General features: G+C 31.5%; 2 protein-coding genes and 1 long non-coding RNA gene across 5 annotated transcripts; all 3 read left to right on the top strand.

Moving 5' to 3' along the window:
* Positions 1 to 6504: 6504 nt before the first annotated feature.
* LOC142614937 (uncharacterized) lies at positions 6505 to 7469 on the top strand. Its single transcript, XR_012840609.1, has 2 exons — positions 6505 to 7030; positions 7169 to 7469. It is a non-coding gene; the product is annotated as an uncharacterized LOC142614937 (long non-coding RNA).
* A 7030-nt stretch (positions 7470 to 14499) lies between these two features.
* On the top strand, positions 14500 to 23001 carry LOC142615748 (vicianin hydrolase-like). The gene is made up of 13 exons (XM_075788566.1): positions 14500 to 14721; positions 14869 to 14938; positions 17893 to 17951; positions 18068 to 18143; positions 18612 to 18689; positions 19448 to 19535; positions 19630 to 19882; positions 20049 to 20164; positions 21098 to 21312; positions 21411 to 21442; positions 21976 to 22078; positions 22186 to 22294; positions 22637 to 23001. Exons 1-13 carry the CDS (start codon positions 14560 to 14562, stop codon positions 22803 to 22805), a joined length of 1530 nt encoding a protein of 509 aa, XP_075644681.1. The 5' UTR covers positions 14500 to 14559; the 3' UTR covers positions 22806 to 23001.
* A 5002-nt stretch (positions 23002 to 28003) lies between these two features.
* LOC142615333 (clustered mitochondria protein-like) lies at positions 28004 to 44997 on the top strand. Of its 3 annotated transcripts, none has more exons than XM_075788077.1 (29): positions 28004 to 28187; positions 29028 to 29282; positions 30285 to 30346; positions 30580 to 30769; positions 30852 to 30992; positions 31090 to 31246; positions 31357 to 31550; positions 31654 to 31755; positions 32134 to 32269; positions 32410 to 32538; positions 32980 to 33373; positions 33981 to 34085; positions 34418 to 34536; positions 34917 to 35025; positions 35115 to 35204; positions 37634 to 37765; positions 37890 to 38060; positions 38229 to 38315; positions 38606 to 38740; positions 39088 to 39243; positions 39684 to 39752; positions 40818 to 40976; positions 41438 to 41494; positions 41576 to 41616; positions 41914 to 42033; positions 42510 to 42819; positions 42902 to 43009; positions 43135 to 43206; positions 44096 to 44997. In XM_075788077.1, exons 2-29 carry the CDS (start codon positions 29051 to 29053, stop codon positions 44561 to 44563), a joined length of 4245 nt encoding a protein of 1414 aa, XP_075644192.1. In that variant the 5' UTR covers positions 28004 to 28187; positions 29028 to 29050; the 3' UTR covers positions 44564 to 44997. The 3 variants fall into 3 exon arrangements, with proteins under 3 accessions (XP_075644192.1, XP_075644194.1, XP_075644193.1); XM_075788079.1 differs by having other exon boundaries at positions 28047 to 28187; positions 29028 to 29276; XM_075788078.1 differs by having other exon boundaries at positions 28052 to 28187; positions 29042 to 29282.
* Positions 44998 to 66725: the final 21728 nt, after the last annotated feature.

The raw sequence follows: 66725 nt of genomic DNA, 5'->3' as shown, positions 1-66725 counted from the left end.
TTATGATCATTTAAATAGCTATTAATTGTTTGAAACTATCTTTTAAAAAAAATATAGAATTATTTGTCATATTGTGTATGCTATTTACCTTTTCTATTCTTGTAGCTCTGCTTCATTCAATTTCCATGAAGAGGTAAGAAAATTGGTAATAATTGTGATATATAATAAATTTCAATTTTCATGAAGAGGTAAGAAAAAGGCTAACATTTGAGAAATATAATAAATTTTGGTTGGAGGGTAATTTTGAAATTGGGCTTTGTTAGTTTGTTTACCTGTCCAAAATATTACCCAAATGATCAAAAGGTTCAATACAGATTTTAGAATCTTATTTATTTCCTTATCTTCATGGAAACTTAGCATGGCTACGGTACGGCAAACTGATATATAGTTACATATGGGTTGAAACTTGAAACTTGAAAGTTACTTTCTTTTTGTGCATATTTTATCGATACTTTTAGTATAAAGTTCTTTAAATCATGATATGAGAATCTATAACATATTTATTATAAAAAATATAAAACTGAAAATGTTTAAATTTTAGTTGAGCTCATGATCATATCTTATCACACAAATTTTTATAACCTCATAATTTTACAAGTCAATATATTAATATATATTTTTCTTTAAATTATAAAATAGAACATAATTACCTATTATTAATTATCATATTTATATATTTAATAGGAAAAAAAAGTTATTAACTTTTTAAAAAAACTTTCATAAAAGTGATATATATTTAAACATTTTTAAAATAGTCAATTAACAAATGCTAGATTGTTGTTTTTAAATGAAACAAAGAAAGGTAAATATCATAATCATTTCTGCACTGAATACATATTGCCTTTTTTTTATTTTTGGTTGATAGATAGGATATAATACATATTGCCTCTTTAATGTTCCTAATTCGTACTTTACAACTTATTCACTAATAATATTATGGACAAAATTTAGCTACAAAATTTGTTGTAACCTAAAACTATAACCTTACTTAATATATTTTTATTGGATTTGAATTTTGACAAATTCACCATTGGATTACATCTTCTTCTTATATCCCTCATACTTGCAAAATTTCTAGAAAATTAAAGATCAATAACTATGTAATCAATATATTGTTCAAATTGCAAATTTTTGTAATTTAAAATTATGCATAAAATATAAGCTTATAGATCATATAATAAATAACATCTAATTGACACAAAAGCTAACATGTGTATTAACAGTGTAAAGAACATGCAATTCAATTGTTAGATTTTCAAAATATATAATAATATTTATTTTATTGGGTAACGTTGTAGTTTTATACTACAACCAATTTTGTAACTAAACTTAATATTGCCTATAAGATGTGGTTCGACCTTAGCTATCAACCATGATCTGATGCTGACATCGAATACTAAGGAGACAAACTCAGAATAATATTGTTTTATAAAATTACAATTGGATCTTATTATATTGATAAATAAGGGAAGGTACAAAGTGTAACTTGTACGGCAAAGCGTAATGTTCCTTTTTTATTTTTTATCTTCATAAGTTGCTAAGGTCGTCCATATTGCATGGATGCATTAATGCTATAGAATAATAATGACATAATTGGTGTGAGCAATGGTAACACTCTCTCAAATATTGTAGCACCATGTGGACGAATTGAACTACCAAAAGTGTCAAAACTATTAATAAACCTAAGCATATTCCAATAGAAAAAAGTTCTGTTTAGCTCATTGGACTAAGATTAACCTGGATTTCATATTCTAGTTCATGATTAGACAAGAAAGGCCTCAAAGATACCTATATAAATTAGAAAATAATTGACAAGTGTGTTATTAACCATTATAAGCAAGGCTAGCTAGTCTCTGTGATTACTCACTGTTCTATATTATTGGCAAGAAACTTTAACTTTGCTACCCTTTCTCACTCTCTGACACACACGCACATATTTTAGAAGATGAAAATTCTGAAATAGGGGTTCGAATTTTGATATATTTGCATATTCAGGAATGGCTAAGAGACCAATTGTAAAGTTTCTCCTTCAGATGATCAACTTCATCTTCACCCTCTGTGGCCTAGGAGTATTGTTCTATGGTTTATCTTGTTTAATCAAGTGGAAACATGCACCAACACAGCCTGATCATGTTGACAAAACGAATTACAAGATGACAAATCGACTGTTGCTTGCAATTGATCCATCGAAGCTGTTGTCTAATAAGCTTCCTACGGCTTGGTATGTGGGTTTTATTCATTCCAATTACTGTCACATTTTTTTTTCTTTTGAAGGTTAGCTTGTGACTTTGATGGTATTTCTTAGTTAATGAATCTGTAGAAAGCAGCATAAAATCATTAGACTATCAACATGTTCCATTAATGTTAGTCACAATTAAAAAAAAAATCCTTAGTTATTACAGAATTGATTTCTTCGGATAGTCGATCTGTTTGTTCAATTGATTGATCAATGTGAGGAAAATCTACTAAATCTGGTATTTATTGGATGCCCTATAATTATCCCTTATGGCATGAATGTGTTTCCCTTATTAGGCCTTAACGGGCTTTTTTCAAAAATTGAAGGAAAAAAGAAAAAGCACATCAAATAACTAACTTAAGACTTTTTTTTCTAATTATTTTTAAATATATATCGAATAACTTATGTTAATTTGGCTGTTTTCTCTCAAAAAAGAAAATGTAAATAACCTATTTATTATAGCAAGTAGCCAAGTAGTACTTTGTTTTTTAAACGAGATTATAGCAAGCGGCACTTAGTAGATAAGAATGATTTATAACTCTCTTTTACAGGAGATTATAGCAATTAAGCAGTATTTAGTAAAATAAAAAATAAAAAAAAAGATACTCAATGTTGTTGAGTCGTCTCACATTGGTAAGGTGTGATATTGAAAAAGGGTTTATCACTTACTCCACGACACTAACTGCCGCATGCAGTTTTGGTGTTAGCGTGTGAGTATATTCCCTTATTTCATCTCCTTCCCTTATATGTTTGTGTGTGTGTGTTTCTCAAAAAAAAAAGTACTTAGTAGATAAGAATGTTAACTGTTGGTTTCAAAAAAAAAATTTGGATGACTCTTTTTTTAAGGAGATTATAGCTAGTACTTAGTAGATAAGAATGATAACTATTAGTTTCAAAAAAACAAAAATGATTACTCTTTTTTTTTTAGGAGATTATAGCAAGTATAGTACTTAGTAGATAAGAATGATAACTCTCTTTTTTTCTAATAAAATAAGAATGACAACTCTTAAAATGGAAGTTATGCAACGTTCCATATATATGTCACACTTTTAGCAATAATAATATATGATGAAGCATGCATTTGGATTGGGCGTTTTGCCCAATCCGTGCTTCTGCGTTTTTTTAGTGGGTCCCAAAGGTACTGTTCATGTACCACCAAATTCAGCAAAATATAGATTTTTATGTAATTTTAGATCCCACAACACTATTCACACCTTTAAAAATTATTTTGCTACAGTGTTTTTAGTAATAAGTTTTCAGCAAATAAACGGTATTCAAACATGCCCGAAATTTCTGTTTCATTCTCTTTTTTTTTCTTTTTGAGATGTAAACAAAAATGATAACTCTTTTTTTAAGGAGATTATAGCAAGTTGTACTTAGTAGATAAGAATGATAACTCTTAAAATGGAAGTTATGTAACACTCCATATTTATGTCACACTTTTAGCAATAATAATATTCTTGCTTAACATGCTAGAAATTTAGATGATGATTTATATTGGATGGAGGATTCTCTTCCGAGTACTTTATGTATAGGAATGTATCAATTAAACTGCAAGGCCTTTATCCAATTTTATAATTTCATTCTCTTTACGCATATGTTATAAAATTATAATACAAATAAGTGAAATAACAAATTAAAATGCTACTTTCTAGGAAATTCTTCCCTGTTGAAAGATCCAGATATATTGATATATGCAAATTGAGGTATGTCTGTTTTAGTGAAAAATATTTTTCGTATTTTCTAGGGTATGGTATGATGAAAATTGAAAATTGCAAATTAATGAGTTTTTGTGGTCTATAAAAAACAAGTCTAATACTCATAAAAAAGAAATAAAAGTCTAATAAAGAGAAAAACATTTCCAATTTTTTAAAAGCAAAAAATGTTTTAAAACATTATATGCTCAATAAAGTGAATAAACAGACTCTCAATAGTAACATATCTCCCTTCACCTCTTTTTCTCTCTCCAATCCACCAACCAATCATTGACTAATGTTGACCAATTGCTTTCTCTTTCTCTCCGGTCCACCAACCAATCCTTGACTAATTATTGACCAATTGTTGACTTTTTCCAAAAGACTAATTAAAAATACTGCTATAGCCCAGTGTCTAAAAGCTTTCTCACTGAATTGTTTCGTAAATACTAAAATTTAGGTCTATATTCCCATTGAAGTCGAAATGGGATAAAAATAGAAGGTATTTTCCTATTTGAGGTTTATTTTTGTAGATGAACGTATTCATCATATAATTATTTAGAATTATAAGAATATTGATGATTTTCGGAGTAAATCAAACAACAAAAATGTTTTCTTATCTGTATTAAACATCACAACTAAGCACAAGAAAATGAATTAGCTTTTCAAAAAAAAATCTGTCAAAATATACGAGCTAGGTAAGAGTTTGAGATATTTGCTGCAACATAAGAAGTGATGATTTTATCTCGATATGGAATTAAACTATTAAGTAGAAATGGTCAGTTTTTATTGAAATTTGATGTTCAAAAGCCAATTTCCATATTATAGCCATATGCATGTAAAATAAGCTTTTTTGTGCTTTTTCTTTTTGTATGTAAAACAAAACATAACAAAGCTCTAAACAAGGCTTAGATGTCCCTAAAACCTAATGGCACACTAACAGTACTCCCCTAGGCACACAAGTACGCTTTTCTTTTGAGCATCAATACGGACATTTTCATTATTTGAAAGGAAAAAAAAAAAAAGGTGGGAGAGAAACAGCTTTATGTGTGCTCCTAATTTTATTTACACTAATAGAAAAAAGGAAGCTTGATTTGATTTTAAGTTTTTAACAAGCTGCAGATTTATGTTGACCATGTGAATATATTACAAATCATTTTTACACCATCCAAGAAAATTGGCAGAAAGACATTATACCCGTTTGGTAGCAGTGTTTAAGTATTATTATTCAGTTTTTAATGTTGTGGAAATACTTGTTTGAGTGTTATAAAAATACGTTTCAAAAGCGTTATTATTGTTTAAATACTAAAAACTGTTGTTTAAACAACAGTGTCAAACATCCCTTTCCTCCAAAAATTTTATAAAAAAAATTAAAATTTTTTTTTAAAATATCCTTAATAATTTGAAAATTTTTAAATACCTTATTATTTTGGCCCCATACCTAATAATATACATATATGTTTAAGAAAGTCTAAAAATAAACATAATTTTCATTTAAATAAAATAAAATCTATAAATACATATGTCAACAAATTACAATAATTAAATATTTAGTATCTTAAAAATGAACACATAGGTATTTTAACAATTACCTCAACAAAAAAGGAAAAAAAATTATAATTTTCATCCCCACACATCTAGAGCTTACTTGTACAGTAGAAAAATTGAAAAGTCAAAAACTTTGTTAATGTGCTGCACCACCAAGTCTCTCTCTCTCATGTTTGCCTCACCTTTTTTTTTGTACACAGGTCACAAGTGAAAGATTGAAGCTTTTGTTTGTGTCGTGGGCCCCTCATCCTCATCCCCAAGCCGCTTAACTGTGCAGCAGTGCTCTATCTATGCCTCATAGCTAATCGACTTTATTTATACCCTGATAATTGTTATTTTTAACTCTTCCTAGGTACTATTTGCTTTATTTTGATTTTTTTAATTTACTTTTCATTGCTTTCTTTTTTATATTCCATATAATATATTAAATCATTCTATCAATCTTGTCTCATGATTGTTTAATTTTAATTGATACATTTTTGTTTATAACATATACTGAGTTATAAAGTATTATATATTACTATTTTACATTTCATACATAGACACAAAATATATATATATATATATATATATATATATATATATATATATATATATATATATCCTCCCCAAAGATAAATTCATGGCTCTGCCACCGAGGTCTACAACCAAATTATAGTGTACTATAGCAGAAGTGGGACACAATACAATTTGTGAGTAGCACTTAAAATGATGCTTGATCTGTATAACATTAGCACTAGAGACATGAAAATTGATTTGCTATATTTAAAGGCATCATATTGTGCAACTCTCCTGACTGGCTCATCAAATACTAGATTTTTGCTTGGAAATTTAGCATTAATTTGCTTACATTTTGGTGATCATTATTTTTTGAGTTCTTAAATAAGACGTTCTGACACAATCATTATTTGTATCCATGCAAATTTCGCAGGTTTATCTACCTTATAATCACAATTGGTGCAGTCTTATCCATAATTTCCTGCTTTGGATATGTAGGAACTGCATGAAGAAGTCCCTGTTGTCTACTACATGTATCCTCAAGTTACTTCCTTTTAGATTCTTCCTTCTTTGTTATAGTTCATATCCTCTTTGCATACTTCTGCTTTACTGAAAAGTCTAATGTCCTTAAGAATTATTAGTTCTCAGTATTTTTGGTGGGACTTGTCCTTATAAAATTAGGGGTTGCAGCATTCATGCTCATTGATCACAACTGGAACAAGGTGATGAAGACTTTTCACTGCTATTTCATGTTCTATTTTTTTTTTAGTGAACATACTTCTATGATAATTAATGCATAGTTAATTTCCCATTTCTTTTTCTGCTTGCAACTTGCAAATACCTATTGTTTGGTTTTTCTTATTATATAGAAATTCCACCAAAGAATTTTGCTTTTCTTTTTGAACGAAGTACATCCAGAAATATTACACCATTTGAGAACCTCCTGCAGGTTATTACCACAGCTAAAAGTGGCAATTTTCAATCAGTTTACCTCTTTTTGAACAAGAATTGGACAATCATCAGATGGGTTGCTCTTGTAGTAATTATTCTAGAGGTAAATAATTAAATACATTAAAGAAAGAATAATTAAAAAGGAGAGAAAATATATGCTCACCTTAAATCTTTCTTATTGTATATATTGAAATCTCTAATATCAATTTTTTTTTTTTTTTTTTCTGCCTCTCACTCTCAGGTTGTTGCTCTAGTGTTTGCTTTGTACTTAAGATCTGTGATTACTCAAGCTAAATATGATGATAGCAGTGATGATGAAAGATTGTCTACAATCGTAGTCGAGGATCAACTGTTGAGAGGAAGAATAACCAAGCCAGCAGCAAAGAACAGATTAGACTAAACAAGAAATATTAGTTGACTCGCTGTTGGTTATATTGTATGTAAAATCATTTTTGATAGTAAAGTGGAAAAACAGGTTGTTGATATATTAAACCTGAAATATTTCTGAAGAAAAAAATAAAGCACTGAGAAAAGGTTGATTATCTCCTGACTCTTATCGTATTTCACTTTGAAGTGTTTCATTTATCAAGTTCATAATAAATTGGCAGTTCTTTCATTAGGACCACTTTTTCTGTGAGAAATTAATTGCTCCACCAAGGACCACTTTCTTTTATCAATGGTAGATATTGAGATAGATAGTGTTGGTACTGCTTAAGGCAAATGATTCCTCACACTCTCATTTCTATGCTTTTTCTTTTCCTCAGAATTCTTAGTGAGAGTAAAATGATTCAGAGCAAGGTTTTTGTTTTTCTCATGAAAAGAACTACACAATACGATTGAATAATAAGATTCTTGGCTTTTATATCTCTTTTCTAACATGATTACATAGTAAGTGAAATATCTTGTTTCCTATATATAGGATTAGACTATATTATAGATATTTTATAGTAGTCAGCTTCTTTTTAGTATTTTAGTAATTTGTTCATTTGTCTTTTGCTGTGTTTGATTTATGTTTAGTCCTTTAGTTACTGTTAGAGATATTAAGTTGATGTGAATTAAACAATTGACATTATAGTGGAGATATGACAGTCAAAGACTTGAGACAGTATTTTGCGTCAGGCTCATAAGAAGTGTTAGTGAGACACATGTTTCCTATGCCCGGAGCAAGGTTTTAGTTTTTCTCATCAAAAGAACTACACAATACAATTGATTAATAAGGTTCTTGGCTTCTATATCTCTTTTCTATCATGATTAGATAGTAAAGTAATATCTTGTTCCCAGGATTTGAACTATAGATATTTTATAGTAGTCTCCTTTTTTAGTATTATAGTAATTTTTTCATTTGTCTTTTGCTGTGTTTGATTTATGTTTAGTCATTTAGTTACTATTAAAGATATTAAGTTTATGTGTATTAACCTAAAGGTCCAATTGTATTACTCAGTTCATGTATATTAACCACAGTTGGTAATCTCTATATAAACCCTACTTAAGGTTCATTGTAATTAAACAATTAAGATTATAGTAGAGATATAACCATCAAAGACTTGAGATGGTATTTCATGCGCCTGGTGTATATGAAAATTTTTCTAGAGACTTACTCCATAGGACCGTAGATATAGTCAAACTACATAATCTTAGTGTCCTCTCTCTTCTCTCTATACTTTCTCTTTCTCAATATTTTCAATTGTACTAGTTACAACTAGGCAAGGTAATATCTCTCACAGTTTATTAACAAAAGAAGCTTTTATTGAAAAACAAAGAACAAGCCAACAGATATAGAGACATATATAGCAGGACAAAGATCCTAGGCAACAGCATATACAACAGTTAGGGACCAAACAAAATTAGTACAAACGCATTAAAAAGTCCCTAACATAGCTTGGAAAGACTATCTTGGTGGCACATACGCTGCTATATTAGAGTATTGGCGTCAGTTCATGCAATTTTTTTTTTTTTTTTGTCTATTTTAACCTAATAACTTATCTTTTATATTTTACATACTTACTTTTCAAAAAATTTATACGCCAGATTATTTATTTTACACTACATTTTATTAAAATATCAATTTTTCTTAATTTCTTTTTTTTTTCTTTTTTCACACATAACAACCATCATTCATTCTTTTCCTTCAATTTTAAAATACGTAAAAAAAGAATAATAAACTAAATGCAAAATAAATAGTATCAGTGTAAATTTACACAATTACTATAGCAAACTTGTAAATTTACATAATTATACACTATCTCATCTGAATTATTTTTATATCAAATTATATAAATTATGCGTTTTTTTTTTTTTTTGGTGAATCATATTTTCTATTATTAACTCTAAGGTGAGTGGGCCTTTATTGAAAAATCATAAGAGTACCATATGGTGCTTTAAACGAGGCTTTTGATATATGGCAGCATTCCACTGGGAAACAACTTGTTACGTACTGCTCAGTAAAATAAAAAAAGATTTGGTACTGTAGAAATATTAAAAGTTCCATAATCACATGATTTTGTACACATTTGCCACCGCAAGCTATATATATATATATATATATATATATGTGTACGTGTACACGCGCGCACATGTAACATACGACCAATGGCTTAGATTTTTTATCAGGGAAAGTTAAGTTCATCAACCTCAAAGAAATGACAAATCGAGGACCCTAGAGGACCACCTCTACTAATGTTGCCCCGTGTGAGTACTCAATAATTAATTTCTTCTATGTATTTCAAATTTGGCCTAAAGAGTGGTATCTCATCTAAAATTTTAAACACGCCACAAAAATTCATAACAATTTTAGAACACTTCTTAAATAACCTACCACTTTACACATGAGTTGTTAAAAAAATACTTAAATATGTCCTCCAAGACATACAACAAAAAGAGCATAATTATTTCCTTAGTGTTCCCAAATTACCTTCTTCTTTTTTTCTTTTTTTTTTGCTAAACAGTGTTCCCAAATTAACCTACCACCTTATACATGACCAATTAAAATATTTGAATTAACAAATTATTGTGGGTCCATATGTTAAGTGCTACTAATTTAGGAATATTGTGTAATTGATGTGAATTTTTTATGATTCTAGCTTTAATTTATGATTCTAGCTTTATTTTATGATTCTAATGTCCCACGTGAATTAAGTGCAACCTTAATTATATGTATATAAACTCTTAAGCACTCTCTTCTTGACAAGCACTCTCTTCTTGACAAGTTCTATACATATTTTTAAGTGGAACTTGACATTTTTAATGCCAAGTTTTGCATAAAATTTAAAATTAAAAAAAAATTAAAATACAAAGTTGAGATACTTACCTTAACTGACATTTTTTAGTGCTTCTAACAAAATCAGTTTCAAATTATCGAATTATCAGACAAAAAAAAAAAAAACAAAAGGCCCGGTATCTAAGCATATATATATATATATATATTATAGAATTATGAATTATCTTCAAGAGGGTCCAGTCCAGTGCACATCACCACATTTTAGTTAATAAATTAATTAATTAAATAATAATATTATTAAAACACAAAAAACCCATATCTAGCTAAATTGGGACCAACCATATCCTGTACCTAGCCCACCATACCATCATCATCATCATGACCAATGACTCAAGAAATGAAAGCAAATTCATATATATATATACGCACACATAGTAGACTCATCACAAGCATTTTGAGCGGGTAATTAGGCTCTCTTCTATTTTTTATTTTGGATTTAGTGAAATAATGTTTAAAAGTGAGATAAATAATTAAAGATAGCATGGGAATCAATAAAGTTTGAAAGCCTAAATTTTTTAAGAACTTTTTAAAAAAAAGTATATTACTCTTTTAACCTGTATATGTTTTTAAATTTAAAATTATTTAACTAAAAGATTAGGTATTTTAGAGAATTTAAGAATTTATATGAAAATATTTTACTACACAAAATGATAAAACCCAAACAAGAATCCTGTTATTTTTTTGATACAAGATAAAAATTTTAATCTAAGCGTAAAGTGGAAATCCTGTTATTAATATTATAGATATATATATACATAAATCAAATGATAAAAATAAAACACATATATTAATTAATACACAAAAAAATATTAGTACTATTTAAATAAAAAAAAAAGGAAAATGGGATTGAATGTTGATTTACCCATTGGTGTTGGTGTAAATTTACGCAATCACTACAACAAACTTGTAAATTTACATAATTATACACTAATTAATCTAAATTATTTTTATATAAAATTATATATTTTGCATATTTTTCTATTATATACTCTATAGTGAGTGGGCATAAATTATTTTTGCCAATTTATTTTACTATTCAGCTTATTTTTTTATTATTTATGGATTCTACAGTACTTTTTGATACTATTTATAGATGTTACTGTCATATTTCAATTAACTTTTATCTTTATTTACAATATTTAAAAAAAATCAATTTTAATGAAACATACAGATCTAAATAGATAATTATTTAAAAATCATAAAGTACCATATGGTGCTTTAAACGAGGCTTTTTATATGACAGCATTCCACTATAGGAAACAACTTGTTACGTCCTGCTCAGTAAAAGAAAAAAAGTTTCATACCGTAGGAATCTTAAAAGTTGGATTAATCCCATGATTTTCTACACGTTTGCCACCACAAGCTGTCATAGGCCTGTCCACAGAAAACCGATTCCCGACTCACCCGAAGAAATTGTCCAATCCGGCCCGAGAACCGGTCGACTCAATGCCGGTGACAGTTGGCGGCGGGTCTCCGACTCCAAAAACCGTAGACGGCGGGTTGGTTGGCGAGTTTTCTCCCCTAAAATTTGAAAAACCCGAACCGACCGGCGAAAACCCAGAAGCCGGCGAAAAATTCCAGATACCTGCAAGCAAAACCCAAATTCTAGCGAGAAAAACCCAGATTCCAGCGATAAATTTCCAGATCTCAGTGAAAAAATCTAGATTCAGACGATATTTCATGTAGATCTAACAAAATTTTGACTGGATCTAGCAAAATCTCATCGAATCTGGTGAGATTACCACTGGATCTAGCGAAATCTCATAGATTTCAATGAGATTTTCACCGGAATTGGGTTTTGCTCGCAGTTTCCTCACCGTTTTCTCGCCTTTTTCTCAGAGCTAGGACGCTGACCGATCCGTCCGCCACCCGTCGAAGTCCGACCCGAACAGATCCGTTTACTCCAGCGGTCGGCGGCGGGTGAGATTTTTCCAGACCCGATTCCGTCGGGTCGGTTCCCGGTTGGGCACAAACCCGACTTGGACCAACCCGTGGACAACCCTAAGCTATCATATGTGTAATCCACGACCAATGGCTTAGATTTTTTACGAGGATTAGGCTTCGTTTGGTTGCGATGAAAATAAGAAAGATGGAAAAGAAAGAAAGGAAAATATAAAAGAAAATACCGTTTTCTCTTGTTTAGTTCAAGAGAGAAAATAAGAGGCATAGAAAACAAAGAAGAAAAAAAATCACTCCTAGCCCACAAATATTTATCAATTAGAAGGAAAACTAAGAAGAGAATGGGAGAAAAGATGAACCAAGTATTGAATTACACAAATACCCTAAAAAGTTGCTATCCAAATCAAGTGAGTCATTATACTTTCGCATTTGGGTACAGAACATATTATTAACGTGTTTTTTTTTTTTTCTAAGCCTAGCATAATGGGTAGATAGGATGAAAGTGAAACCCGATGAATGTGTGTTCTATTTTGTTTTTATTTTTTATTTTATTTTATAGAACAACGTGTTTTTTTTTTATGAAACCTAGTCGACATATTTTATTTTTTATTTTGTGTTTGGGTTTTTTATGAAAAATAATTTGTGTAATTTAAATTTAAAAAAAAGTAGAGTTAATACTTATAAGTTATAAATGTATTTAATATATTTGTCGGAAATATAATAAAAAATTATAATGTTTTAATAGTTTTATATAGTAGGGGCATGAGATTAAGTTTATTTGAATTACATTTTTCATCATCTTATATTTCTTCTCAAACAAACAAATAAGTTTTCCATCTCTCCACTTTTCCATCCTCTCAACCAAACACATATGAGAGAAAACTATATTTTTTTTCATCCTCTCACTTTTCTATCCCTTCCTCATATTCTATCCTCTTACTTTTCCACTCTTCCAACCAAACAGACCCTAAGTCAAGCTCATCAACCTCAAAGAAATGACAAATTGAGTACTCTCAGAGGACCACTTGCGTGAGTACTCAATAATTTCTTCTATGTATTTCAAATTTGACATGATAAAAAGTGGGACCTCATCTAAAATTTTAAACACACCACACAAATTCATAAAATTTTTAGAACATTTCCTAAATAACCTACCACCTTACACAAGAGTTGTTAAAAAAAATACTTAAATAAGTCCTCCAAGACATACAACAAAAAGAGCATAATTTCCTTAGTGTTTGTTTGGCAAATATTATTTTTACCAACTTATTTTACTATTCAACTTATTTTTGCTACTATTGATGGATCTCACTGCACTTTATGGTACTATTCATGAATCTTACTATACTATTTCAGCTCACTTTTACCTTTATTTTCAGTACTTTCAGTAAAAAGTTTTCAATTTTCGCAAAATAAGCGGATCTCAAACAGACCTTTAATGTTCCCAAATTAACCTACCACCTTACACTTGACCAATTAAATTATTTAAATTAACAAATTATTGTGGTCCATATGTTAAGTGGTTCTAATTTAGGAATATTGTGTAATTGATGTGAATTTTTTTTTCTAGCTTTATTTTATGATTCTAGTATCCTACATAAATTAAGTGTAAGTTATTATGTGTATATAAAGTCTTGAGTACCTTTTTCTTGCAAGCCGATTTTCAAGAGTGATTGCTTATTAGTGGAATTCATTTTAAGAAGGATTTTGTTATCAGATGTCCTATAAGCATTCGTTTAGAAAATATTTTTAGAAACTATTATAGAAAAGGAACAGAATATCAAACTTTTTTTTTATTGTTTTTTATATTTCCTATAAAAGTAGAGTAATGCTAGAGATACAAATTTTTATATAAAATTTTTTACAAACTGCTAATTTGGTGAGTAGTTATTAATAAATAAAAAAGTAATATTAATAGTGGATCTAGATAAAAACTAATAAAAAACTGGTCATATCAAAGATTTATAAAAATATTATAAAATAATTTACGACTGTTTTTCTAAAATGATTCAAGATACAAATTAGTTGAGACTTCTAAAAATAAGATTCGTAAAATATTCTTTAACAGTTGACATGTGTACGAGTCCCATATTCTCGACCACACATATAAAAAGACAATCAACTCACACAGAATGGTCGTCAAAAAGCAACACGTGTGTCAAAAGTGATAAACACTACAAATCTACAATAATGATACCCATTCCAAGCCAATGTGAGGTGGGGTCTTTTAACACCCATAATGAGATACATCAATTTAACTTATTTCATCAAAATCTTAAGATGTCAGTCCATTATTGGTATCATTTTATCATTTACCATTCATAAGTTTTCACCTCGATGGTTATTAAAATTTATATAACTCTAAAGTTATATTGACTTGAATGGTTAACTTTTCCCTCCTATAATTCTATATATTAGGGAGTTTGGAAGTAGCATTGGGCATCACACTTATAGCCATGGCACTCCAAGTCCAAGGTCCTTTCCTCTTCTTTCTCCTAGCCTTGGCCTGCTTGTCTGCTTGCACTGAATGTGCAAAACTGACTCATTATTCAATGCCATTCAACCGGAGCAGTTTTCCTTCTGATTTTATATTTGGAGCTGGTTCAGCTGCTTACCAGGTACACACACACACACACACACGTATATGAAATGGAATTAGACTATTTTCATGCTTCAAATTAGCTATCATGCATTTTTTTTCCAGCCAAGTTTAACCACAAAATATACATAATCTAACATTTCCTTCTTTTTGTTCTCATGGCTAGTCTGAAGGAGCAGCACATACTGATGGAAGAGGCCCTAGTACATGGGACATTTTCACCAAGAAACATCCAGGTCTCCCTCTCTATTTCTCGATCTCTGGGGTTTAAAACTTTACCAGATTAACAGCTTCGTAATGTTTTCTTCTGTGTCATTGAATTCTAATGCAACTCATCACTTGTTATTGTAGGTGCAAATATAAACTTAATCTTGATCTTTTTCCTCCTTCAATTTTTGCTTACATTATTTTTATTTTCTTGTAAAAGTACTCAATAATCCCAAAAACCTTCTGGACTCCTATGAGAGAGAGAGAGAAGTATTCCATTAAACTTATAGATTACCATTCTAAGAGCTCATGGCACCACAAACTCATATTTTATATCTAAAATAATTCTCACCTATATATTGTCTGTCTGGGAATGATTTATTTAGCTAAAATTGAAATTTTTTAACTAAAAATACTGTAAATAAAAGTAAAAGTTAGTTGAATAGTATAGTAGAATCTATATATAATACCAAAAAGTACATAACACCCATGAATAACAATTAAAATAAGCTAAAATTACAAATAAACTAAAATTTTCAGCTTGTGCTAAACGGACACGCAATCTATAAGAAATTCCATGCTTTCCTAATAAATAAATAAATAAATATTTTACTTGTTAATTTATTTATGAAAACATAAAATTTCTTATAGATTACATGGGTGAAAATTATTTCATGCGAGCCAAGGTTTTATCATTCTAAGTTTCTAACCCAAATTTGTAGTTTCTGTCGGCAGAGAAAATTGAATACATGTGCTGCTAAGTTTATTTCACGGTTAAAGTTTTCACTTTAACCCAAATTTATGGCAGTATGGCACCTATATGATTGAAAAGAAGTACATCCAAAGAGTCTCACCACAAGGTCCACAACAGCTTGAATAGCCAATAAAATTGGCTCCTTCAGTGATGTGATAAGTGATACCACGTGCTTCTCAAAAAAAAGTGATAACCACGTTTTTTTTTTTTCTTTGGGATAAGACATCCTAACAAGTCAATCTGTTTGACATTGATTGGGAATCACTATCTCTTTTACCATTTAATTAATTTTTTTTATTATTTAACTTAATTTTATTAATATTTATAAATTTTATTATACTTTTTAATACTATTTATTTGTTTCACTATATTATTTCAGTTAGTTTTTAATTTTATTTACAGTACTTAAAAAAAATTAATTTTAATTAAATAAGTTATTCTCAAACATGTAATATGATAAGCTAAATAAGCTAATTCATCTAAATAAGCTTCTTTTACCGGCATTTATTTTATTTTATTTTTGGCTAAATAAAAAACCACTGCATGGTAAAATAGTACGATTAATAATAACGTGTACTATGATAGAAGCATATGTGCGGGACTTTTTTTTATTTTATAAAAGTATGTCTGAAATATTGTGTGATTAATAATACAAAATAATGGTTGTACTTGTACCCATGTGCCCAGCTTGATGCATTTAGAGGTCTAAAGCAAAAGTTGGAATTGAGATATTTATATATTTAAATTTAACTTTAAAAAATTAAATATCATTTAAACTCTATTGTTTTATTTTAGATGTAAAGTTATTACTAATTAACTTGAACAATGAAGAAATTTTTTTTAGAAGTCTATCAACACAAAAAATTTGACAAAATTTTTCATATTTCTTAATGTGACAAATTGGTAGTAGTAAATAAAAAAGCTATGTTGATAGTGTACCTAGGTGAGAACTAGTAAAAATTTGTCAACTCAACTACTATAAAAATGTTGTGAATCTTTTTGTGTATTGTTACAATATTTTTCACAATAAATCTTATGTGTTAAGTTGTTACTAGTTCTAATTTAAAGTCACTAGTGAAATTAGTTTTTTGCCATCAATAACAGCATGTAACAACCTGTTATTTATGATTTATTGTAAAAGTACTGTAAAAAATGGTGTGAACATAACATTTTTATCTCATTTGATAAAAAAAATTTTATTTTATTTTATTTATTGGCTAATATTTAGGTTTAATTAAATTAAAATTTGGGGCATTTTTTTTTACTTGAAACCTTATACAATCACATCAATTACTTATATAGTAGAGCGCACTGCCTCCCGTTACAAAATCCCAAGGGCTAAAAAAATTTTCTCACGTAACAGAAAATAAACTCAAGATCAAAATATACGGAAAACTAAATTTACTCCAAAAACTAATTAGAGTTTTAGTTAAATAAAACTAAATATTTAGTGCTACTTTACATGAAAAGAAAAAAAATCTATACTAGCAAATAACAATAGGTATCAGACTAGGCACTAGCTTTGTATAAAAATTCCATACTAGCAAACAAAAATTCCATAACGCAATGGCGCACATCAGATAGTAAAGTTTTCTTCCCCTTTACAAGTCAAAATGGAGTCTGTTTCCCCAGATTCAATTTTTATTGTGTCCGTTGATTTACCAGTTGTTTGAATAAAATAACAGCAGTTTTTTATTTCTCACAAAAAAAAAAGCTTTGTAGCATTCTGTAAAAAATTTCTTCTATTAGTTTATTCAATCAATCCCTCTCTCTCTCTCTCTCTCTCTTAATTTTTTTTATTATAAAAGAGTCATTTATGATGAACATTTAAAATTTTTAAATGTATATATAAAAATGAAGAGTTTAAGATTTTAAAAAAATAATAATAATTACAACATGCTGCTAATCCCACAGCTCAAACTCTTTCCCTCCTTAGACCCCAAGCACTTTGTGCATAGAGATGTGTCAATTCAATTACAAAGCCTTTGACATGAAGAGTGTAAGATGTATTTGAAAAATAAGTATCAAATTTTATTTTGAAATTTGGTTAAAGTTTATAAACTAGACTTGAACCACTCTTGTGGAGCTCATAATTACATAATGATTACCTTTCAAAAGAAAAAAGTACATATGATTTACGCAGTTAAAATAAGATTGAGCAATTTTGTGTTCCTTGTATTTCAATTTCTCTTTGTTTTAACCATTGTGAAAGTTGCATGAACATCACAGAAAAAATTACGGATGCTAGCAATGGAGATGTGGCTGATGACTTTTATCATCGTTATAAGGTAAAGTCTAGCTAGCAGATTATTTACAGAATGGTTAAGATTTCTTTGTAAGCCTATCTCAAAAAAAAATTGTAGGACTATTTTTTTTTTATTTTAATAATGAAGAAATGTTTCAGGAGGACATAAAGCTGATGAAAAAAATTGGATTGGACTCTTTCAGATTCTCTATCTCATGGTCAAGAATATTGCCTAGTAAGAACACCCAACTTGAATCCATCTTCACCATTTGTACATAGTAATTAAGCATATAAGGGGGCGTTTGGTTTGCTGTGTCTTTAATATGATACATATTACGATGATGTAACATTAAAATTTATTTATTTATTTTATTTTTCTAACATCATTATAATTTGAAATTACAAAAATAATTTGAAATTACAAAAATTAACAATGAATTTCAATAATATTTTTTTAATTTATTAAAAAAATTATGTATATGCAATTTGTTGAGATGATAAATTATGATTGGTGCAACATAATTTCCATACAATCTTATCCCTGACATTATTTTTGCTATACATTAATTACAACATACTATCTTGTAAAAACAATTATGAAATTATTATTATTATTATTTTTTAGTCTTTAGACTTATTGTAAGAGGTCATGTAAGCTTTTATTGGATCCCATGATGTTGACCGTATTCAACTTTATTTACAGAGGGCAAATTAAGCGGGGGAGTGAATGCAATGGGAGTCAAATTCTACAACAACCTCATCAATGAGCTCCTGTACAATGGTGAAGTTCTATTTTACTTTTATTTTCGGTTATAATTTTTGCAATGCTAACTGTATATATGAACTTATATGGATGAACCATTAGTATAGTGGTGGGTTATAATTAGCTCAACTGGTAAAGTCTCTGATAGTTGTATAAGAGATCTGGGGTTCAATCCCGCCTACATCAAAAACTGATTGGTGTCTTGGTCTGATGATAAAGAGCTATCATTAGGAGCGGACACCATAGGTTGAAACTTTTCTCAAAAAAAAAAAACCATTAGTAGAGTGATAATTAACTGCACAATAATTAAGGTAATCAAATCCTTTCTTTTCAGAAAATTAACAGAATATTTGTTCATATTAAGTTATCACATGATTTGGAACTTTATTGGTTTTAGTAGGATGGTTTGAAAACATAAAATTTAAGGGTCCTAATTCGGTAATCATGGAGTATAAAACTCATGTTTTATACCATTTAATAAGAGATTGTCACATCAGTTTTTTACTTAAAACTCAATAGATCCTAATTTTTAAACTCAATAGATTGTCACATTAGTTTTTGGTAAAGATGTTACTAATTTTTCTAAAAATCCTTAATGACTAAGGTAAATGTAATTGGTGTTACACGAATAATATAATAAAGACTTTACTTTTTTAAAACAAGTTGACATATTAATTTGCAAGATCTATGTATTATAAAATTTGTAGTACTTGTAACATTACTCTGTTCGTATAGATCCTTTTTTTTTTTAATTTTATATTTCACATTGTGGGCAGGTATCAAGCCCTTTGTGACTTTGTTACATTATGATCCTCCCCAAGCTCTAGAAGATGAGTATGGTGGACTTTTAAGTCCTAAGATAGTGTAAGTTTAAGCAATTCAACCAAATATATACCCTCCAAATGCTTAGAAAATTGTGCAATATTAATAATTATTAACTATACGTTTTTATGAATAGGGAGGATTATCGAGATTATGTGGATTTTTGCTTCAAAACATTTGGGGATCGAGTTAAACATTGGGTCACATTGAACGAACCAAATAATTTAGGACTCGTTGGGTACAGCTCTGGTTCTTTTGCACCAGGACGATGTTCTAGCTATCTTGGAAATTGTACTGCTGGTAACTCTGCCACTGAATCCTACATTGTTGCCCATCACCTTATTCTTGCTCATGGAGCCGCTGTGAAATTGTACAAGGACAAATACCAGGTTTGTATAATTAAAAAAGAGAAAGAAAAAATTGATTATATTAATGTTTAATTTTGAAGAAAACAAATTAAGATTATAATTGTTCAAATACTAATGTTTTAATGCTAATTTAACCAATTGAATCTGTGATGTTGGAGAAATTTTGATTGACTTAATATATGTGCAGCCTTACCAAAAGGGGATAATTGGGATTACGATAGTGAGTCATTGGTTCATGCCAAAATACAATACTTCTTCTTGTAGCAAGGCTGCCTCTAGAGCTCTTGATTTCTTATTTGGTTGGTGAGTATTATTGATATATATATATATATATATATATTTTTTTTTTTTTTACAAGATAGAAATTTTATTATAGCCTAATCTAAATGTATATGTGTGTGAAGCTTCCTTCTGAAAACTTAAACCCGGCCATTACCCCTCACAAGCACTTATACTGATATAGATTTTTAATCCTTCTCTCCCCCTTCCTTTTTCTTTTTCGATATTTATGGTATATTGTATTTCTAGAGCTAGCTCTAGAGGTGTGCATGGATTGATCATGAGTTGGATGGGGATTAGGTATTATTCAATAAAACTAATTTTCTCAAATTAAGAAATTTTCAATCTAGCCAACCTATGGTAACTCTAATCATTTTGTTAGACCTAACAAAAATAATGGATTTTCTTTCAACTATTTAAGCTTATTATCAATTAAATAAATAAAATTCATACATTTGGGCATTATATTCCAACTTCATTTAAACCATATAAGTCTTAAAAGACAAAAATAAATCAAACTAACAAATTTAAACTAAATCTCAAAGCATATATCTATATACATATATATATATATATATATATATTTTTTTTTTTTTTTAATTATCAGTGGCGTGAGTTAGATTAGGTTACTTAAATTAAAATTTTGCTAACTCAAACATAACCTATCATGAGTTTCAAAAAATTTAACACCTAACACAACCTAACCCATCAATTCACAAAAACCAACACAAGATACTACGTTGAGTCAGATTTATTGAGTTGGAGGATTAAATACACACCCTAGTTACATTTGATCTGTTAATCTTGATTCTATCTTCTGTGTACGTACATATTTCAATTTCCAATACTTTTCTTGAAGGCTTGTAATTGTAGTTTTTAGTTTTTTTTATACATAAACTTTCATTAATTATATTCACACAAATGCTTAACAATTAATATCATCTACAATCTGTATAGGTTTGCTCATCCAATCACATATGGTGACTATCCCCAGAGCATGAGATCTTTGGTGGGTAATCGACTACCAAAATTTACTAAAGCTGAATCCAAATTGCTAAAAGGGTCCTTCGATTTTCTTGGTGTGAATTACTACACAACAAATTATGCGGAAAGTGCTGCATCCAGCAGTGTTAACATTAGTTATGTTACAGATAGATGCCTCACTCTCACGAGTATGCTTCAAATCATAGCCCTTTTTGTTTTTTTAATTTTCTTTTCCATTTAATGATTTTGTCCTTTATTAGCTTAATACATTTACCTTGATCCACAGCTGTTAAAAATGGGACTCCTCTTGGTACACCGGTACTCTCTCTCTCTCTCTCTCTCTCTCTACATATATATTGTGAAAATTTTAAAAAAAAATGGTAAATGGTAAATTGCAAATTACAAGTTAAAGAATTTGGAATTTACTCCTTTAAGTTTGGGGGTGTTTAAATTTTACACTCCCAAGTTCTGAAATTTTAGAGTGTTAAATCTTAACATTGAAAAACTTTAGAGATGTAATATTCAAACACTCCTAAAATTTAGAGAATAAAATCTAATTTCTGAAACATTAGGGTGTAAAATGCAAATATCTCCAAACTTCAAGGGGTAAAATCCAACTTTTTAAACTTTAAGGTGTAAGATCTAAACACCCTCAAACTTTTGGGTGTAAGTTGTAATTGACTAAAAAATAAAAATAAAAACTTTTGTTCCATTAGGATTGTCACACTTAATAACTTATACTCTACCAATTATTGTATGACATGCGTCTATTTATTTTTCTTTTATAATTTGCTGTTCCATGTTCCATTTTTCCCATTTACCTAATGTATATGGTGCGAATTGTTTTGTAGACTGCTTTGGATTGGCTTTACGTCTATCCTAAAGGAATTCGAGAGCTTATGCTATACATAAAGAAAAATTACAACAATCCAATGATTTACATAACAGAGAATGGTATACTCTCTTTTTTTCCCCTCTCTTGTTATTACTATTTTTAATAATTTTTTTGTAGTGTCTAAACTTGTACTACTTGTGTAATTTGTTGTACTCTTCTTTTGTAGGCATTGCTACTGAAAATAATAGCTCTTTGCCGATTAAAGCTGTCCTCAAAGATAGTTTAAGGATAAGATACCACTATGCACATTTATCATATCTTTCAAAGGCTATCAAGTGAGTGTTGATAAATATAAAATCGTGCCAGTTTTTTTTTTTTCATTTCAAAAAACTAAAAATGAAAAGAGGGACATTAATTTCTAAGGGTATGCAGCCAACCCACCAAAACCGATCCTATTCAACCTAACCCGTCAGATTGGATTGGTTTTTAGGGGTGGGTGGGTTGAGTTGAATTTTTTTTAACCTACCATGGTGGGTTAAGTTGAAATATCTTCTCAACCTATCCCAACTCGACCCATGCACACCCTTATTAATTTCAAACTAAAATTAAAGAATACATAAAAACAATTGTTTTAATATTATAACAAAGGATATTAATGGTGAAATTTTGTCTTGCAGGGAGGGTGTGAATGTGAAAGGATACTATGCTTGGTCGTTTTTTGATGACTTTGAATGGGATGCTGGTTACTCTGTTCGATTTGGCCTTACTTTTGTGGATTTTAAAAACAACTTGAAAAGACACCTCAAATACTCCGCCTACTGGTTCAAGATGTTCCTCCTAAAATAAGTGTAACTCTGAGGAATTTAAGCCAATTAGAGAGGAAATAATCTTCCTCTAACCTAGCTTTATGGTTCATAAGAGATTCTACCTACTATATGATCTAGTCTTGTATTTGTGGTTGTGTGTACAAGATTTGTTTATGTACTAATCCTAATTAAAAAAATAAATAAAAGACACATCTCACTTGTGTCTCGTTTTATCATTTGTGTGCAATATGCCACATTTTTTTTAAACAAAAAGGTATTAACTATGACTAATTATTAAAGAATAGTGTTAAAAATACAAACTTTTTTACAAAAAAGTTTTACAAACTGCTGATATGGTGAGTAGTTATCGATAAATAATAAAGTGATATTAATAGTGGGTTTAAATAAAAACTAATAAGAAGTTGATCACATTAACAATTTGTAAAAATATTGTAAAATAATTTTTTCTGTGACCACATCAAACTCTTCTTCTCAAACAATATTTTCAGACAAACTCTTAGTATTGTCAATTTATTGTTTTGACACCTGAAATATTAGAAATAACAAAATTGACCCCTCTCTCACAATTATGTAGTTGTGGACTTGTAGTGCATGTAATGTAACTATTTTATTATATATGGAAAGTTCATTTTTTAATAGACTTTACTAAAAAAAAACTCATTTCAAAATTAAATAAAATCATTTAAAAAATAAAATAAAATATTAATTTTTTCTTGAATGGAAATTTAAGAAAGCACTAAACAATATATATTTTTTAATTGGAAGGATGGTGGCCATGGTGGTTCTTGTCTGTTGGAATGTTGGATAGAGAAAATAAAAAGATAAGGGGAGACAGTAGAAGGAAAAAGAAAAAAAAATTTGTTAAAAAATTCCATTATAATAAAAAGTTATTAATTCAGACCTTTCAATACACTACAGATAGAGGAATACATAAAGTTGAACATAGTAAAATAAGATATTGAAAGATTTCGTTGAAATTGTTCCTTTGGAAATTTCCCAAAAAGCTAATCATAGGTTCTTCTCTCCATCGGAACAACAAGGTCGTTGTATAACATGACTTATATACCCGTGTCAACCGATATCAAAATCGATCGATCTATATTATCTAGCTGGATTCATCAGATTTTTTTAACTCATTTCATTCATTCATTCAAAATAAATAAATAAATAGAATTCGGATTTACATAGGTTTGCATTTTTACCCAATATGGTTTAAAATAATTTTTTATTTTATTTAAGTCTATAAAAATATATATTTTTATTATAATAAAGTGATCACGTGTAGTGCAAGTAATCAGTACTTCCCATCACTTACAACTGATGGAAGTTAGATGGAATTGTCAACTTTATTATTTAAGATATCTTAGGGGTTAGTAGCACTAAACTAATAATACAAGTAGCCTGTTCAATTGATTCTTAAGAAAAAAAAAAATTGGCCTATTAGATTGATCCAAATTGATCTTAGGACATTTTGCATTTTTATCATGATGATAGTACTAGTAGTTAACTCTCCCTTTAATGAATTATTATTATTATTACAACAATTATTATTTGTCATTGTTATTATTATATCAGAAGCATCTAAAATATTGTATACCAAGCATGGCTCATTACCCTCTCTCTTCAATTTTTATTTTTTAATAATTCAATAATTGAGGGAGGGGGGATTTGAACCTTAAAGGTTTTCACTGGAAACTTCGGAAAGTGCTAATCATATATATAGTCAAAGTTAAAAGAAAATCTAATTATATTTTCAAATTAGATTTCAATTAAGCTCTAATTTTGTGACATGTGTCAATTCAATTTCGTAATTTTGGTGAAAGTATTTACTTCATTTCAAAAAATTTGTTAATTTTTATAGGGAAATGCTAACGGGTGCCCTTAGGGTAATAATTAACAATCCATTTAAAGAAAGTTTTTATGGAAAAAGAAAAAAAAATAGCAATTGATATTTTGACAACTATTTTAATTTCCCATAAAATTGGTATCAAATTTTTTTAAAATGGATTGTTAACCATTTCCCTAAGGGCATTTATTAGCATGACCCATTTTTATATTAAAGATAACACCACATTTAAGGAGAGTTATTATTTTTAAATATAATAATTTTATAGCAATTTCTTAATTTTGGTGTTGATATTTGGTTATTTACTACTCATTACAATAATTGAGGAGTTTTATAATTTTATATTAAAAAAACACCATATTTATTGATATATATATTTCTTAAATATTCTGACAAGTTTTTTAAAAACTTAATAAAATATAAGAATGATCATTAATAAGATTTAACTTACGTAGGAATTAAATTGTGAATCTTTTTTCTTTGAAATTTTTTTTATAATTATATATTTTTAAATGTGGCCATGCATATGCATAAGATTACAAACTAATTAAGCTAAAGTTCTTGGCTTGTTCCTTCAATTTCTATATCAAATATCCTAGTATAGTCTTATATATTAAAGGCAATTTCTACTACATCTATACTTTCTTTTTTATGATTAAACGATTCCTTCACCTTTTGGCTAAATAAAAGTGTCGAATCTGTAATGTGTTACAAAAAGAGAAATATAATATTATTAAAGTATAATAGTATCTGTAGGGACACAATTTTCAGACCAAGCCCAAAATGTAAGGGTTCTTGGTCTAGTGAACCCAGTACAATAAATTTGTAGAGAGTGAGTCAAAGAGCTAGGTTTTAGTGCATGGATAATAGTTAATATGGTTTTGGATGATGAGCCAACAAGAATTGAACCCGGTTTGTGCGAGAAAGTTTGTCCTCGGCACAGTCCGAGGAGCTCTGTTCTAGTATATATTGGATGACAATGGTTACAGTAGTTCTTGAGATTGCTATAGTGCTTTCTCTTCTCATTTTTTTCATCCTCTCCATTTTCTGGGATCTCTACCTTTATTTATATTACATCTCTCCCTTCATCCTTACCCTACACGTGGACTACATGTGGACAGTTGATGGTTTATGCTGATACTTGTCCCATCAACGCCCTCTAAAAGTCTTCTGGGGTGGCTGTAAGGTTGTCATAATACTGTTCAAAGGTCACTTCCTCATTAATGCGATGGTAGCAGCTTTTCCTTAGATATTTTTAAGTCCTTATCCCTCTTGTACGTTCATGATGCTCGTTGCTATCATTAGAACTTCCTAAAAGGTCATCATTGATCATTAGGATCTATACCAGATTTGCGTTTAGCTTTAGTCTGAGGAGATAGTACTCCTCGGACTCAGACCACTCATGCTTCTCGGCCAAAACCACATGCTTCTCGGCCAAAACCACATGCTCTCGGCCAAATCCCAAAATCCATGACCCCACAGTATCAAAGTATTTTGTGCCTTTGAGTGGAGTTTTTTAAGTGCCTTTGTATTAGAATCGCATCTCCTCCTCTTTATATGTGTATGTTTTTTTTTCTAAAAAAAAAAGTATATTGCGGAATATAATTCTTTACCCATTGAATTCAACTACAATGATTTGAATAATAAGATGACATTACATGTTGCTTGGAGTTAGATGAACTTCATAATGATAAAATCTCACATGAGGACATAATAAATATTTTTTTTGGGGGAAATGAGGACATAAGAATTGACTACAATAATAGTCATATTTCTTTGTACAAAAACTATAATGTGAGTATTTTAAATAATTGGATACAACTTATGTACAATTCTTTAGGTGTTATACCTTATGTTAGTTGCATTGATTAATATAACACAAACAACATAAATACAATACAACTATATTGTTTTGCCCTAAATAATTTAAGCCTTTCGTTCCAACTTCCAAGCCCTTGGATTATTGGTGCCCAATAACAAAGTCTAAAATTGGAATGTTTGAACTTTGGAAAGAATGGGATCAATGTGAGGGGATATTTTTATGGTCACTATTGGACAGCTTTGAATGGGGGCAAAGGTTACAATGTTTGCTTGAACATAAACCCCAATGAATACCCCCTTTACCAAATGAGAGAGACATGTCTTCGGCTCTTTGCTCCATAAATGGCATTTCTTGGTTGGGCTAAGTAATTATTACAAGCCCATTCAAAGTAGTGTCTAAAACTCACTCCACTCTTTCGTACAAGCCCACAACCCCCAAAAGACAAAAGCTTCCTTCTAACATAGGCATGCCCATTTTAGAGGTAGATAGACTACCTGCACCAACTTATAGGAATCAACAACCTTTTTTTTTTTGGCACCAGGGAGTAGTAATGTATTTAATTGCAAACCATTCTATTATAAAAAAGAGTGATCTTATCAAAGGTCAGCAATGGCTCCACCACAAGTGGTTGATTATCAGAATCAACAATTGAATAATCTTCAAGCCATGTACATGAAAAAGATTGAATTATACCAACTCATCAATGGTTACCATATAAAGCCATCATTTTAATACCAATATCTATGTAATTAGAGTTGTTGAGCACCAAAAAGAAGAAGAAGTAATTACTTATCCAAAAACTGAAAAGTAATTAGGGTTGTCAAGCACCCAAAATATATTAATTCAATATATTTTCTAATTTCTTCTCTCAAATAATTTTTTTATGTTTATTTTTACATATATGAATGATAAATCAATGGGGCCTATAATCTAAATGTAGACTTGTAAAATACAAAAAATTACTGATGATACATTCTTAAACAACACTACAACATAAATTCCAAAATTAAGATAAAATTAAAATTTTCATTTTAATTAGATTAAGTGATAGTGTAGTGACAAATTTTTACTTTTTTTTATACATGTGACAAATTCTAGTTAATTTGTTGAGGACCCATAATTAACTTCAAAAAAAAAAATTTGAAACTAAGATTTTATCTAATTAAATTAAGTAATAATACAAGAACAATTAAAAAAATAAAAATAAACGACACCAACAAAATATTTACTAGTAAAATTAAGATAAATTGAGAATGGGAATTGAATAACAAAATTTTTAGGTGGGAGCATACACAAAAAAAGGGTAAAATTGCAAATTTGCAAATCCATTCATCCCATTATCATCTCTATTTTCATTAAAAAAAAAAAATTTATTAATAAAAAAATAGAAAACTAGCAACAAAAATAGAAAAAAAAAAAGTAGTAGAAAGAAGAAGTGTAAACCTAAAAAAGGTCTAGGCCCAACTCCCAAAGCCCATTAAAAGGTTGGGTTTCCAAATAATCAGAAAGCTTTCTCACACACACTCTCTCTCTCTGTCTCTCTGTGTCTTTTTGTCTCTCTTTCTTCACATAAAAAGGGCGAAATTTCGCCGCCTCTCACAGCCTCAGCCACTCCTCCCTCTGCTCCTCCCTCTATACCCCCCTTTTGCTTAAACCCCACTCTCTCGCTCTCTTTCTCTGAGTAATTTCATCGAACACTTTAGCTGCGATTGGTGGAGAGCTTTATCTCATTGGTAAGACAGCTATACTTTCTTATTGCTTTTACACTCCTGCTTCGTTTTCTTTATTTACCCGTCTAATTATCCGTTTGTTTCTCGATAAAATTTTGAGTACAGAAAAAAAAAAGAAGTGAAATTTTGAATCTTTGTGTTGTTTACTCTATTGGGTTTTTGAAGAACAGCCAAAACTTGTGTTAGAGTGAGTCGAAGTAATTGTATTGGCTTCAGTTTTCAGTGAAGGTTTTTAGTAGCAGTATTTGGCAGCTGAAATAGTAGGCTTTATATGTCTATAGTTTGCTTTGTGCTTTAGGTGCTGTTGTTAATGCTTGGTATTAGCGCTTATGATTAAAGCTCCTTTTTTTTTGGGGGGGGGGGGTTTGATTTGCTTTCATTGTAGTTTGAATTTGCATTTCATGGATTTATGGTAATTGGGTATCTGTTTCTTTGTGGGATAATGGCAATTTAGCTGTAAAGTTTTCATTTTGGGGAGTTTTTGACAATTTAGTTTTGGTGAGTATGTGGGTTACTGGGTTTGCTGTACATTTGTATGAGTTGGGGTGTTGGAGGGTTAGTGTGTTTCTGAATAGGGCATCATAAGATTACTCTGACAGAAATGATGGGATCAATTATTTGATAGTGTGTGTTGCCGAATGTGTATGTGTGTTTGTGTGAGCCGTGATTTAAATGTAAAGATGTTACATTCTTTGCATTGGTGTTCTTGGGCTTTATTGTTTGAGTGAATGAAATTATTCCACTGATTTAATAAGTGCAGAGAATGTAGGTTTGTGTTTGCTGCTAATCGCTTTGTAATATATTGCAAGAGAGTAATTCTATGTGACCTTTCTACTGATGCAGATTGTCTGAATTAGGGGGCAGAGATGGCGGGGAAATCGAACAAAGGGAAGAACAGGAGAGGAGCACATAATACTACAAATTCTTCTGAATCAGTGGTTTCATCTGATGCTCCTGCAAAAGATAATTTAAGTGCTTCGGAGTCCACTAAAGTTGATGCAAATGGTGTTCCTACTGTGGATGTAACAACTAATGTGGTGCCAGAGGTAAAGGAGTCTGAAACAGAAAATGCAGCTGGCCAACAAAAGCAAGGTGAAGGTAGTTGCATGAGTATAGCAAGTGGCATAGTATATATTTGTTTGGAATATTGAAATCACCTCAAATGTTGAATTAACTTCAATTTTATCTTTTCAATGCCATAGAAATTTAACCACATGAAGGAGATAAAATCCACTTTCAATAGCTTATGAAATTAACTCCAATACACACAAGTTGGATAAGATTGTAAAAACTGTAGATGGCAGTTTAATCTAAAGAAGAAGAAAGTTCAACGCTAATTTTTGAGGGTTTCTGCTAGGTGGGAACAGTATGTGTCAATACATACCTTCTCTATGTATAGGCATGAACACATATCTTATACATGCTGAACATATATGTGTATGTATGTAACTATGTATGTATATGTATATGTGCATAAATTCAAGTTGGATAAGTTTGCAAAAACTGTAGATGGAATTTTAACCTAAAGAAGAAGAAAGTTAAATGTTAATTTCGAGGTTTTCAGCAAGGTTGAAAGAGAATGTGGCGATACATATCTTATCTACATATTAGCATGAACACTTACTTCTATACATGCTGACCATTGCACACACACTCATGTACATGTATACACAATCATATATTGACAGATACGCAAATATTTGTCTGCTTAGCTTTTGTGTTTTTTTTTTTAAAGAAATTTTTTTGGTTACTTAAATTATTGAAGTGGGAAGAAAACCTTTTTATCCGATTGATTTATTACTTCTGATTTCTTTTAAGTTGAAAAGGAGATAGGTTTTGTATTATATGTACAGAAGTGACTTTTTGGTCAATTTAGTGGGTGATGACATATTACTCATAATAATTTGTGTTCAAGCTTAATCCTTTGATTGCCAGATCTTATCTTTCATTTATAATGATATATTTGGGTGCAAAATCTCGACCAACTCAAAAAGCCTCATTCCAAATATTTTAGTTTTTGGCCGTTGCAATGGATTATGATGCTTGATCTTCAGCTCTCTGTCATTTATCTCATTCAGTTTTTTCTCCTTGGCATAGCAGGTGACATTCATCTTTACCCTGTCTCTGTCAAGACGCAAAGTGGCGAGAAACTCGAGCTACAAGTGAGTAAAATTTACTTTTGGCTTCACTCCACTTTTAATTGATTTAAAATGCAGAACAATGTGTGCATTCAGTCGTTTAATTTCTAGGCACTTGGATTATTCTATTCATAGTTGCAAGTGGAAGGCAGTTAGTCCTTCATTCTGGCATTTGATTTATTTATCCTTGGCATCATATTTACCTTATCAATTATAAGATCTGGATTACTGAGCTGAATTTCTTAATCTACTTGCAGCTGAATCCAGGAGATTCTGTCATGGACGTAAGACAATTTCTTCTTGATGCTCCAGAGACATGCTATTTCACATGCTATGACTTATTGCTGCACACGAAGGATTGTTCCACTCACCATCTAGAAGATTTTAATGAAATTTCAGAAGTAGCTGACATTACTACCGGTGGTTGCTCATTGGAGATGGTTCCCGGTATATTGACAGTTTGACACAGCTATGTTATTTTGATATTATGATCTATTTGTGGGCTCTAACATAGAAAGTATTTTGGCAGCATTGTATGACGATAGATCTATAAGGGCTCATGTTCACCGTACAAGAGAATTGCTTTCTCTTTCCACACTTCATGCCTCTCTATCAACATCCCTTGCATTGCAGTATGAGACAACACAAAACAAAGCTTCTAGTCCAGGAGGTTTGAGATAGTGAACATGCAATCAGTTTCAGTCATTCATTTTCCACATTATTAATGCTTTAAGACACTTAAGCTTCCATATTTTACTTTGACCCAGATACGGCAAAAACTGAGGTCCCAGAGCTTGATGGTCTGGGTTTTATGGAGGACGTTGCTGGATCACTGAATAATTTGCTATCATCATCTTCAACAGAGATCAAATGTGTGGAGAGCATTGTGTTTTCCTCCTTTAATCCTCCTCCAAGCTACAGAAGGTGGATTTTAGAATTTCCTCTGCCCATTACCTTATTGCCTAAAATCATTAAGACTGTTTTCTGTGGGAACCAAATTGATAACATACTGATGGTGCTTTTGTTGACGTCAGGCTTGTTGGTGATTTGATTTATTTGGATGTAGTAACATTGGAGGGTAATAAATTCTGTATAACTGGAACTACAAAAATGTTTTATGTCAACTCGAGCCCTGGGAATTCACTTGACCCAAGGCCGAGTAAGACCTCGTCTGAAGCAACCACCCTTGTTGGGCTCTTGCAAAAAATAAGCTCCAAGTTCAAGAAAGGTAACAGGTCATGGTTTAGACATATAATTCTGTTAAAGTTTGAAGTGGGCTAATTTTACAACTGACATTGAATAATTTGTTTTCCTGTGTTCTTATTTTGAAGCATTTCGTGAAATTTTGGAGAGAAGAGCCTCTGCACATCCTTTTGAAAATGTTCAATCTTTGTTGCCACCAAACTCCTGGCTGGGATCATATCCAGTTCCTGGTGAGTTCAGCATCAAAGAGTTGTAAAGAGCCTGCTGTTTAGCTTTGAAGTTGATACTTAACAACCTCTTTTCTACTATAATATCAAAGAGTATTGCAATTAGTTTCAGCATGCTGGGTAACCTCTTTTTGATGGTGCATTAAATTGACCCCTACTAAAATTCCTCAACTGGAAATACATCTTTGCTATAATACTAAAAGCATGGTTAGTTGCTTTTATTATTGTAAATAGAAAATAAAACTACACATTTTGTGAGGTTTTTAGCATCTATATCTGCATGACTTACAAATGAATTTATTTTGTGAACTTTGAGGTTGCTTGATGCCATGGTTTGTTTCTTCACTTCTAAATTAATTTTGGTTGTGTTCCCCCTGCCAGAACATAAACGTGATGCAGCCAGAGCAGAGGACGCATTGACTCTTTCATACGGCAGTGAGCTGATTGGCATGCAAAGAGATTGGAATGAAGAGTTGCAATCTTGTCGAGAATTCCCCCATACAACTCCTCAGGAAAGGTATTTGATCTTTGGTGGACTTGTTACAGTGATTCTCATTCCCTTAGCTTTTTCTGTACTTTGATAACTAATGCTAAATTATTGTTTCTTCTATATGGTTTCCACCATCTCTACAACTAAAGAAGGTAATTTTGTTGCAGGATTTTGAGGGATAGGGCCCTCTACAAAGTGACATCAGATTTTGTTGATGCAGCGATTAGCGGTGCTATTGGAGTGATCAGCAGATGTATACCCCCAATAAACCCAACAGATCCAGAGTGCTTTCATATGTTAGTGGGACCTTCAATAATAATCTATTTTTTAAATTATTTTTTCGTTACTTTTTTTCTGATTTTAAGGCATTAATTTGATATTATTTGTAACTTATAAAAGTAATATGTTTTTTCTGCATTACTGTTTAACATATATTAGTCCCTCAATGTTGAGAACTTGTCTTTCAGCACAGTAAGCTAATCAATATTAACTGTACTCTAGTACAAGCTATAAGCTATCTTGACATAGATGAACTGTTACATGTTAAATTTGTGACATTGCTTTGCTTTGCCTTTTAGTATAGATGCTTATTGCCTGTGAGAATTATTTAGATTCTGTAATGCGCTATTATGCAGTCTTATTATTGAGATAAAAAAAAAGTCTTATTATTAAGTGACAGATGCATTAATTTGTCAGATTAACATTAGGTTGTATCTTTTTTTTTTTTTTGGATATAGGTATGTTCACAACAATATATTCTTTAGTTTTGCTGTGGATGCGGACCTTGAGCAGTTGTCCAAGAAGCGTTCATTAAATGCTAATTCAAACATTGAGAATTCAAGCTTGTCTAACAGTTCATCTGATAAGGCTTCCAGTTTGTTGCACGGAGACAGTGGTATTCCCAATGGGGATAAATGTGAACCAAAAATTACAGGGGAAGGTGAGAATGTAGTGGAAGTTCCTTCCAATGTGTCTGCCGAAACACAATTGACAGAGAGTGAGCAAGCTACATATGCTTCTGCAAATAATGATTTGAAAGGCACCAAGGCATACCAGGAAGCTGATGTCTCTGGACTTTATAATCTTGCTATGGCCATAATTGATTACAGAGGTCATAGAGTTGTAGCTCAGGTGTGTATTAAAGATATTATTTTTAAATTTTTTATTGTTAAGTTACACATGGTTCTTAAACTCATGATTTCACAATCCAACTAATTATTGTGGGAGACAGAAGTGCCAGTTGAGCTATGGCCTATAGCTCATTATTAAAAATAAGGTCTGTACTGTATTTGATATATCATTTATTCTTAAAGTGTTTTTATAATATAACACATTTTCTGCAAAGGTATTTGTTAAAAACTGGGATTGCTTTCTCTTTCATGCTTGTGTTTTCCTGTTCCCGGTTCTCTCACATAAAGTCATAGTTACATCTTCTGTTGCAGCCAACTCTATTGACATTCTTATTGACGAGAAAGGATATAAGCACTTATAGAAAAAAAAAACTTATTATTATTAATTTTATTGATGGACTCGTTGGCAAGTATTTTTTTACAGTAACATTAGTTACATGACCTGTTATTTATTATCAGCAATTTTTGCTTGTGTTTACTAAATTGTGTTGTGTTAGGACATATTTGTACACATACTTGGAAGCTTTTTCATGATAGCTATTTCTATCTCGGCTTGCTTAAATTGATCTCTAGCTGGCCCTCAATTGCTTTTATACATTCTATTGCAGAGCGTTTTACCTGGCATTCTTCAAGGGGATAAATCAGACTCTCTTCTGTACGGTTCTGTTGACAATGGCAAGAAGATATGTTGGAATGAAGATTTTCATTCCAAGGTGAGGGAGCATATAAGATTTGTTGCACGTCATGTTTCAGATTTTGCATAATATGTCTTTGTTAATTGCTATGTGAGAGTACTTCTTAAACTTCTCTTGGGTTAAGATATCCATAATGGCTTAATTGTGCTGTCTTACAAGAAATATAATTTTCATTTGTACCTTTAAAAATAATATATGATTTTCATTTATGATGTAAATGTAATTGGTATGTTTTAGAAGGACATGTTATTTCAATGAAGATTCCAGTTTGATCTCTCTTCTTGGGTTTGTCTATGTGAATTGTGAAATGAGTTTCCTTGTTAGAAGTGCTAAGCTTTTATTATCCTTAGGTTCTTGAGGCTGCTAAGCGCCTTCATTTGAAGGAACACACAGTCCTAGATGGATCTGGAAATGTTTTCAAATTAGCTGCCCCAGTGGAATGCAAGGGTATTGTTGGTAGTGATGACAGGTGATACTCTCTTGGATTGGTCTATTAGTCATACAAACCTAACTACTTGGTTACATTCTTCTTCTTAGTGCTTGGATTTCTTTATATTTAACTAAATTGTATTAAAAATTCTTAGTTAAATATGCTTAAATTTGCTTAATTCCAGTACCCAGCACTTTAAGCACACATTTTCCTCAAACATTATTTTAGCTAGCTAGCTTGATGATTTAAATATTGACATTTTATTAGCTATAAAGTAGTAAAACTCTGTTTCTATGTTCCTAGTTTCTGACTTTATTCATAATGATTCCACAACTGTTAAATAACATGCTTATTTATATTTATAAAGCATGTGCACTTGTTTATGTTTTTTATTTTTTTCTCCTTTCTACTTTTTCTAGGCATTATCTTCTGGATTTAATGAGAGTAACTCCTCGCGATGCAAACTATACTGGACCTGGATCCAGATTCTGTATCTTGAGACCAGAACTAATTACTGCCTTTTGCCAGGTAAGTAATGACATTCTGATATTAACCACACTTTGGAACTTGTTTTATATGTTCCATTTTTAATATAAACATTTGTTTTATGGGAGAAGGCCCAAGCTGCAGAAAGATCAAAATTTAAGTCTGAAGGAGATGCTCATGTGACCACTGATTCTTCAACAGTTGCAGGTGTTAACGAACAGGTGAGAAGAGTGGCAAATGCAACCGCAGCTTTTGATTGCTGTATAGTGGTGTTTTTGTTAGGAGTGTATTCCATCCTTGAAAGTTTATTCTGTGATCAAATATTTACTTATATTTTATTGGTTTTGACCCTTTTTTTCCCCACCTTGTATTCTTGGACTACCTACTGCTAGCTCACTTTATGTGCCGATTATATATGTTGCGGTATGATTCACAATGGATTTAGCAGTGATTTCAACTTTTTCTGTGTAATGCATGCATGTTTATTTGATGACAATATCTCAATGCCCTTGAATTAGCAGAATCTGTCATGTTTGTGTTTCTAGAAGCTGCTTTGGTGTGAATATAGCTGCTATAGTTGAAGCAACAAATTGAGTTATACACTTACCCCCATTGGAGTCATTTTTAGCAATTTGCCTATTTCTTGCAATAAAGGTCGCCATACTTGAAATCGTAACTCTGCGTGTTCTCACTCGCTTTCTCTCCTTTTTTTTTTTATTATTATTTTCTAATGGATATGGTTCTGGAGTAGCACCTCCATCATGCCTATGGTCCGTTTCTTGTGTCATTATTATTTCTGGTTTACTAGAGTGTTTAGTGAATGGTTTATTTATGGGCCTATAGAATTAGCAAATTCCAAGGTTGAATTGGAGTATATATTTTCATATTTTGTTAAAACTAGTCGCTAACCCATGCAATGCATGAGATGAAATCTTATGAAAGTATAGTTTATACTTATATTAGTTAAATTTGAATAAAAATCAATATTTATTATATGAAATAAAGATACACATCTTGAAAAAAAAAAAAAAAAAAACCAAATTGTGTGTGTGTAGATGAAACAAAGGTGCATTATTTATATTTCTATCATATTTAAACTTTTTTAAAATGTGGAACAACAAAATACAACAATATTGACAAAAAAAAATGATGTATAACATTGTGGGACTACCAAAACTTATGTTTTCTAAAACCTAATCCCAACGTGAGTATCTCTAGATTCTACTATTGCAATCTAATTAAAGAAAATAAAAAATAAAATAAATTAATGAAAGCCGTCAAGTGTTCTCTTGGTATGGAGATGTGTTCAATCAATTTATACTATTTTTTCTCAATTCTTCAATGTATCTTATGCTCTATTATTATCCTATTTTGTAAAAGAAGATTGGAGATATACTACCTATTTGCCCTAACTTGAATAGGTTTATGATTACCCTTGTTCCTATATCACGGCCAGATTGTAACCTCACATAGAGAAGGTAAACATCGACATTATCTAAGTGTTTATCTGTCATGGGATTTCGATGTTAGTCTAGGACTTGGGAAGTCATCTGATATGAGATTGTAAAATTGTATCGGGTAGAAATATATAATAATAATAATAATAATAATAATAATAACAACAAAAAAATACAAGAGAAAAACCATTAAGCAAAAACAGAAGTATTAGAAAAACTTAGATAAAAAGAGGGACATACCAAGATTAGGGTTTGTTAGTTGTAGATTTAGATTTGTAAAAACACCACCTTTAGCACCACGATACTTGTCCTAGGCCTCCCGTCAAGCCTGATGGGCAATCAAGAAGCATTGATTTGGGAGTGTTGGTTGCAATGCAGGGACTATCATGGAGCAAGGAAGAGAAGGGAAGAGTCTTACATTATGAATTAATTAATAAACTAAAAACCAAATAAGTTTTCTCGTTGAGCACTACTTATCCAGGCAGTGAGAATCAGATTTGTATGAGTTGAATTGTAGGGTTTGGCTGAGATGAGCAGAGAAAAGGAAGAGAGAGGAGCCAAAAAAAAAAAAACGTTTGAGAGAGGGAAGGTAGTAGCGGGTTTGTGTTTGAGAAAACCTAGAATGCTTGGCTTTTATCTGGTTTTGTTTTTGAGTGAAAAATAGAGTTTTTAATTTTAATTTTTTAAGGGAAGGTAGTAGCGGGTTTGTGTTTGAGAAAACCTAGAATGCTTGGCTTTTATCCGGTTTTGTTTTTGAGTGAAATAGAGTTTTTAATTTTAATTTTAATTTTTTAAGGGAAGGTAGTAGCGGGTTTGTGTTTGAGAAAACCTAGAATGCTTGGCTTTTATCCGGTTTTGTTTTTAAGTGAAATAGAGTTTTTAATTTTAATTTTTTAAATATTGTGTTGATGTGGAAAATTGTGGAGCAAGTAGAGCTTCGGTTTTATATATATAGATTAATTGACAGAAAAAAATCTGGTGGGTGCAGTAGTTGTGGGGGTACATTTTCATTTAAGGAATTGTGTATTTACTTGGATTTGGGTATGAAACTATAAATCACATGTTTATGTTAATATCATCATGTAAGACCAGTTCAATTTCTGTTCGGTATATATTATAATAAGAAATAGCTTGTGCCCTGAATTTCCTCTTAATAACGTGCAATATGTGGTTCTTTCTGTTTCTGTTCACAGGATGTAACAAAAGAAGGGAGGGATGAGAATGTTAAGGATTGTGCTTCTTCCCAAGCTGAAACTGAACCACATGAGGACATTCTTTTCAACCCTAATGTCTTAACTGAATTTAAGTTATCCGGGAGTCAAGAGGCAAGTTTGAACCTATTAATATTGTTTGTCAAGTTCATTGGATTCTAAATTTGCTAATATTCAGCCAGAAAATAAAAAATTGAAAGAAATATCTGATATGTTTTTGATCCTTTGCCTTCACCAGGAGATAGCAGAAGATGAAGAAAATGTAAGGAAAGTGAGTTCATATCTTACGAATGTTGTGCTTCCAAAGTTTGTACAAGATCTTTGCACACTTGAAGTTTCACCTATGGATGGACAGACATTAACTGAAGCACTCCATGCTCATGGAATTAATGTTCGCTATATTGGAAAAGTAAGCGTTTGTGAATGCTTAAATATTATTATATAACTATGGGAAATATATATAAATCAATGCCTGCATTGAAATTTATTATTTGTGTTAAAGCTGTCATGTTCATAACTTTTCCATCTTTCTGCAAATGATTGTATTGCTTTTGACATGTCTGGAGCTTTGCTATAGGTGGCTGATGGGACAAAACATTTACCTCATTTGTGGGATCTTTGTTCTAATGAGATTGTTGTTAGGTCTGCAAAGCACATCCTCAAGGTGATAAGCATAATCTAAGCAGCTTCTACATTATAAATGGTGTTACCAAACGTATACATTGTTTCAAGTAATTTCACCACAATAATCTGCAAAGAGGTGTCGCATGTTACTATGTCAATTGTAAAATGTGACATCTTTTTCCTGACATTGGTGTTAGAGATAGAAACCATCAACTTTGCCTACAAGAGGGCGGTCTGGCATAGCTTGCACACATGCATGTGGAAACACATTTCCTGTTCACATCCACTCTTCCCTTCCTAGTCTGATTAAACTGACTCCATCTTGAGCAGGATGTTTTGAGAGATATAGAGGATCATGATATTGCGCCAGCTATATCACATTTCTTCAACTGCTTTTTTGGAAGTATTCAAGCTGTTGGCTCAAAAGGTGCTGCCAACAATATGCAGTCCAGAACCCACAAAAAGGTATGTGTCACATGGATTGATAGTTTCAGGATTTCTTATGGTTTTTTTTTTTTTTTTTGGCTTTTACTGCTTTTCAGCTTTGAGCTTTTTGTGAGCTAACTCTTGAGGCCATATCTTCCCTCAGTTTGTGGTCTGTCATTGTAATTGTACAACAATCAAAGCAATTAAGTTGCATCTTTTTCTTCAGAAGAAAGTAAATTTTTTCTTAAATTATTAAATGATGTTTAGAATCTAAAATCTTTACTAAATTCACTCAATTTTCTTAAATGGAAATGGTAACATGAAATTTTACTCTTGATGGAGAAATCTTGACCCAAGGCTGTTCTTTATGTTTCATATTTTTTTAGGACCAAGGAGGCCATCAATCTTCAGGAAAGCCTTCTAAGGGGCAAGGAAGGTTTAAAGGTGGGGTGTCTGCAAGGAAGAATCAATTGTCATTTATGAATGTTAGCTCAGAAACTCTATGGTCAGACATACAAGAATTTGCTAAACTCAAATATCAGGTATCAGTTTTTATCAAGTCTTTACAAGGACACTGGATATTTCTAGAAGGTTGAAGGAGTCATTTCTTGCAAAAAGTATTTAAAATAAAAATATTTTTTTTGGGTTGCATCTTAGTAAATTTATTAGGCTACATGTAAAAAAAATTTAATTAGGTGATTATTATTATTACTTTTTTTTCCTTGCTTATTTAAAAAACTTGTGCAATTGGGAGATCTTTTGCTGTGAGTTTTTTTTCCAATAGTACATCATCTGACGTCAAGGGGCCATATTCTGAAATGGGATCACATTTTAGATTGGTCCTTTTCCTTTTGATGCTGTAGAAAATAAAATGGACTAATCTGTATCATAAGGGATCCTCAAGCACATTCTTTCTTCCTTCTGTGATTCATGTCTAATGTGTGTCGGTGTATGTTTGAAATATATTTTCTCATTGTTGTAGTTTGAGTTGCCAGAGGATGCAAGGTCATGTGTAAAGAAAGTTTCTGTTATACGGAATCTTTGCCAGAAGGTAATTACAAGTTCATCTTCTCAAATTGATTCCCGTTTGAATTTCATTACGCCACAATATATTGCTGTGAAAATTAGGGGTGTTGTCCTTTTGTAATATGATTGCCCATTCTTTATATATATATAAAAAAAAAATGATTGTCCATTCTTTAGCTACTATTGCCTAATGTTAAAAAAAAAAAAAATTATGTTGAGCACATACTCTGAAGGATGGTAAATAGTTTTAAGATTAGTTCAATTGCATATTTATGGTATATGTTGTCTTACATTTATGCATTTTCCTTCTTATGCTTGGCGCTTTCTCATGCTATTGTCTGCTTTGTCTAGATATTTCCTATTATACATGTCAGGAGTTTGGATCTTTTATAGTTGGACGTGTCTAACTTATTATGCCTTAAATCATGTTCCATGAGTATTGATTTGTTAATTTCTGTACATAAGGAACTACTATATATCATAGGGGTAAATTACTGTGCTTAGAGTCCCAGAATATGCTATTTCAGTCACAATATGTATAGTCGCAACAACAGAAATGGATGTAAATATTTTGCCATTTTGGTTCCCATGTTTCCTGTGTGAACAATGATGTTATTTGTTACTTCATTGCAATAGTTTGTCTACCATGATTACTCAGCTTCAAAATTCATTTTAAACCCAAGTATTAGATGAAAATTTTACTTCCAGAATTTGGAAAACTTATACCACACTTGCCAAACTAGCTGGTCTTCTTGAAACTAGCTATTGTCCAACACTTCGAAATAGCACTTTTCTAATATGTTTTTCTTGGTCTACACTGCCTATTTTAATAAGTACTTGTGGAATAAGATTAGTTCTTGGAACCTGAGTACAGCCACCTTAATTCTTAATATGCTGGGTCCTGGGATTGCTTAATTTGATTTAGTTTGTATATGTGAGTTTCCTGTTTTGCAGCCCTGCTCAATTCTAGTTAGTTCAAGTGCTAAAATTTATCTGCCTTAATGAAACTAATCGTGTATCTCATGTTAATATTTATAGCTTAAGCTTCTTAAATAGCATACAACTTTTTTGAATATTGTTTTCTTTACAGGTAGGCATAACTATTGCAGCTCGCAAATATGATTTTAATTCTGCAGCACCTTTCCAAACGTCCGACATCATGAATCTCCAACCTGTAGTGAAACATTCAGTTCCCTTATGTTCAGAAGCCAAGGATCTTGTGGAAACGGGTAAAATCCAATTGGCTGAGGTATGATTTGTGCTTTGCTCTATCGTTGAGATCCTAACATGAATATGCATTGTCTAGTCAACAGAATGCCACATTAATGATAAAAAAAAAACTTACAATCCCAAACATAATTTAGGATCACGAATTTGGTGGCAATTGTGATGTTCATCTCGAGTATAATAATGCTTGGTCAAATTGGTTTAAAATTGAATCGACATTGGTTTTAAGCTATTATTTACTATTGAAAAAGCATATAATGTATTTTGGAGTTATTTGAGTCTTTAAAAGGGTTTTTCCAGGGCATCTGTTAAGATAAAACGTACACTAGGTAGAACCAGTCGAGATAGATTTCATGAAAACTTACACATGACTACCTATTGCAGAAAATTAAAAGTTCTGCTGAGTGATTGTTGTCATGACTTTTTATTTCATATTCTTGTATGGAAAGATATGTTATTTAGTCATGTGACTCTTTGTTCCAGGGAATGCTTAGTGAAGCCTACACATTATTTTCTGAGGCATTTTCAATACTTCAGCAGGTATGTTATTCCATTATTTTGCCCTCTTTTTGAATTCCTTTGGTATGGTTTATTATTATTATTTTTTTAATTGTGTTGCAGGTTACTGGACCAATGCATCGGGAAGTTGCAAATTGCTGTCGGTAGACATCTCAACTAAAATGATTCTATATTTGTTGCTAATATTGTTTGGTTGATCTTAGTGATATAAAAATTTATGCATCTTGTACTCTGATTTTGATCATAGCTGTCAGGCACTAATGTTCCCCTGCAGAACATGACTGATAATAAAGTTATGCATCTTTAAATTAGCTGTTATTTGGTTATAAGACTGATTTTCAATTCATTGATCTGCACTTACAAGAGTAAAACAGATCAATATGAAAATTTGTTTATGATTTGCTTGAGCCTGACTGGTGTTCCCTTTCTTAACTTTTCAGGTATCTTGCCATGGTTTTGTATCATGCAGGAGACATGGCTGGTGCGATAATGCAACAGCACAAGGAACTGATAATAAATGAACGGTGCCTGGGTTTGGACCACCCTGACACTGCTCACAGGCATGCTCTTCTATTCTTTTCATTTGTTGTAATGCATTGAGGTGTTTGGATAGTATCTGTCAATTTGTAATGTTTGATGATATAAACTCATTGAACGTAGTTATTTACTTATCCCAAAAAAAAAAAAAAAACAATTATGGACGTGGTTATTTCAATTACCACAAGTTACTATCTCAAATATTAGCCACTGAGCTCTTTCTCAAATGACTCCTTCCGTTCTAAGTGCTGGTTGGAGGGTGAGGTCATGAGTTCAAGACCCACTTTATGCATACATAATTTACGAATAAAAAATAAGAATTCTCATATAGTGTCTATTTGGCAAGATTATTTTTGCCAACTTATTTTACTATTTAGCTTATTTTTGGTATTATTCATGGGTCTCACTATACTTTTTGATTTTATTCATGGGTCCCACTGTATTATTTCAGCTAACTCTTACACAGTCACATAGAGATCTAATTCTTGGTTAACTGCAGTTATGGCAATATGGCTCTTTTCTACCATGGACTTAACCAAACAGAACTTGCATTAAGGCACATGTCTCGGGCATTGCTCTTGCTAAGCTTGTCATCAGGCCCAGATCACCCTGATGTCGCTGCAACTTTTATAAATGTTGCAATGATGTACCAAGACATTGGAAATATGAACACAGCTCTTCGTTATCTGCAAGAAGCTTTGAAAAAAAATGAAAGGCTTCTAGGTGAGGAACATATTCAAACTGCTGTATGCTATCATGCTCTTGCCATTGCATTCAATTGTATGGGTGCCTTCAAGCTTTCTCACCAGGTATGTGCCTTAGTAAAATTTAATTTTTATAATTGGGATACAATTAATTATAATTCACTAATTATTGCCTTTGGCATGCCAGCATGAGAAGAAAACCTATGATATACTTGTCAAACAACTTGGTGAGGAGGATTCAAGGACACGGGACTCCCAAAACTGGATGAAAACATTTAAGATGCGTGAGTTACAGGTAATACATGATCTCCTTGAGTAGACGTGAACTTGTGATAGATTTTCTTGAACAGTTGTTTTGTGTTCTTAACAAGATTTTGTATTCCCTTTTGTTTTCTGAATTTTGTAAACCTTGTTTGACAGATGAATGCACAAAAGCAAAAAGGCCAAGCTTTGAATGCAGCTTCTGCTCAAAAAGCTATTGATATTTTGAAGGTACTTTTGTTTCTACTTATTTGTTCTGGATATTTTCATCTTTATCCAAGATGAAAGGGAAGGGATCAGATCTCAGAACCGGTTCTGTTTTATAGATATAAATGCTTTCCTGTGCTCATGCTTTTTTCCTTTTTTGCATGGTCTGTATCTCATTCTCTGTATGCGATCTACAACCCCTACATTTCTGGTTTTGTGTTCTTAAAAACCAGGTCTTTTTATCCTGGTACTACAGCATAGCGTATTAAAATCCCTTGATGGATTCCTTTCCAAATTATTTTTTTGTTAAAAGAAAATGGCTTTAAATACTCTGTCAACTCCTAAAGTTTACTACACAGGAAATTTTTTATTTTTTATTTATAAGTCTAGCGCACAAGAAATTTTAGCCCTTGAAGTTTAAAAATGTTGCTTTTACTGAGATGATGTGACCAAATTAAAAACTGACATGTCATCACTCAATTAGACACGTTAGGAACTAAAAGTGATCACTTTTAAACTTTAAGCTTTCGAGGGACTAAAAAGGATCTCTTTAAGTTTGTAGGGACTAAAAGCTAGCACTTTAAAATTTTAGGAACAAAATTGTTCATGGACTAAAGTTTAGGGACTAACAGTGTATTTTGGCCAAAGAAAAAAAAGAAAAAGTAAGAATTGCGAAGAGCTTTGTAGCTTAATTAATACCTTTTAGTGTTTTTAACGGAGACATCCAAGGTTCATATTCCCCACCCCCATGTATTGAATTATCAAAAAGAAAAATTGAGAACTGTAAAATGCTTCTGGGTGTCAATCAGGTGCTTGTTTCTTGCTTGGAGCTGTCCTTACTTCCCTAAAAGATATGTTTCTTTTTTGTTGGGTACTTAGAATTTCTCATTTGATATTTGATGTTGCACGACAGGCCCATCCTGACTTAATACAGGCATTCCAAGCTGCTGCAACAGCTGGAGGGTCTGGGAGTTCGGGCACCTCTGTCAACAAATCTCTTAATGCTGCGATAATTGGTGACAATCCCCCTCGAGGGAGGGGAGTTGATGAAAGAGCTGCCCGTGCAGCAGCTGAAGTCAGAAAGAAAGCTGCAGCTAGGGGCCTCTTGATACGTCCACATGGCGTTCCGGTACAAGCTATGCCACCACTTACTCAACTCCTCAATATTATCAATTCAGGTATGACCCCTGATGCGGCAGAAGGTGGGGAAACTGATGGAGTGAAGAAGGAAGCCAACGGCCATCCTTCAAATGGCCCAGTGGATTCCAAAAATGATGAATTGACATCAGGGCAAGAAGATCAGGCTCCTGTTGGATTGGGCACAGGCTTAGCATCATTGGATGCCAAGAAACAAAAAGCAAAAGCCAAAGCTGCTGCTTGAATTGTTGCACAGTAGAGATTACGCTGATCGGTAAGGAAACCCCTTATTTATTTATTTATGAGAATTGGAATGATTTCCAATATGGCATCAGAGCCTTTTGTTTTGTTGTTTGAGTGATGAACAATCCCGTTTATCCATGGATCTCAGAAGCTATAAAGGGTATTGAGATGTGCCCGTTGACCGACAGGTATTCCTTTTCGTTTTAACCAATAATCAGGGTCATATACTCCGGAGATCATGCCAGCCAATAGATTAAATATATTCTTCTAGGTACTGACTGAAGAATGAACTTGTCAGTTTTCCTATCTTTTGATTTTTAATTAAATTTTGAGCAATTTTGGGGCCTCATGTGAAAGCATTTCAATGTTTAATATGTAAAACAGTGTGTTAATTTCCCACAAAAATGAGATGAGCTTATTTCCTTTGTTTGAGAATCAGCTCTCTTTTTGATTCTCTGTTTTGTATAGTTTTAGAAATCACTGTTTTGATGAAGAAAATCCTCCATTCATTGGAATATTTTACTCAACTAAAATTGTGGTGGTACTCCAAATCAATAAAAACCAGTTACCCAATTCCAAAATATGACATAAGTTCAGCAGGAAACTTTTCAACTCCTAATGTAGCACTCATTCAAACCAACAGCAACAGTCACATTCGTAGCACTCATTCAGACCATTAGCAAAAGTTTCGTAGCAACAGTAATAAATTAAGAACAATCCCGTTTAGCAAATATGACGAGTATTCATCATTTAAAAAAAAAAAAAAAAATTCTTAGAGATGCCTTGTGGGAAGAAACTAAAGCCACATTTGCGAGAAATTTTAAAAGCTGATATTCCAGGGTTATTTTCCTTTTGAGAGAGATGTACAATGTGATCACCTCTATGTATAGAAAATTATCTTTTTAGATTGTCTCATGTTGCATATTTCTTACAGCATGTGGGTTCTCAGGTGGGAACAAACAAATATGAGAGGAATAGTTAATGAGATTGTTTCAGAAGGTAATTTTATTTTTTCTTCATTGACAAGGAACTTTATTTTTCGTCACCTTTTTATTTTATATTGGTTGAAAAAAATATAAAATAAAAACTCTCAAGGGGTGGGTGGAAAGATATGATAGAGTGCGAAGTCTTCAACTATCGAGTCCAAATCTTCTGTCTCACTTTTTCTGCTCTACTCTATACTCCAATAAAAACTTACCACGTATTCACCTAATTAATTAAATACTATCATTATTGACTTATTAATGCTACCGTTATTAATTAATAGTAGTATTTAATTAATTAGGTGAACACATGATAAGTTTTTATTGGTGGATTATAGAGTGGAGCAGGAAAAGTGGAACAAAAGATTTGAACTCCCATTTTAGAGGCCTTCTTGAAGTGAGGGAGTTCACATTTTTTTTAATTATAAAAAATAATTATTAATTTAAAGATTTTGCCATCCTAGGCAATGGCTTAAGTGGCCTTGCCCAAGGGCCAACTTGGCTCATTGTGCCAATATTTTTTATTTTTTCACGTTGAAGCTACATCCTTATATTTTTTTATAATATTCATAGCATTTTCACCTCTTTGGTGAAAGCACATATCCTTTGTCTTTTTTTCCTTTTTCAAAGAAAATGAATAATTTTCCCCACCTTTTATTTTAGCTGAAAAACAATTTCCATGGGGTAAGGATACAATGTACGTCAAAGTCCAACTAGTGGTCTAGGTGCAAAGTTCATAATACTAGTGATATAGATGAGCATTTACTATGAAACACTTTCCAAGAAAGCACAAAATATGAATTCATAAAAGGTACTTGATCTGATGAGGCCTAAGTTCTCGGCATTTAGTTGAGTCCAAGTCTTCAAAAAGAGAGAAAAGTCAAGGGATGGCCTAACAATTGCCCCCAAAAGTCTTTGGCCTTAATTTTCTTGAGCTTGGGTATTCTCAATTAATGCAAAGCTGTTAGTATCAATAGACTAGTCATAATGAAACAATTTCCAAGATAGTACTAGATACGAAATTAGGATCAGCAACATTCAAACCAAAGACTTTGGCCTCTTCTTGAGTGTTGGTCTTCTTGAGTAGGACGAAAGAAAACAAATCACCGTGTGTATGGAGAAATTCAGGAAAAGAAAAATTAGATTTGTTGGGACGTTTTTGTTTTTAGGTGGTGGGTTATGTTAGTTTTTATTCCTTCAATGTAAGTGTTTGTTCATTAAAAAAAAAGAAAAAATCTTCTTGCACCTTTTCAATTTGGAAAAGGTTGACATGGTAGTGGGTGGAAAGACAGCACAATGCGGAGTTTGAGAGTGTGGTTAAGGCGAACTTTAGCTTTTAGTTTTTATGTACAACTTTTTAAAATTTTATTTTAATTTTTTATAGTAAATATACTTTAATACACTTTTAACAAAAAATTTTAACAAAAAATTATATAAATTGTTCCCAAATAAACACTTAGTTTTAGTCATCTTTTTTCTCATACAGAAAAAAAAAAAGATATAAATGAAAGTTCATTTGTATAGTGAAATAGTGATGAAGCCAGGTGGGCCTAAGGGGCTCCGGTGAAAAGAGAAAAATTACATTCTTCACAATTTTATATTTTGCTTCATTTTTCTTTTAATTTTACATTGATTTTATTATAATAATGTAGTAAGATACAATGATATTTTGTCTTGTAATGTATTACATACAAGACAATGTTTTGTGTCTTTGTCTTTGTTATTAGTTTATTAAACTAAATGGATATTTATTTGGAATTTTATAATTTTTTTTCTTGTACTTTGCCTTCCTAACTTGAAATTTTGGTTTAACCCTTGCGTACCTTTGTATTAGTAGTGGATGTAGCTTTCCTGCTTGTTGAATGGATTAGACAAAAACTAAGATAGAGGGCAAAACATGAATGAATTGGATAAAAACAAAAACAAATAAATAAATAAGTGTTATTTTTCTTCTATTTTCTTTTATTCTTGTTTCTCACAGATTCAAGAATTAGGTAAATTCCTATAAAAGAGAGTAAAAATATTATGAGATCAACCAAAAATGAGGTGAGTTTTTATTTTTTATTATATATATATATATATATATTTAAGTTTTCAAAAAAAAAAAAAAATTCAAATATCATTTAATATAATATTAAAAATTTTATATTGTAACTTTATTTTTTAATTTCATTTTTCTTGCTTTTTTATATACAAAATTACTAACTATGTTTCTAAATTTAAGTTTTTCTAACATCTATTTTTAAAATTTGAGCCGATTTTGTAGTATCATGTGGACGCATTTCAATGTTTGATATATAAATCAGTGTTAATTTCCCTCTAAAATGAGGTGAGTTTATTTCCTTTTCTTATGTAAAACAACAAGCTTTTTATTATCTTTTAAATCAGTGTTTCCTTTTTCTAAAGTTTGATAGGATTTTTTTCAGGTATACAGCTTCAGATTTCACTGTTCACTCTTTGATATACTAATCAAACCGTTCTTCCTTTCTGCAGCCATTCTCCAAAACAATCCCAATAGAAGCAGAACAAGTTAGAATTACTATCAAATCATCAATATTTTTACCAAAAGTTAATATGTTCTCTGTTCCATCAAGAGAATACCTATATATGCATTGGCTTTTGGCTTAGGCCGCATGAATTCCTTACATGCTAAGATTGTATATGACAAAGCTCCAATAGATGATATAGTATTGATCTATGATGGAGTTTGTTTTGTGTTGCTGTTTAGATGTGCATTATGGGATAATAACCGAGAAGGGTGAGGATTTCGGTTAAAACTAAAGAAATAACTTGCATCATGAAAATGGAAATTCTCACAACGTACTTCCCTCATCATTAGTGATAACTGCTAACTAGGCATTAAATCATTTAAATTTCTTCTTCAAGATTTTACTTGGTACTGTTACTTAAATATTTGATCTCATGAAGTTTACAAAAGGAAACCTATATAGATCAATAAGCATGTGATGGAATTTGCTATGAGCATTGTGACATTTCACTGTTTTGGTACAAATGAACTTATGAGAGTTACAGACTAAACTAAGAAAAATAAATTATGTGACATGGTGCGTTCCATTTTTTTCCCTAAATAAAATTGAATTATTATTATTATTTTTTTATTTTAGGAAAAATAATAATAAAAACAACTTTCACAGTGGTAGGTAAAAAGATATGGTGGACATGATCATGAAGTCTTCAACTGTCATGGTCTAGGTTATCTCAAATAATACAAAGTTTATAATATTAGTGATATAGGTAAATTAGTATTTACTATGAAATAGTTTCAAAGAAAGCATTGGATAAGTCTTTGGCCTTTTGTTCAGTCTAGGTCTCCTCAAATAATACAAAAGATACAATCACTGGTCATCGCTACGAAACATTTTACAGGAACGCATTACATAAGAAATAGGAAAACACTAATGCGATGGGTTAGTCATCACTATGAAACATTTTCTTTGAAAGCGCTATTCATGAAAGCAAAGTTTCCGACCTCTTCTTGAGTGTTCGTCTTCTCAAATAATGCAAAACTCCAAACCATTGACACGAAAGTCTTTGACACCTTCTTGACTTTGGGTATTCTCAAATAATGCAAAAGCTCATAACACCAATGCTATGACCTAGTCATTACTATAAACATTTTCCATGAAAGCACAATTGAAATCAAAGTTTCTAGCCTCCTCTTGAGAGTGGATCTTCGCAAATAATATTACAAAACTCATAATATCATGAACTAGTGTTCACTATGAAACCCTTCCCAACAAGGCACTAAACTCTAAACACAAGTTGGGAAAGCACAATTGATTCCAATTCTTTTTTTTTTTTGTTGAGTCTAGGTCTACCCAAATAATGCAAAATACACACCTCATTCCAAAATATGACTTAAGTTCAATATATATATATATATATATATATATATATTGCTTTCTTTTGTGTTTTTTTGTTTTTGTTTTTGTTTTTGTTTTTTTTTTTGTTTAGATGTGATTTTTTTTCTAGACATAATTTGTATTTTTTAATAAATTTAGGTAATTGATTTTTTTTTTTGGTTGTTTATCATTTTTTTGGTTTTAATTGGGTATCATTTTTTAACAAGGGTATATGCGTAAATTTATACAAACTCACTTTTTCCATCATTCCACTTTTCTACTCTCAATCAAACAAAAAGGAGGGAAATTAAAATCTTTCTATCCTCCCAATTTTCCATCTTCCTACCATTTTTTATCCTCCCACTTCCTCACCTCTGCAACAAAATGGACCCTTAAGGGATCCTGCCAATTGCCCCAAAATTCTTTGGCCTTAATTTTCTTGAGTTTAGGTATATTCTCAATTAATGCCAAGCTGGTAGTACCAATAGACTAGTCATAACTAAACATTTTCCAAGATAGTACCAGGTACGAAATTAGGATCAGCACCATTTAAACCAAAGACTTTGGCCTCTTCTTGAGTATTAGTTTTCTTGAGTAGGACATAACTGCAAGCTTACAGACGAAAGAAAACAAATCACTACAAAGAACACGCTTTGCATTATTAGACCAACCGCAATAATATAACACGAACCGTTTGATATAAGTATATATGTAGCATGCTTGCTTATGGCCTATTTCAACTGAAGACCACTTTGTTTGGAGAAAACTGTCTTATTCTTGTCACAGAAATTCAGGAAAAGAAAAATGAGATGAGTTGGGACTTTTTTGCTTTTTGGTGGTAGGAGGTGTTAATTTTGTTCAATTAGATATTAATGGGTGCTTTGGTTGCTGGGAGTAAGAGAGAATAGCTCTTTTATAACTCAAAGCTTCCATGATCAACTACAGATGAATATAATTTTACACCTTGGGACTCTACTCAAGCAAAAACATTATGAAATGATATTGAAATCAACCAAAAGTCAAATCTCTTTCATAAAAGTGTATCCGCAAGGCCATTGATTCTTTTTTATTCCCTCAATGAAAGTATTCATTCATTAAAAGAAAAGAAAATATCTTCTTGAAACTTTTCAATTTAGAAAAGGTTGTCATTGTGGTGGGTGGAAAGACATCACGATGCAGAGTTTTAGAGTGTGTTTGATATCAACTTTAGATTTTAGCTTTATGTACAACTTTTTAAAAACTCATTTTTTCTAAATTTTTTAAGGTACAAATATACTTTAACACACTTTTTATAAAAAATTTCAGCAAAAAGCTATATAAATTGTTCTCAAACGGACATTTAGTCATACTCATCTTGTTTCTCACATAAAAAAAAGAAAAAGAAAAAGAAATCTTAGTCATCTCAAATAATGGATGTAACTTTTTTGCTTTGGAAAAAAAAGCACAAATGTGATATGACAAAGCTCCTTTGTATAGGGATGAAGCTAGGTGGGGTCCCAAGGGGCCAGGCGGAAAGAGAAAAAGTATATTATCCACAATTTAATATTTGGCTCCATTTTTCTTATAATTTTACATTGAATTTATTATAATAATGTAGTAAAAAATAATGATATTTTGTGTCTCGTAATGTATTACATATAAAACAATGTTTTTGTGTCTTTGTCTTTGTTATTAGCTTATTAAAACTAAATGGATATTTATTTGAAATTTTATAATTTTTTTTCTTATACTTTACCTTCCTAACTTGAAATTCTGGTTCCATCCTCAACTACCTTTTTATTAGCAGTGGATGTAGCTTTCCTACTTCTTGAATGAATTAGACAAAAAAAACTAAGATAGAGGGGAAAACGTGAATGAATTAGATAAAAACAAAAATAAATAAATAAGTGTGTTAATTTTCTTCTATTTTTTTTTATTTTTGTCTCTCAATCTAAGAATTTGGTAAATTCCTAGAAAAGATTGCAACAACATTAAGAGATCAACCAAAAGTCAAACTTGATACAGTGAAACTATATCAATAAGTCCATTGGTTCTTTTTACTTCCCTCAATCAAAGTATTTATAGATCATCAAAAGAAAATAAATTACCTTGTTGCACCTTTTTTATTTAGAAAAGATCGTCATCGTACGTAGTTGGGTGGAAATACACCATGATGCGGACGGCAAAGTCTTAGTCCAAGTCATTCATATAATGGATGTAACTTTTTTGCTTTTGGAAAGAGGACATGATATCTGAGAAAGTTGTATATGTAGTAGGTATATATAGGATGGTGGTAGTGTTATTTCAACTCAAAACCTATTGTGCTTGGAATTATAAATCAGAGTTGAGCAAAAACTTTGTCACTCTTATTGTTATAGAAAATCAGGAAAATAAAAATTAATGGAGTTGGGACGTTATTGGTGGTGGCCGGTGGTGTTACTTTTAACAAAATTTAATGTTATTTTGTTTTTTGATTTTTCCTATTCTAAAGGTTCTTTAATATCATCATGTACCTGTGACATTTGAGCTTGAGCTCATTGGCTTTTTCTTGATCTCTTTGCAACTTCAAAATATACCCATCTAATGGCTTTTACCCATCAAATAATGTAAAGCTAGTAGAATCAATGGTATAGGCTAATCATTACTATGAAAAGTTTTCAAATAGCATCTTAGATATGAAATAAGAAAGCACAATTGACATGCTAAGAGTCTTGTAATTCAACTAATTGCTACCTTTTTAGTATTTCCAATATAAACATCCAATATTAAAATCTCTCATACTCTTAACTATCAAAAGAACAAAAAAACAAAAAAACATTGACTCCAAAGTCTTTGGCCCCTTCTTTGGTTCAGGTTTAATTTTCTTAAACAATGCAAAGCTCATAAACCAATGGTATGGGTTAGTCATTACTAAATATTTTCCAAGAAAGTACTAGATACAAAATTGGGAAAACACCATTGATACTAAAGTTGTTAGCCTCTCTTGAGTTTAGGCAAAACTAAAGGCGAAAGAATACATATAATAGGGTTGAGTCAATTAAACTATTTATTGACCAAGAGAAAATGGATCATCTTCTTCCACCTTTTTACTTTATATTAGCAAAATAAAAAGAAGATACCATGATAGTGGGTGGAAAGACACCATTGATGCGAAGTCTTAGTCCAGGTCTCCTCAAATAATGCAAACTTAGGAAAAAAAAAACAGTAGACACTAGTGGATCGATGTAATGTAACTGTTTTGCTTGTTGAATGCAGACTATTTTATAAACAGATAAAAGTGGAAGGTAAGGTGGAAAACGTGAATAAATTAGATCGGAAAAAATAATTAGAAATGAAAAAGCGTTGGTTGTAGTTGGAATCTGGGAATAGCTTTAAGGGACACGCTTTGCATTATTAGAGCAAATGTGGGACTTTTTTAATAGTATATAATTAGTAGGATAGTGGTGGTCTATTTAGCATAGAATTGCAAATATCAAGATTACAAACGCGTGGAAACGTTGAATTGCAAATATTAAGATTACATTTAGCATAGAAACAGAGAGGAAACCATTTTTCTTGGCAACAATTCATCGTAAAAGTGACATAAAATAAAAAATAAAAACACATAATACTCTAATATATAAAACACGCTTGACATACCATATGGTTTTAAGGAACATAGCGATCTACCCACTCAAAATTATAGAAGTTGAAAACAACGGAGAGGGGAAAAGTCGGGGATATTATGGAAGCCAAAGTGAAAATTCTGGAATCATTAAAAGACTAATAGAAAAATAACGAAAATAAAATAATTTAGTAAAAACAATAATGACATAGATGTTGACGTGTGGCTCAACAAGAGCGTAACAACAGTAAATGCTACGCTTCAGCTTTTAAATATATATAGATATAGATTTGTTATATTGTGAGTTAATGATTTACATGTGTCTGGATTTATAATTTTGAAGGGCAGGAGACCAAGCTGAGGAACCTAATATTATTTTTTTGGACTGAAAATATACAAACTACTTTTTTTTTCATAAGGTCTGGTGGGGCCAGGCCCCTTTTTGATGCTGAAGTGGATTCTTTAATATCAGAATATAATTGGGATGCTGGTGAATTAATGCAATAGCCTTATTTTGAATGGTGGTGGATTTGAGAATAATCTAATTTTATTTTGACTTATTATTATAAAAATGGTGTGGAAAATGTTATGGATGTAGTATTTATTTCTCTCTTTTTTTGTTTGATATAAAAATATTTTTTTATTTATTGGCTAATATTTGGTATTACAATAAAAAAATAATCAAATTAGTTAAAATTTTGGGGTCTTTTATATACTTGGGGCTCTAGACAACCGTCTTAATTACTTATATAGTAAAGAACTGGCACTACTAAAATTGCTCCCTCTAACTCCAAATTCTGACTCCATACTGTGGACATTAGCAACAAAAGAAAAGCTTCAAATGCAGATAATGTTTACACTAGGCTTGGCAAAAATTATGATAAAGTGGATGAAGATTTTTTTTTTTTTTTTTTTTTATAAAGAAAAATGAATGATGAAATTGTTGTGCAACTAAGACAATTTTTTTCTTTTCCCAAGGCCCGACACTATAGTGTACTCTATGCATTTAGTGGAAGTGAAGCTGGACTGCTTATCAGGTGGCAAATGCGCTACCAAGAGGCCACAGTGCGAAGACAAAATACTGTGTCTAGCCAAAGTCTTTTGTTTTGTCTCCATATATGTATTCTTTTTAGTTAAATGATTTATTAAATAGTTTTTTGATTTATTTAAATAATTTTATGAATTATATTTTTTAATATATATACTTCATAAAATGAGTTGGAAAATGAGTTGGAATTTCAACTAGATTTGGAGGAAAATTTTATGGGTTAAAAATGTACAAAACTTTGGCCTAACCCCTAAACATGCTTCCTTATATTTCTTAGCCTTTCCCCACAAAAAATTAAAATAAAAATAAGAGCATCCACAGCAGTGGAGTTAAAAATTTAGCTCTACCAAAAGTTACTTTATTTATTTTACCTACACACATGTTGCAGCAGTGGATCTATTTTAACTTTCAACACAATAAAATAATATAAACATCACAATAAAATAATATATCTACCACAATAAAATAATACATCTCACTACAATAAAAACACCACAATAAAAAGGTAATGTGAACACAGAATAAAAAATTAATTTTTTTTAGCTCTCATGAATAGTGCACATCTATCTATAGATGTGCACTGTAGCAATAAGCTAAAAAAATATAGATTTAGCTCCACTGCTGCATGCTTCTTTTTGGTGTTTTGGTGGAGCTAAAATAGCTATATAGCTATTTAGCTCCACTGCTGCAAGTGCTCTAAGAAAGAAGTCTTAGCTTCCGACAACCAGGGGTCATTCCTTGAGTCTAGTTTGGGTTAATTTGACAAAATAAGTTGATAAAAGTCAAGATGGTGGGTGGAACCGTGGAAAGACACCATTTACCACTTTATTTAAAAATTCTTTTTTGTTCTCCCTCTATGTTTCTTTCTCTCTCTCTTCCTATCTGTGACTCTCTCTTCTCTGATGCAACCCAACTAATAAACTCACCTCTTTCTTCTCAACCCAACAAAACCACACCCACACCCACCACTAACCACCGCCAGTCACCATCATCGAAAAAAAAAAAAAAAAAAACAAACAAAGAAACACCAGCTACCACCAACCACAACCCACTAGCCACAAAACTCACTCAACCACCAGCCACCACCAAAAAAAAATAAAACACTAGCCACCACAACCCACTAGCCACAAAACCCACTCAACCATCATCCATAGCCACAACAACCATTGCCACTATCACCACCACCCACAACCACCAAACTCACAACCAAAAGCCACTAGCCAAAAGCCAATCAGAGATCAGACCACCGTCGAAAATCAGAGATCAAAATAAAAGCCACTAGCCACTAGCGAAAATCAATAAGACCCACGAAGCCCCACCGAAGCACTGATCAGACCACTGTAAATTAGATCGGACCACCGTAAGTCTAATAAGAAAGTTGAGTGAGAAGGTTGAGAAAGAGGAGACTGGGACAAGATAGGGTGAGAAAGTAAATTTCAGTCGAGAGGGAGAAGGGGAGACGCCCACAGAAGGGGAGAGGCTGTGCGTCAAGGAGTGGCATAGAAAATTTGAAACAGACAAAAAGCAAGGGAGAGAAAATAGAGGAGATAGGTACGCGTGAATTGAATATATTAATATTATTTGTTTATAAATTTCAGCTACAATGAATTGCTAGGGAGGGCAGTCTGCTGTAGTAGATTGTTAAAAAATATTTAAGTATATATACCACATTTGGTGTAGAGGCTTTTTTTTTTGTGCGTTGGGTGCTGAAAATAGGTAAAAAGTTATTTTAGCATCACTACTGTGAATGTTTTAAACAAGTCAAGCTTTGGTCTTTTTTTTTTTTTTGGAAAAAGTTTCTCTGCAATTTGAATTGGAGGAAGTCTCTCCAACCTGTGACTCAGAAAGTGACACCTGTCCAACCCCACTAACACTCAAACTCAAGATAACTCCCGTTAACTCAAACGTTAGCCACTTTTTCATATTTTTTTATTAAAAAAATTATTTCTCTCTTTCTCCTTATGCTCAGTCCTTTCTCTCTCTCTCTCTCTCTCTCACCTTCAACGCTTCCCCATCCCTCTCTTTTGTTCTAGAGAAGAAGAGGAAACCGAGAGCAAAAGAGAGAAGGAGATTGAGAGAGCGAGAGGGAGAGGGAGAGAGAGAGAGAGATATCTATTTTCTGAAACCCAAAAACAAATCTACTTCGGCAGCTGTAGGGAGGTAGTTTCGGCGTCTCCGACCCCCATTCAATTTCTCTGGCCACCCTTTATTCTGTGGAGCACCATACCCAGGTGAAGTTGAAGAAGCGGGGTTCGGATACCAAGTACTTGGCTACTGTGTTGGCTATTGGGACTGAATGTGATATTGGTATGGGATACATTTTGTGCTTTTTTATTTTTTGTTGTTTTGAGCTGATTTTGTTATTTGGGTTTTGGTGAAAATTGTTTGGTTTTCGTTTTTCTTTGAGTTTTTGCAAATAAAGGGTTAGTGTGTATGGGAATTATTGTGATGTTGGTTTAGTTTGAGCTAATTTGGTATCTGGGTTTTGAGGAAATGTTTGGCTTTGCATCCAGTTAGTGCAAATGAAAGGGATAGTGTGTATGGGACTGAATGTGAAATTGGTTTGGGAAAGATTGGTTTTGTAGTTAATTTGAACTAATTTGGTATCTGGGTTTTTTTTGGAAATGTTTGGCTTTGCATCTAGTTAGTGCAAATGAAAGGGTTAGTGTGTATGGGAGCAAATATGATGTTGGTATGAGAAAGTTTGGTTTTGTAATTAGTTTGGGCTAATTTGGTATTAGATCGGTAGCTGGAAAAAGTTTCTCTGCAATCTGAGGGTGGCCAGAGAAACCGAATGGGGGCCGGAGACGCCGAAACTGCCTCCTTGGAGCCGCCGAAGTAGATTTGTTTTTGGGTTTCGGAAAATAGATATCTCTCTCGCTCTCTCAATCTCCTTCTCTCTTTCGTTCTCGATTTCCTCTTCGTCTTTGGAACAAAAGAAAGGGATGGGAAAGCGTTGAAGGAGAGAGAGAGAAAGGACTGAGTGTCGAAGGAGAAAGATAGAAATAATTTTTTTAATAAAAAAAAAAATGGAAAAGTGGCTAACGTTTGAGTTAACTGAAGTTATCTCTTGAGTTTTAGTAGAGTTGGACAGGTGTCACTCTCTAAGAGTGACACATCACAGTTTGGAGAGACTTCCTCTAATTCAGATTGTAGAGAAACTTTTTCCTTTTTTTTTAAAATTTTTTTTAAGACTTTTTTTCTAAACAAGTTGAGCTGCAGCAAATTGTTTTGTTTCCTAACAAACTCATGAACACAGAACCTTAGAAAAAACGATCCAAATATGAATTAGGCTTGGAATTTAATTGGTCTGGGCTTAAGAAAAATAAGTTTGGCCCAACTCATAAACATGATTCTACATTTCCAACAAGAATAAATAGGAGTAAACAAAAGTTCAGTTAAGCGAAAAGGCAACTCATAGTTGTCAACAATCTAAGGTAATTTTTAGCTGGAAGCACATTTTGGCATATAGGTTAATTTGTCAAAAAACAAATTTGACCAAAGTCATGGTGGTTGGTAGAAACTGGAAAGACACGAAGTCTAGACTATACGTCTTCTCCAATAATGCAAGGATTATCCTAGAAAGGACAAATGTGAAAAGCCCCATTGACCCCAAGTCCTTGGCAATTTTGTTAAGTTTAGCTGTTTAGGTCTTCCTAAATAATGCAAATCTTGTATATTACTAGTGGTGGACTTTTTTGCCTGTTGAATGAAGACTATCTTTCCAAAAAAAACAAACAAGTGTGTAATTAATTAAGAGATAGAGAGGAAAAAGATAGAATGGTTAGAGTCCTTGAAAACATGCTTTGCATTATTATTATAGTATATTAGCACCATTTATGCTAAAGAGCCCATTTGGATTGAAGATGAGTGAAGGGGAGTAGAATAGAGTTAGCAAGAAATTAGCCTAATCTTTTGCTAACTCTACTCTTGTCACGCCCCAAATTCTAAAGGGTCCAAAGCATGAGAAAGACGTCTCAAAGTACCTGTAGATTTTTCTTTTTTGACAATTCAATCCATATAAATCATATAAAGTACCAACATCAAGAATTATCATAATAATTCCATTGAATATACTCTCAAAGTAAGCAGAGCTCTAAGCATTAATTACAAGGACCATTGGCCACAAAAGAATAGAGATTTGAATAAACAATTACATATTGACAGCTTGTCTCATCGGTGGGAATAAAGTCATAACCACTATAGCATACAAAAGAATGAGTCAAGCCTATTCTAAGGTGTACATCATCTAATGTCTCTATTACGAAAGTTCAGCCTCTATCAGTAGTTAGTCTAACTACTATTAGCCACCAAAAAGTTGTCTCAAAAGATTGTTGCCTACTCTGAAAAGTTTATAAAATAATGGAATAAGACAGAGCCCAGTAAGTAGCATAATTAATGGGGGTGGGAGAAATGCAAATTTCATTTCCAATAATAAAAATTATGCTATGACAAGAATTATTTAATAATGAAACACAAAGTTTCTCAAAGTAAATACCTTGAAACTATATACTATAATTTATGAGCACCAACAATATAATTTCCAAAGCCATAATATCTAACATAAGGTAAATTATCACAAATATACCACACTACCACATAGACCAGTTAGGAGATCCACTCATTCACAACTGGCATGGTATTGTTCTCTCTAGTATGCAGACTCTTGGCCCTATGGACAGCAGCCTCGCCCATACCCTTAAGGTTTTTCTCTCCCCCCAATGGGCAGCAGAGAGCACGTCAAATAAGACCTCTTTTGCATGTGGTCCTTTAGCCCCATGGACAGTAGCCTCACCCACACACAATCAAAGAACCTCTTCCCCCCATGGGCAGAAGGGAAGAATGCATCATTCAAAGTGGAAAGGGCACTGACCTAGATTTGATTCCCTTGTAATAAAGACTACGAAAACCAAACCGGGTGATCACCGAGAAATCACACATGGTATGTTGTTAAAACCACATAAAGCTCACATGTTACATTACTTTAAAATACATAGTTTATATCTATGTAGTTTCAGAAAAACCTTAAATAGTCCAACTTCTACAAAGTTTGTAAGGTTTTCAACTTCATTCTTGTCAAAAATATTTTCTATCAATTTCTCAAGTACTAAGACAAGATAAGCATCTTTAAATTTTCCAATACAACATAAAATCCATGATTTTCTTATCAAAGATTAAGTAAAAGATGCTCATTTTTTCATGTCAACAATTCATGCATTTCCCCAAATGCAATACCAAATATGATGCATTTATATATATATATATATATATATATATATATATATATATATATATATTTATTTATATATATTAAGGTTACGACATAATAGTTTTTAGGAAAATGTAATTTCCATAGGTAGTTTTCAAAAGCGTGTCTAACCCAAAAACAACATTTATGCAATATGGTTATTTTTCAAAAATTCCATTAAAAAGCTACTTATCTCGCAACCGCAAAAGCCTAATTCTCCAAGCTCCAAGGAGATTAGCTAGAACCTAAACAATATCAAGTAAACCTATCACAATAAGCATAGAGTTTGAAATTGTATCTAGCTCAATTTAAGAATTAGCACAAACCATATACACACTCATCAAATAATTCCACCAATACAAAATTCATACATACAAACACATAAATATCACTTTCAATACTCATAAATCACATGGGTATCATTATTAAAGCTTAGATAAAAATAACCTCAAGCAAAAGTGTAAAACCCACCAAAAAGATCAGAAATTTTTACCTCAAAAAAAGGGTGAAGGTGCTTATGGGTTCTCAAAATTTTCTGGTGAGCTTGTCGGAAAATGATGGTGAGATGGTGGTTTGGAGTGGAGTTCGGTGGGTGAGTGTGGAAGTGAGTGTGTGTGTTTAAGTAAAGAGAAAAGAAAGAAAATGAAAGGAAGAAAAGAGATGGCCCGCCAAAAGAGAGAAAAGGGATGGTGTGAAAATGAGTGGTGGGGGATTATTGGGTTAGGTGGGGCACATGTGGTCCACTAAAAATCTGACTTTTACTTTCTTTCTTTTTTTGTCTGATTGACTGGGATGTTACAACTCTCCTCTCCTCCACTCTCTCACCCTCAATCCATACGCACCATAAATCTTTAGCATCTTCTTGATTTTAGGTATTCTCATATAATGCAATGCTCATTGGCTTTACAATTAACATGCATACATCAATTCCAATAGTAAAGAACAATAAAAAATATTTACAATAACAACTTGGATATCTGGATGCAAGATTTTAAATGTTCTCTGCCTCAATGATAGGCTTATCATATGCTGCTTGCTCTTCTTTGGCATGCCTTTTCAATTCACGTTGCTTTGGATTCAGATTCCTTCACAAATGATGAGTCAGGTAGTCAATTAGGCTCCTACCAATGTTGTCAATACCTTTTCGGAATGCAAACTGGAACAAGAAACCCCCTTTCTCATTCGAATAAAATTACGGGTCATTTTAGTCTATTTCGGTCCATTCTAGCCCAAATTGGAGTTTGGGTTTGCAGTAAGTTATCAGGCTGTATCTTTTTTTTTTTTTTTTCCTCCCACTTATAAGTAACCCACAAAATAAAAATTCCAAAGCAATTGAAATTTTAATTACAAGAAAATTTTTGCACCAAATATGGATTAATAGTGGTAAGTAAAAGAGTGATGTTAGTAGTAGATCTAAATGAGAACTAGTAGAACTTTGCCAACTAAACTATTATGAAAAATGTGGTAAATTTTTTTGTGTATTGCTTTTTTTTTTTTGGAGAAGTGCTACATCAAATCTTAGATGTTAAATTATTACTGGTTCTAAATTCTAATTTCAACCCACCATTGAAATTATTTTTTTGCTATGATTAATAACAGCTTGTAACAACATGCTACTTAATATTTGTTATAAAAATAGTGTGAAAAATGTTATGGATGTAGTATTTCTTTCTCTCTCTTTTTTTTTTCTTGTTTTCGTTTGATATAAAAATATTATTTTATTTATTGGCTAATATTTGGTATTACAAAAAAAAAAAAAATCATATTAGTTAAAAATTTGGGACCTTTTATATACTTGGGGCTCTAGACAACAATCTTAATTACTTATATAGTATAGAGCTGGCATTACTAAAAGTGCTCCCCTAACTCCAAGTTCTGGCTCCATACTGTGGACATTAGCAACAAAAGAAAAGCTTCAAATGTAGATAATGTTTACACTAGGCTTGGCAAAAATTATGATAAAGTGGATGATTTTTTTTTTTTAAAAATTTTTTTGTGGAGAAAAATGAATGATGAAAATGTTGTGCAACTAAGACAAGTTTTTTCTTTTCCCAAGGCCCTACACTATAGTGTACTCTATGCATTTAGTGGAGGTGAAGCTGGACTGCGTCTCAGGTGGCAAATGAATTACCAAGATGCCACAGTGTGAAGACAAAATACTGTGTATAGCCAAAGTCTTTTGTTTTGTCTCCATGTATATATACTTTTTAGTTAAATGATATATTAAATAATTTTGTGATTTATTTAAATAATTTTATGAATTATAAAATTAATTAGTGTCATTCAACAAAATAATTAATGAGTGTTCAAATAACCTTTTGTGATTGGTGGTATTTCCATTTGTAAAAGCTATGTTGTAAAACATTTAATATCTCAATTCCCAAGCATCACTAGCAAGTAATTAATTCAAGGACTTTCCAAGAAAGCACTAGATTATTCTAGGTCTTCTCAAATAACCACTATATGTCACCTATTACGACTGTTTTGGTTATTGCCAGAGTAAACCCTAGGCCTATAGTGGTGCCTTTCTAAGCGCCGCAACAACTATGGTAAATTCCGACAATTGGTAGGTTTATAGTAGGACTTTAGAAGAATAAAACCTATTGCAGTAGTTTGAAAATATCAAGATAGGTATTTTTTTTTGTTATTTATTTATTTATTTTTATACAGGGTCTATTATGGCGGATCTAAACCGTTGCAATAGGTAATTACAAAATAATTATCTATAATGATGGTTCAATATATAAAAAACTGTTTTTCTTAATAGGTATTATGGCGGTTCTAAACTGCCGCAATAGGTATTTACAAAACAAATACCTATTACGGTGGTTCAAAAGCACTGAAAAAGGTCCTAAATTTTTTCAGGTCAAGACCAATTACGACGATATTCCACTCTCTCATTCTCTTCCACTCACGGGTTTCCCCTTCACCCATCTCCTACATAACCATTTTCACACCACTACCATTGTACCACTTGTTTTTATAAAACTTGCTGATATGATACAATGTTTCTTTCAAATAAATAAATAACGCAATTCACCGTTGACATCAAGTATTTGGCCTCTTGTAGTTAACTTCAAGCCTTCTTCTTCCTAAGGGAAAAAAAGTTTAGGTCTTCTTAAGTAATGCAAAGTTCAGTATCTCAAACACACACACACACACACACAGGTCATTATTAATAATGTACATATTAATAAAGTATTGATAATTGGAGCAAGCTTGCTAAAAAGAAAAGACCTAATTGCAAAATCAAAGATGATAGCACATAAAAAATAGGACAAAAAAAGCCAATGCCAATAGCTGGAACTAGGGGAATATAGCTTTAAGAGCAATCATAATACAAAGATTAATCAACCATTTTTTTCCTCAAACTACAAATAAGCAATTAAAATTTCGGTCAAACTACAAAGGAGTAAATTGTAATTTTTCCTAAATAAAAAATTCATGTGGAAAATATGGGTTGCCTTGCCCAAACCAACCCGACCCACAACCCAATTAACAAGACCCATTTCTTATATGCTTAAAATGGCCCATTTTGACACAGACATGTTTTCAACTCAAACCCGATTGACCGGATCCAAACTACACATCTGTTTTGACACATCTATAAGATTCTCTAATTGACTTTATGCATAATTATTTATCATTATGAAAGAGAGCATATATTAATAATTAAAAATCTTCCTTATTCATTATAAGGAAATATCACCTTTAATTTTAATTGTGAGTTGTGACTTTTATGAACTCCCATGGTGCTTGGACCCAAAAATCTTGTTAGGCTAAAGTTGGAACAGTACTATTCATTAATGCCAAATTTTTTACCATTTAAAACATCTCATTTAAGGTGTCTCATTTAGAAGTGTGAGCTTAGTTAATATGTCCCATTTAAAAGTGTGGTGCTCTTCTCTTTTTTTTTTTAACGTACTTTCCCCAATTGTTTCTCCTAATTTTTTAGTTTATATTGATAAAATAGAAATATATTCTCATGGTAGTTGGTGGAAAAGCCACCATGGATGCCAAGTCTTAGTCTAGGTCTTCTCAAGGGTTTTAGAAGAAAGCACATGAAAGTTTATAGCTTTTTTTGTTTTTTTTTGTTTACATATATTTTCATATGTTAAATGTGAACATTTTTCAAGATATAGACATTTTTGCATCAATTAGGAATATTGTGTAAAATAGTAAAAGGAAAATGTGAAGCTTTAACCAACACGCTATGCATTATTAGAGCAATTGTTCTACAAAAAAAAAAAAAAAGCAATTGTTTTACTGTGATGTGGATAGGTTTTATAACAGTATATATAAGTAGGATCGATGCTGGTGGTCTATTTTCAACAGAAAACCTATTTTGCTTAATTGGAAGCATAAATAAGAGTTGGATAAAAACTTTGTCAGTCTTTGGTAGGGTTGTAAAACTTGGTATAAAACGTATTTATGTTTTTTTGTTTGTAAACAAGTGAAGCTTGTTCATTCTTTTGAGACTTTTTTTGTAATCAAGTTGAGCTCCAGAAAATTGTTTTGTTTCTTAACAAGCTCATGAACACAAAACCCTAGAAAAAAACATTCCAAACATGATGGTTGGTAGAAACTGGAAAGACACGAAGGATTATCCAAGAAAGCACAATATAAGTCCTTGGCGTCTTTGTTAAGTTTAGCTGTTTAGGTCTTCCTAAATAATGCAAATTTCGTATATTACTAGTGGTGGATGCAACTTTTTTGACTGTTGAATGAAGACTATCTTTCCAAAAAACAAACAAGAGGGTAATTAATTAAGAGATAGAGAGGAAAGGGAGATTGATTAGAATCGTTGAAATACTGACATAGCCACGTGTTTCTTGCCTCCATTTTGATGATTGCATATTCACGTGTTTCATCTTCTTGGATTTTTATTCCGAAGTTGAATTTTTTTAATTGATCTTTATGACTGAAAATTTTGAATTTTTCTTCGTGTAATTCTAGTGGACAAAGATTGTGTTTCACATTTTTGGTTTAATTTCTGTTGGTAATTTGATATGTGATTCATGCAAAGATAGAGAGAGAATTCACCTTCCCCATGTAAAGCTCAACAATTACACTCTATATTGTATCTCCATTATGATGCATATATACTCCCTCAAATGTACATTCCCCTGGCGATGAACAAATTGAATGATTTGCCCAAACTATCCAATCCCTTGCTCATTCGTTGTGTTTTTAGCTTTACTTTTATCTAAGGATTTAATTGTTATTTTCAATACATTAGATTTCGATCATTATATCATAAGCTGTCTATAATTTACTTACTTTTTTATTTTTAAAAATTCTCAATTTTAATGACTGATCCAATTGTTTGTCCAAGTGTCACATAATTAGTTAAGTTCAAATACCGTACTTTTGTTCAAGTCAATAGCATTTTTTTTTTTCCTCATACGTTACTTTTAGAAATCAATTTTAATGAGTTTTTCCTTTCTTTTTTGTCAACATTTATGAGATTGACACTTTTTATGTTACCGATTTTTTGTGGGTTCCAGTTAGCTCAATTGATAAAATTTCTTATCGTCGAATAAGGGATTTAGAGTTTGATAAAAAAAAGTTACTAGTTTTTTTTTTTTTTGAAGGCTTTAATGTTTCTAATTTAAAAAATGAAAAAAAAAAGATTTTATGTTCAGTAAACACATAAACACAGGTCAACATGTGACATGTTCAAGAATTCACAATATTTTCAAAACCAGAAGATAGGCACATCCAATCCTATCACCCGTTTTAGGAGATTGCAAAAACAAGCACTTCTTTTATCAGACACTGGTAAGCCCCGCAGAAACCAATTGAATAAGATTTACCTATGTAAAAGCTTCACTATATATTTATCCTTATGGCCAATTTGAGCTGTTTCTTGCACTAGTTATCTTGAACTTGATCTGAACTTCATAGACTCATTGCATACTCAATTTGCCAGTTACAAAGTCATGGAATTTTCCAACACTAACACATTGATCCTAACAAAATTTAATGTTAGGTGAAAACACTATTTTAGTTTTTACATTTTGTAGTTACAATCAATTTGATCCCTATATTTTGGTAACAATCAATTTGATCCCTGCTACTTTCAACTTGCAGTCAATTTGGTCCCTATCATTAACTCACTAACAAAAAATGTTTACGTAACAAACGGTTTACATAGTTAACATATTTTAAGCTTACGTGGCAACTAAATAATAATAATAAATTTGGATAAATATTTAAAAAAACTCCACCTCAGCCATTAAAGGATTAAAAATCTAAATCAGAAAAAATTAAAAACACAAAAATTAAAACATCAAGATTTACTTTTATTTTATTGCATTTTCTTAATAACTAAACAAGCAAAAACCCAGATCAAACCCATATAAATAAAATAAACACACAATATAACCCAGACCAAACGATTCAACTTCGATGGTTTAGAAATCGTTATCTCTTGGCAATACACGGTGATGCACTGAAAGCAAAATTTTATGAACAGCAAAACAAAGGTAAAGATTTTGGTGTTACATGGATCCTTAAAAACCTAAGACCCACATCCTTCCAAATCCTCGAGAGCCCAAAACACCGTGTCAATCATTGATCTGTCCATAATTGCCATTTAATCTCCATGAAAGCCAATCTAATTGAACCCAGGATAGAGAGATAGAGATTAATTGAAAAAAAGAAGAAATCGAGAAATCAAGAGAAAGGGGAGGCCTTCTGGCTGAACTGATGGGGGTATGGGTTTACAAAGGAGTTTTAGATTTTAGCTTGAGGTTAAAGATAAAAAGATGTATTGGGATTTTCTGAGACACTTAACTCTTTTTTTTTTGGAATTTTTGTGGATTTTTAGAGAGAGTATTTGAGTGCTGTTATTTGGTTGCCAAGAAAGTGAGAGAAAAGGAAATGACAGAAATTTTCTTTGTGTTTGGTTTCCGAGAAAAGACAAGAAAGGACAAGAAAATGAATGGATTTTAAAATTGAGAAATTATTATTTTTTTTTAAATTTAAATGTTGAGTTGGAATTTTTTAATATCTATCCAAATTTATTATTATTATTTAGTTGCCATGTAAGTTTAAAATGTGCCAACTGTACACACCATTTGCTACATAACTATTTTCCGTTAGTAGGTTAACGACATTGATTAAATTGACTGTAAGTTGAAAATAACAAGAACCAAATTTATTGCTACCAAAATATTGGGGCCAAATTGACTGTAACCTCAAAATGTAGGAACCAAAATAGTGTTTTTGCCTTAATGTTATTTTATTATTTGATTATTTCTATTCTAAAGGTTCTTTAATATCATCATGTACCTATGCCATTTGAGCTTGAGCTCATTGGCTTTTTCTTGATCTCTTTGTAACTTCAAAATATACCCATCTAATGGCTTTTACCCATCAAATAATGTAAAGCTAATAGAATCAATGGTATAGGCTAATCATTAATTACTATGAA

Source organism: Castanea sativa, chromosome 11 (assembly GCF_040712315.1).
Source record: "Castanea sativa cultivar Marrone di Chiusa Pesio chromosome 11, ASM4071231v1".
Taxonomy (NCBI): domain Eukaryota; kingdom Viridiplantae; phylum Streptophyta; class Magnoliopsida; order Fagales; family Fagaceae; genus Castanea; species Castanea sativa.
This window is presented reverse-complemented; position numbering and strand designations above follow the sequence as displayed.

Excerpts from the sequence above, each read along its gene's own strand:
- LOC142615748 (XM_075788566.1), top strand. The coding sequence starts at position 14,560 with ATGGCACTCCAAGTCCAAGGTCCTTTCCTCTTCTTTCTCCTAGCCTTG. Across the intron at positions 14,722-14,868 it reads CTGGTTCAGCTGCTTACCAG|TCTGAAGGAGCAGCACATAC; the intron begins GTACACACACAC and ends TCTCATGGCTAG. Across the intron at positions 19,883-20,048 it reads TGTACAAGGACAAATACCAG|CCTTACCAAAAGGGGATAAT; the intron begins GTTTGTATAATT and ends ATATATGTGCAG.
- LOC142615333 (XM_075788077.1), top strand. The coding sequence starts at position 29,051 with ATGGCGGGGAAATCGAACAAAGGGAAGAACAGGAGAGGAGCACATAAT. Across the intron at positions 32,539-32,979 it reads GATCCAGAGTGCTTTCATAT|GTATGTTCACAACAATATAT; the intron begins GTTAGTGGGACC and ends TTTTGGATATAG. Across the intron at positions 41,617-41,913 it reads GAAGTTGCAAATTGCTGTCG|GTATCTTGCCATGGTTTTGT; the intron begins GTAGACATCTCA and ends TTAACTTTTCAG.